Source organism: Clytia hemisphaerica, unplaced genomic scaffold, assembly GCF_902728285.1.
Source record: "Clytia hemisphaerica strain Z4C2 unplaced genomic scaffold, Clytia hemisphaerica genome assembly, whole genome shotgun sequence".
NCBI lineage: Eukaryota > Metazoa > Cnidaria > Hydrozoa > Leptothecata > Clytiidae > Clytia > Clytia hemisphaerica.
In genome coordinates, this window is record NW_027103472.1 from 706,378 (window position 1) to 777,775 (window position 71,398).

The window sequence follows — 71,398 nt, forward strand, 5'->3', positions numbered from 1 at the left end:
ACTACCAAGATTCAGTCTAAACCAAAAGGAATGGCTTTCCCATCATATGTATACAGTTCATTTCTTCAGCTTAGATCCTCTTCTTGCAATGAAGCAACAACTCTGTTGAGCCTTGCATGTCGATGAAAGAATAAAAGTTCCATCTTCTTTCTTCTCATTCCGCAAGTTCAGCTGCTTTCTTCGTTTCTTTTCATCAAGCACCATCTCTTTTCAAAACACCAATTTCTCTTTTCAAAACAATGTTGTTTTTAGTCAACATTCGAATTTGGAAAAGTTCGAAAGCCCTTCGAAAGTCTTTGCACGAGTCAATGCAATGACTTCTTGAAAAATGAGCGCCATTTGAACGCTTCCAGCCCGCGCTGATTTTCCGACCTCTTCTTTAGATTTCCTAATATAAACCTTAAGGAGATAAAAACAAGGCTTATCTAGTACCGGTAACCGCGTGTATTATCTCCGTAGCTTTTAAGAATTGGTATATCTAAACGCACGAGGCGACACTTTTTGAAAAAAACGAATTTAACCATCCGTAATTCCAGGTCTCTCCGCCGCGATTCTAGGTTTGATCTAAAGAAGGGCGGACGGCTTTCTCAATCATTTCTGCGTTTGAAAGATTGGATATATATAGTAATTTTTCATTTGCGCTCCCCAGCGTAGGTGAGATTTAAAGGTACATATACACGATAGCAAAACTGCTTCGCTCATGTATATTCGCTTCGCAAAAAAACCGAGTTATCCCGAGTTATGACGTCATTTTTGGAATTTAGTGACGTCATTTTTCATTTTTTAACTCGGGAATTTATGCTTCCTTTAACTTTCCGAGTTATTTTCCATTTTTTAACTCGGGAATTTTTACTTCCTTTAACTTTCCGAGTTATTTTTTTTTTTTTTTTTTCATTTTTTAACTCGGGAAATTTTTTTCTTCCTTTAGCTTTCCGAGTTATTTTTGAATTTTCAACTCGGGAATTTTTGCTTCCTTTAGCTTTCCGAGTTATTTTTGAATTTTCAACTCGGGAATTTTTGCTTCCTTTAGCTTTCCGAGTTATTTTTCTTCATAAAAAAACACCAGCTTTGATCTATTGATCCCATACCAACCTAAATCAAAGACATAACCATCCATTACCAACTAGAAAAACCTTAACCTGCTTAATATAATGAAAAATCAACAAACAAGTGAATAATTGAAAAGCAAGAACTGAAGTTAAAACCTGCTAGATAAACAAAGTGTAAGCCTTTCAAAAATATTACAGCATAAATGCTGTGTAAATCTCAAAAAATACAGCAGGTAAGTGATGAGATAAAGCTATTTCAAAATTTATATTTCCTCCCTATTTCATTTTTGAATCAATTATTTCACAGACTATTCGTAGATTTTTATGAGAGATGTTAAAAAATAAATAAATAAAACTGTCCAGAGTGCACACACTCACCAAATCAACTTACAGAGAAACATTCGAAAGTTTCCCGCGCGTGTGACCTTTGCAAAACATTCGAATTATGAATCGAATCTTTTTGTGTCATAAGGCTCTAATTAGACTTGCGGTTAAAAAACGTTCCGGGGGTCAAATACGCTACTTTTTCAAAGTGGAAAGTCTTTAAATGTTTACCTGAGGGTATATTGTTATTCGAATGTTTGCCTCCGTCTTTTTATAAAAACAATTCGAACGTCAAACCCCATTCTGCGCAATGTGAAGTGAAAGATACTGGACACTTGTTCGAAACTGAAAAACGTGCGATGCAAAAATAAGAAGAGAAAACGTGTTGTGTTCATTTCATAATCTTGACTTAAAGTTTGTCGCCATTGCGCCATAAAGTTTGCCATGTCGATTGAAAAGAAATTTATAGAGAGATGAAAAATAACTCGGAAAGCTAAAGGAAGCAAAAATTCCCGAGTTAAAAAATGAAAAATAACTCGGAAAGTTAAAGGAAGCAAAAATTCCCGAGTTAAAAAATGGAAAATAACTCGGAATGTTAAAGGAAGCAAAAATTCCCGAGTTAAAAAATGAAAAATAACTCGGAAAGTTAAAGGAAGCAAAAATTCCCGAGTTAAAAAATGAAAAATGAGGTCACTAAATTCCAAAAATGACGTCATAACTCGGGATAACTCGGTTTTTTTTAACTCGGTTTTTTTAACTCGGAAAAAATAACTCGGGAATTCCGGGCCTCTTCGAATCCCGCTCGGGTCGATAATTGGAGAAAGTTTGAAATATAGAAAAGTTAGTAGAAATCATCAGAAAACAAGTCTCAGAAAGTCAGAAAATAGAAAAGACGAAGAGATAGAATGGAAGATAGGAAGTAGAGAAAGTAGAAAAAATCCTGGAGAGTAATTTACAATCTACCCACGACCATCTTGACCATTGAGTTTCAAGCCGAAGGCTAGAGGTCAATCTCCTTGGTAGGATTTGAAGCCAACAAATCCTACCAAAGCTGCGCGGCCTTGAGCGACCCGCCTGGTTTTTACACAAATGACAGATTGAAACTAAAATTTACTGCTTAATTTCGAAAAATATATCACTCGAAAACAAAGGAATTGCTAGATTCAATCCGTCATCAAAAATACGGCGCATATTTTAAGGCTTCAATTTTTCTTGCCTGAGAAAGGTTAGAGATTGACCTCTAGCCCTTCGGGCTTGAAACTCAATGATCTTGACTTTGTTTAATGCTAAAAATCATCGCCTTCGGGTACATTCTGATTTTCGATTTGAGCAAAAAGTTTTGCCATGCCACCGCTATGGTGAAAAATGCCACCGCGCGTAAAATTGGCTTTTGTTTCCGATCAAGTCGAATCAAATGTGTAACTAATTTAGCAATTTTTTGCCTTTTTGGGCCAATTTCCGAGGTATAGGTGCACCTTGTCCAAACCAAAATTTTATCAGGTACATACTTTCTTCCAGTGTGGAATTTAGGTTAGTATTTCCGAATTTTTCCTCGAGTGCACCCTGCCTTGCCATACTCTGCAAATTGGATAAAAACTAAATTGTTGCATTTGAATAATCATTATCTTGTTCTTCTAATGTTCTAGTGTCTCCAGAAAAGCAGTTCGGAATGTTACACTTAACCTCTTTTAATAGTACCTTATATACCAAAATTAGAGCACCGAATCGAAAAGTTTCTAAAACATGGACACTTCTAATTAGCGGACACTAACCCTATTCCCCGATGGTGTCTGCTGTATGTCTTTCTTACAAATTTATTCCGGAATTTTTGGAAATTATTTAAAGTGAATTTAATTAAATCCAATTCAAGTCGACTTTCCGACATCAGTCACTGCTAGTCACGTCGTGGATGTTGAACCCAAGATTTAACTCTTCAATTTCCGAAAAAAAATATTTTTGTTTTTGTTTTTAGACCTGGTGAAAGCTTTTGACAGAGTGCCTAGAGACTTACTATGGCGTATCCTTGATTGTTTTGTTCAAACTCGTTTCTATCTTAAAATCTTCACAATAACATTAATATCAAATCATGGAGGTATAAAGAAACAGGAGAAGTATGCTATTGTAACCAAGCTCGCCCTACGATTAAAAAAGTTACGATGTATGCATGCTCATAATCTCATATATCGTGCATTTTTAATGAGCTCTTTTATCCATAAGTGAAATCTTATTGGCTCATTTAAGCTTTAGAAATTAGATGATGAGACGAGATTCATTGTTTCTGACATCAGTGTAAGAAAATATTTGGACACATTCAACTCCTGTTTTTCTTTATACCTCTATGGTCAAATTTACAGTTGACGACATAACCCGTAACCTGAACTGTGTAATTGGTGTCAAACTAGGTGATGTTCTCAGTCCCGTTCTATTCACCTTTTTCATTGCCGCCGTAATGATCACCTGGAGAATAAGCATTGACCGCCCGTTATGTGTTTTCCGTACCAAAAATGACTTTGTTCTGACAGGGAGAAAACCTACCACCAAAGGTGATGATTTTCCGTTCGACGATTCTGAATATGCTGACGATACAGCAGTATTATTCGAATCCAGAGATGATGTTGAAACCTTCTGTCCGTTGCTCATAAAGCATTTTCAGAGGTTCGGAATGGAAGTGCATGTCGGCAATGTACGAAACCCAAACAAGCCTTCGAAAACTGAAATTCTGTTTGTTGGAGCACCAAGGTCGGTCTACACAACCCCTGAATCTTTTGATAACACAAATCTTGAGCCCATTTGCCTAGATGACAGCTGTTTCTTACCAATCGTCGATCAGTTTTGCTATCTTGGCACAATACTCTCGAGGAACAATCTGATGAAGCGGGTTTACGTAAGAGTATCCTGTCCAACTCACACATCTCTCTATCCGTCAAAAGTTCTGTTTTAGTAGGGGGCCAAGCCTGGAGTTCCGTGACATCTTTTCTATACGACCTAGCCATTTTTAGTGTATTCCAAAGAACAGTATATTACAAGATATTTTTGAGAGGGAGGACGCGGATTAGGCCCGGGAAAACTTTTTATGACCAAAATAGTGACGCCATAGGCAAAACTGCAATGCAAGGGAAAATAAGGGGTAGAGAAATAGCTTATTTTAAAAAGTCAAAATAAACGAAAATGATTGGTACCATCTGATAGAGCATGAAATTCTGAGCAAAAAACTGTTTTACAACAACTCTCTGGCTAAAACACACAAAAGAATACAGCCGCTTTAAGACCCACTAACTGTCAGCTCTAGCTGTGATTTGACGTCAAATCTTGTCTTGATCGTACTGACGTCGGTATGTTTTGAACTTACGAAGGGCTTTTGGGGTATCTTCTGCAAATATTATTTTGATGAAAAGCGGGAACATCATAGCAAAATAGCGAGATTATGCGTCGGATAAATTCTACAGCTACGGTTGCGGGGCTGCCCATACGGGTCGTCACCAAAGGCGACATTTCGTTGTCTACTTTGCTCAGTACGGGGAAAACACCAAAACATCGTATAAGCAAAGTCGACATAATGCCGTACGTCAAACATCGAACTTGCTTTCACCCGCCATAACTTGCCTTACTCGCTATTTTCCTCGCCGCTTCTAAAAATCGGCTTAATTTAAATTTTTGATCCAGCACTTTCCGTAACAATCTCGTTGAATACTTCTTTTAAGCTATATGCGAGAGTTAAGGAACGATGGGAAGCGGTGGAAAAATCAGGAAATAGGTTTTGGACCTTTCCTTAACTCACCCGAGAATAAGCTAAAAACCAATGGAAATTTGTAAACGGGTTTTTTTGCCGAAAAGAGTTTACAGCCGCGGGGTAGTGAGCTTGACAGTCTTGACATGGTTAGCTATTTTTATGATTTTGGATGTTTTTATAGATGTTTTTACTTAAATTAGCCATTTTTAGGTACCCGAGAGCACCATTGCAAAATTTAATATTTAATTATTTTATGGGGCCATTAAGCAGTGGTAATTAACAGAGAGAGTTAATTTGCTCACTGTTTATATTTTCAGTACTTTCAACATAAATTTTAATCGACTAAATCGATTTTGAAGTTTTATTATACTGGGTGACCCATGAAAAAGTATAAGAGTTTGGAGGGTAACTAAGGATACTGTCTTTTTTGACGTTTTTTAACTGTTTTTATAATGACTTTTGACTTTATACTTCCATATCTCGATAACTACTTTTCCAAAATTAAAAAATGATACATCAACATTTAAGTTTGTCTTTCCTCTTTACCACGAAAAGAGAATTTAGTTAAAATTCAATTTTTTTCGGACACAGTTACCACAGTTTTTCGGACACAGTCGATCAGCTTATAACTTTGTTTGATATCTTTGGACTGAATGATTATTTTTGAAATATTTTTTCCCAGTGATAACGTTCGATGATCAAGAATTCACTTCAGTGAAAATGATAGTTATAGCACTTTTCTACTAGATCTTCATTTTTTCTTTTTCATTTTCATCTTCATTTTTAGATTTTTTTTTAAATATTTTTTTATTTCAAACTTTTCCACTCACTAATATCTTTCCGATGATACCAAATTTATAAAGATTGAAGAATTCCTTCAAAAGTTATAGGTAAAAGAAAAAAGAGTGCACACTTATTGTGAATAGACTTTAAAACATAAAGCGCAATAATAAATAGTAAGGAAAATTTGAAATGAAATTATTTGATAAAATAATCAAGCCTTTCTTCATGTGCAGGTGTTTTTAACTTTAACACTGACAATATCAATTTTTAATGAAGAGCTATATGGAGGACCCCTTATTCGAGAGAGACCAAAAATTATTAATAATTGGATTTAAATGAAAATTTCAATATTAAAAAATCAAAATTATATTGCGAAATTAGAAATTAGCATATATATTGAGTTAACTTATGTTCAGCTCAAGAGGGAGATTCAAGCTGTTTATTTTCTCTACATTTCTATATACCAAAATTAGATTTGAAAATTTTTGAAAAAACACGGACATATTTTTTGAATAGAAAATAAACCGGTTTCTTCATTGTAACCAGGAATGGCAATTACGCATATTTATGAAGTATGTTACGGTATCACGGGACTTTTCCAGTTCATCGTTCACGCCCTCATCTTAATATTCTTATTATCTGTTCCACAACTTCGCCATAAGAAATCCAACCAGCTTTTAATCAATATAAATATAGGGCATGCTTTAACTGGAATCACGCTATTCGCAATGATTTTCATAAAATCCAATGCACTGACTTACATCAACTATTCTGGATACGCACAAGGGAATATGGCTCTGGTAATGCTAACTATAGATCGTTGTTTTATGATTCGGTGGCCATTTCGGTACCAGACACTTCCAGATCTCTTTCACTGGATGTTAATGCTTTCAAGTCCTCTGGTTGCAGGTGTGATTCTAATTAATGGTGTTATTTTGTTTCCACACAAAGCATCTGATGATAATGTAATTTACATGAGTCTATTTGTTTACGTAATGATAGTTGTCATGGTAACTCTCTTAGCAACAAACACGTTGGTTTATACGGCTGTTTTAAAACAGAAACGGTTGATTAAAAATACTCTAGTCTTAATGAACTCCACGGTGGAAAAATCTGACAAAATTAAAGATGATTTGCTATCCTTTTATATATGCCTTGGTTGTGTTTTGACCTATATTTTGTTATGGCTACCTGAGCTTATAAGACAGTCACTATGGATTTTTGAAGGAAAAACTGCGAATGAGCTTTACTTTGGTATTTCAAGAATTTTACTGAATTTGAATCCGTTTTTTGATGCCGTCATCTTGGTTTGGTTTAATAGAGAGCTGAAGATGTATTTGAGAAAGATGTTTAAACGTAACAAAATTGCAAACTTTTCAGCAAACTCAATAACATTCCACTCAACTGCTTTGTAATTAATCATTTTATCAGAAATGTTTGATAATGTCAGGATGATATAGACGAGAATTCTTTTGTTGCACGCTGAAATTTCGCCTGACTCTCCTTTAACGGTCAACGAGTAATGCGAGTATTAGCTACAGATCAAAATAACACACCCCTGTCTCACAGTCCCAGTGGAATTTTTTTCTTACAAGCATTTATATTGAAATATTCCAACGGGGATAGAAATTCCATTGTTCTAAGCTCAAAACATCGAATGGGGATCAATTTCATCAAGTTAATTGGCCAGTGGGGCTGAAATTGTTGAGTATTTTTCCCAACTGGGGATGACGAAATTTTGATCAAATTTTCCAAATCATAAATGAGAAACGTTATGCAAAGTCAAGCAAGGTCGATACCTCCACCCAGGGAATATAAAAAACTTGACTTAAAACAGAATATTTAAAGAGAAAAAGTCATTTTGTCAAAATATTTATGATTTGACAAAAATATTTGTGAGAAAAATATTTTTACTAAATAAAGAAGAATAATTGCAAACATAAGTTTTCCTCATCTTCAATATTTTAAAAATCATAAAAAGCAAAGAAGAGGATTTGGAAAAAAGGAGAAGAAATGATTTTCATTAGTAGTGGTGTGTTGGTAATAAAATGCAAGGGTCGCTAAAGCACTAAATCACAAAAATTTCATTTAAACAGAGTCGGCCATTGATTACTTTCATACACTTTTTAGGATACAATCATGGTCAAAATATATGTAGATTTTAGTGCATTTTAACGTTGTTTTTCTGAATTTAAAGTTCGGGCGAGTAGAATTTCTATTTTAGCACTTCCACTTTCTTTTTATAGAATATTTCGATTTTGGAGGCGTTTGTTGGTTTCTTTGCTATATTCCAAGCCTTATGAGAGAAAATTTGAGCTTTTAAATCCTGAGATCCTAATGTCGCGTAAGTCTTAAGTCTAATGCTAAAACTCAGCAGAGTTAAAACTCTACTTTCCAACTGTAGTTTAACGTGCTTAAAAATCAGTTGTGTTGTTTAAAATTTCGTAGGGAAATCCCCTTTGTTTCGAATATTTTGTCCATGATTGTAGCCTGAAAATCAAATGTTTTTTTTGGCAGTTGATGGATCGTTTCCAAGAAAGAACCGCTAACCGCTTTGAATAGAAATAGAACTAAAACTGTATGAGGAACTAGAAGGAACGGTTATTTAGATTTTGCCTCTGAACAGGACACGAATCTTTGCGGTCAGTTATAGGGTCTAACGAATCAAAAGCAGTCGACTTTTTTCTCGATGTGTTCTGATTGTATTCGGCTTAAATTGTCAAGGTTTTGTAGATCCCAGCTAAATGATTTATATTATATGATAAAACAGGGGATAATTCCGTCGGTTGAGGTCCAACTTCCGTCCGGCAGGTTTTGTCTGGGTTGAGCATCCCACAAGCATCCCACCCAATCTCGTACCAAGAGCCTCTTAAATACATAATCTTTGATTTCACTGATGATAGTTAGGTGAGCGTTATCAAAATCATGAAAAAGCGAGTCAAGGGATTGGATTCGGAAATTGACCCATTCCATTGAGCTCAATGCGTCGAAGAGAATATAATAAACTCTTTTTGAAGGAAGGTAAAGCCACTCATTTTTCCCATCCGCTGACCCGCGTGGTTTTCACTGAAACCTTAGATTTGTTGAAGTATATGGCTACGCGAATAAAACGCACAATAAAGGAAAAGTGCCCTCCGTCATCAAATTTCGTTTGGGGGATCAGAGTCCTAAATTTACAGAATTTACTAGCAGAATACTTTTTTGGAACAATGGACATGTGGTCCAAGTCACCATATTTTTCCATAAGATGATAAAAAAATTCCAAAAATTTCCGATCTTGTTTCATACAATCATGGTTGAAATATATTGAGAATCCCGGTTATTTAACATATTTTTCGAGATTTAAAGTTCCGGCAAGAAAGTCGATTTTGAGTTATCTCTTTAATCTAATCGAATATTTCAATTTGGGGGGGAGGGGTTGGCAGACTTCCAGGCTATATTCTGAGCCTTAGTTGGACTATTTTTAAACTTTTGGATCCTCAGATCTTAAGTCTCTAGCGTTAAAATTTAGAGTTAAAACTCTACCCTTCGAACCTACTTTAGACCACTTACAAATCGATTGTGGTTACAAAACTTCCTGGGGAATTTCCCTTTTTTCTCAAATATTATGACCTTGATTGTAGCTTTAGCTGGGCGAGCGTGCGTACCTCACCAAAAATTGTTCATTCCGTTTTTTCCTACATAGATGAGTATAGATGAGATAGGCTAAGCTTTAGCTAGCCTGTTAGACGAAAACCGCTTTTTTATCGCGATTTAACTGACCATAAAACAAAGAAAAAATTTGGTTTGTGGGGAGGCACTGGCTAAGCTTTAACATGTCGGAAGAAAATCTCTACATTATTGCGTGTTATGAGTCAGATAATCTCCCCCGTAAAAACGGTGTCATCGAGTGTCATACGGCAGGGGTGTGACCACGGTAGTAAAAAATCCAGCCCATCATATCCGCACCATAGGCCCACTTCAAATTTTGTTACGTAAAGGAGGCCCCTTCCCAGCGGCACCCCTAATCACGCCATCACGCAAAAAAATTTTCTCCATCACGCATCACGAAAATCGCTAAAATTTGTCATCACGCAAAAAATAGCGAAAAATAGCCCAAATCACGCATCACGCCTCAAATTTTTGCCCTATCAATCATCACGCCAAAATCTTGATCACGCCATCACGCCAAAAAAAATCTCTAATCACGCCATCACGCAAGAAAAAAGGAAAAAAGTCCCAATCACGCCATCACGCAAACCGCTGTGGGGGGGGGGGGGGCTCGTAAAGATAGGCCTTTGTTTCCTTAGTTTAGAATGTAACTAGGGCTTAATGTAAATTCGTCAAGATGGCGGGAAAGTTGTTGACAGATTTCAGCGTTCAGCGTTGTTGTGAAGAAAGAAAGAAAAAGACAAAGAAATACAGCAATTCTTCTTCGCCCTGCTTCGCCAGTAGTTCCCTAGGTGATGTATTTTAAGTTCTGGGATTCTCTTCCTAAATCGGTAAAAGTTCAACAGGTTTTTGTAGGTTGTAATGTATGCTATTCAGGCTAGACTATAAAATTACTTCTCATTTCAAATTTGGCTGTTTTTTTTTGTTGAACAATCAAATTGTGCAATGTTTACTGAACTTCTAGTTTGATAGATGAACTTGTTTGGAATAATACCAAGAGTTGATGCAATCAGTTTCAAAATTAGACATCCAGTCTGCGAACGACCAACAAAATCGAAAGTAAGTAAGAAAAAGAAGACTCTACATGCGTTTTCCGTAATTTTTGTGTGAAGAGTTAGGTCTATTCTATACTGCCACTTTCAAAGCAAAACAAAAACTAGTCAGAGAGTCTGCCGTAAGTATCTTCGCTTCTTGATATACTGATGGCACTCTATTTTTTCCACCATCAGATTATCAAAGGCAAAAAAGAGTTGAGCTCCAGAACTAAACAAAAACAAACTTTAGAAAAAAATGGCAACTTGAAAAAAAAATTCTAAAAAAAACATGCCAAAGGGAAATGTAAGTGAGCTATTTTAAAACAAAAGAATGAGTGCAAAGAAATTTAATACAGGAAAGCTTATGAGTTTTTTTACCAGACGTCCGCGCTCGATAGGATCAATCATTGGAACGACGGCTCGATGACAGATCGATATGTGATTGATGGATTACTTAATGATCCGGATGGGAGATCGATGGAGGATCGATACTCAAGATTTTTTTAAGCTTATTATTAGTTATCGATTATTTATCGATCTATCATCGATCTTTTATCGATCTTATCGACCCTATCGACTCGTACTCGATTTACGATCGATAACAAATCGATTAACGATCGATGACAAATCGATTAACGATTGATGACAAATCGGTATACTCAATTGAAATACTAGCTCGATAATGGATCAACGAAGGATCGATACTCAAGACTTTTTAATGGCTGAATCTTCCATCGATCTCCCATCCGGATCGTTAAGTAATCCATCGATCACATACCATGAGAGGTCCTAAAGACGACACCACTGCCTAATTCCGACCCCCCAAATAACTGTTATGAAAAAAATTCTATGTTTACAAACATTCTGACATTGCCTCTCCAAGTTGAACGATAAACTATTACTAGAACTCTCAAAACAAAACATCTAACAAGATAGCTGTAATGTCAAGATGTCAATTAATGTAATTAAAAAGTGTGAGTTGTAAAAATAATTACCTTTTATTTTGGATCAGTTGCTCATGTTTAAAACAATAACAGTTTTGTAATAAAAGTGACTTGTGCGGGAAAAATACGAATCAACTTGGGCTGGTTTCCATCCAGGAACAAATAGACTAAATTGCAAAAATGACGCAAAGTTGATAAAAGGGCTGATGCGGTAGCACTTAATTTGAATAACAAACATTGAATCAATGAGGCGGCAACTATCAACGCCCTATTTACCACCCATAAGTCTGGATGTTTCTATTTCTATTTCTATTTGGTTGAGTTGCAGGAGGCTTTGAGGCCGATTTTTGCAAGTATAAACGCTTTCAATGAGCGCCCCGTCAGCACCTTGGACTGACTACCCAATTCTCTCACATGATATGGGTTGATCCGGGCGAAGGTTCATTCACTTGCCCAGTGAATCGCTGCGAGTGGGAATGGAACCTCAGTCGCCTGTGCAGTAACCAAGGTCAATGACCACTATACCACAGCGCCTGTTTAGTTACAGAAGGCCCCCAATCAAGCCAAGTGCCAGTGTAAAGTAATAAAAACCAGGCTTGATTACGTAACGTTTCAAAATGAGCACGCTCATACACAGACCTCTTTTATATTTTCATGTGCTTTGGAAAATCAAAACATCTCATTATTTTTTATGATGCTGTTACTTCTGTTGTCATTTATGACGTTGTGCATATTGCAATAAAAAAATATGTTTTGTTATTTGGTTCAACTGGTTCATTGTATCAAATCTCTCAGTTTATTTTTTATGATGCTGTTACTACTGTTGTCATTTATGACGTTGTGCATATTGCAATAAAAAAATATGTTTTGTTATTTGGTTCAACTGGTTCATTGTATCAAATCTCTCAGTTATAGGCCGATCAGCCTAACATCGATCACTTGCAAGCTTATGGAGCACATAATCCACAGCAATATAATGACTCATTTTGATCAGGACCACACACTTTCTGATACACAACATGGCTTTAGAAAATTTCGATCATGCGAGACGCAGCTAATTCAAACCATAAATACGCTGGCGCAATCTTTGAACAATCGCGAACAAACAGACTCCATTTTGTTGGATTTTAGTAAAGCCTTCGACAAGGTTTGTCACAGAAAACTTTTATTGAAACTTGAACATTATGGCATCCATGGAACCTTGCTTAAATGGATAGCGGATTTTCTGAACAATCGTAGTCAATGTGTAGCTGTAAGAGGAACTCTGTCAAAGCGGATAGCGGTCACTTCAGGTGTCCCTCAAGGCTCAGTTCTTGGTCCCCTCTTGTTTCTTGTTTATATAAACGATATGCCCTTGCATGTTGATTCAAATATTGCTTTGTTTGCTGATGATTCCTACTTATTCAAAGTAATCAAATGCCTAAATGATGCATATTCATTACAAGCAGACCTTGACAAGTTAGTGGAGTGGGAAAAGCAATGGTCAATGGAGTTCCACCCGGGGAAATGCTATGTACTTCGCATAACAAACAAACGTAAAATTATTGACCACACCTATACAATCCATGGTCAAAACTTGAAGGCAGTTGATAAAGCGAAATACCTTGGAGTAACCATTTCCAAGAATCTCTCTTGGAAACATCATGTTTCAGTCATCACTGCTAAGGCAAATTCCACCAGGATATTTCTTCAAAGGAATCTTCAAATGACAGACACAGAAACTCGTCTCGTTTGCTATAAGACATACATCAGACCTCTAGTAGAATATGCATCTTCAGTATGGGACTCACCTGGGAAATTGAATATAACATCGCAGTTAGAAAGCGTCCAACGAAAATCCATCCGTTGGATTTTCAATAGGTGGGACAGGGAATGTTCACCCACTTCGTTATTGAAAGATGCTAATTTGGATATACTTGAAAATCGTCGCAAAATCAATCGCCTCAAACTTTTTCACAACATCATGTCTGGTTCAAAACACGTAGACAAATCAATCCTCCCCACGAGACAGCGTTGTAAAAACGTAAAATATAAACAATTACTGGGCTCAATCCAGTCATACACAATGTCATTTTTCCCAAATGTGGTTCAACTATGGAACAGCCTTCCAAAAGAAGCAACATCTATTGAAGATACTGTTGTTTTTATTGATAAAATTAGTGGTCTGAACTTAGATTTCTAGTAAACCATTGACTCCATTTTTATGCTAATTTTATCCCTTATCTTCAGTCCTAAATCTGTGGATCTAATTTTGAATTATTTTTGTCAACACCTACCCAAATCTAGAACTCAAAGCTTGAAATCATTTGGAATCTCTCTACTCACTAATAAGCTTTATATACCTTTTAAGATGTTTTTATATTTATTTTTAGTAAATAAATCTTGTTTTTATATGCAATTTTTAATTTTAAGTTTATTCTTTTAAGCCAGATACATATATTTTTTATCACTATTTATTTACCTTATATTTATATTCTTTTCTAGATAATATTTGTGAGAATAGGTTTTGTAACCTCCTGTAAATTATCGAATAGAAAAAAAAAAAAGTTGACATTTGGTATCTTCGTTGCGTCACAGCCAAAGGTTTGTTTTTATTTTAGTTTGTGTCTTTGAAAGACCCCAATGGATCTAGGCAGTGGTGTCAGCTTTAGGACCTCTCACGGTATCGATCCATCATCGAGCCGTTCCAGTGATCGATCCTATCGAGCGCTGACGTCTGGTTTATATCATCCTGATCAATTCATATGACCTAACCTGCAAGTAGAGCACTAATTTTCTCTTTTTTATAGCGATCGGTGGCAGACTGGTACCGTTAGTGGTCCTAAATCTGACAGCCCTGCCTAAATCCGATGGGCAGTTAGTCACATTAGGAAATCAAGCTTTCAGAAAAAAACAACATCAGTCATCTACAGGATGATGTAATTGCAACAACAAGGATGAGAGTTACCTGAATCAAGTTCAAGTTCCCAAGGCAATTAATTATACGCTAAAGTAAAAATAATTCTGTACATGTAAATGGGTCAGTGTTTGAGGTCCGGCAAAATTTCCGGGAAGTAGCCTATCCGGCAGTGAGTGGATCTAGGTGGGTTCCGTCTCCCTCGTAGATCTTTTTCTTGGGAAGGTGATCTTCAAATTAGTTTTCAAGGTTGGCTTGGCTCAATCTCTTCATCTATATGGCTCAATTTTAGGCAATTTCTCATAGATTTTGAAAATGTTAATTTCATTAAAAAGTTTTGCGGCGCATTTGTTTGCTGGCAAGTCAAGTAAACGATATATATAGCGCTTTTGCAGCATTAATCTTTGATACGCATTTCGGCGGGATGCTAGTGTGACTAACTGATGGGGTCTTTCTAAGATACAAACTAAAATTAAAACAAACCTTTCGCTACCGATTGAAACACTTGTGACGAGCAACAGATTCAGAATAATAGAGGTAATTTTTTTTACAACTCACACTTTTTTATCACATTGATTGACATCTTGACATTTTAGTCATGTTGTTAGATGTTTTGTTTCAAGAGTTCTTGCAATATAGTTTATTGTTCAACTTGGAGAGGGAATGTTTGTAAACATAGCTAATTTTTTTTCATAGCAGTTATTTGGTTGGTCAGATTTAGGCAGGGCTGTTGAATTTAGGACCACTCACGTTACTATCTTTCTGAGCAGATCGCCTCAAATAAAAAATGCCTGCCCTTCAGGTTAATCCAACAACCATGGTCGGCCTTTGGGCGGGTGAAACTAAACATGACTGATTCGCTAAAATAACCTTGTTTCCACCACTAAAATATTTTGAGATATAAATAAAAAAACTGTTCGTATGTGTTTAAAAAACAGATGACACCAGATTTCTTAATTTTTTGCAATTTTGACAGTATTTTGAGTTTTGAGCAAATTTTTTTAAATTATTAGCTGTAAGTCAGTCAAATGTGTCATTGTTTTAATGCTGGAGTTTTTAATTATTCAAAATGACATCCTGTCCTGATTAGCAAAAGGTCTTAAATGTTCTTTGTAAATTGTGCTATTTGAAAGCCTTTGTAGTGCAAGATAATTTTGTATCATTTCTAAACATTTTGTTTTCAGTTAAGAGCAATATCAGGAAAGAAACAATATGTGAGATGAGCTAATAATGGGTCAAGAATGTAATAACAACGTAATACAAGATTTGTTTAAAAACATCAGTTTCAACACTGATGTTGCTGTGCCAGATTTGGAAAAGCTTAAAACCGCACGCCAGGAACGTAATAACAATTTTCTACATAAACTTGAATCTTCAAATACTGCCATTGAAGGAGATAAAGGTTTGGATTCCGCCGCTATACAAATTCAAAGAATCGTTCGTGGATTTTTAGGCCGTAAAAAATATTATAATACTCTTTATGATGCTTTTGAAAAGGAAGAAAAGGAATTTTATGATCACCAGGAAGTGCAAATAGCAGAAGGAGAAATTTTGATTGAAAGCTACAAGATTGAACGTGAAATAGAAGACAGTGTTGATGTTGGTCGCAACAGATCTCGCTACCACCATGCTAATGCTGCCATTATTCAAAGAGCTTGGAGAAATAAACAAAGTTCCACTAAAGAGAAAGAACATGTTTGTTGTTCATGTTTTGACGATTTCCCAGAGCTTTATGAATATTATAAAAATACAAGTACCATTTGTTTTTGTTGCGATGGACATAGAAAGTTAACAAACAAAGAAAGGCTAGCATTACTTGCAGAACCTTTAGATACTGACGATTTAGTGCCCTTGGAACTGTTATCTCTTAACTCTTATCAGTATCCAGATACTGGCAATGTGGATCCACTATCTTTGACTTACATTGATTATAAACCTACTGATATTTTAAATAATAACCCTCAAGTAGAATTTTTCAATGAAAAAGGTGACGAAATTTCTGACGTAAATAAGACAATTGTTGAAAGTGTAACTGATAACATACGGAAAAAATATTCAGTAATTGAAGCATCCAAATCAGTATTGAAGTCCTTAGAAATATTACAAGAACACAATGAACATAAAAAAGTTGTCTTGAATAAAGACCAAGAAAAAACAAATTTTTGTAAGTTTACAATTTGTTCATTATCTATTGACCAGCTAAATCAATATATCGAGAAACTAGAAAAAGAGATAGCAGATAAAAATTTGGAATTGTTGAAAGAATTGATGATTCGAGATGACTTGTTTACAAAGCACGAAGGACTTATGATGGATGCTGATGATTTAACTAAAAGAGAAAGCCAAAGAAAACGATAATAAATGTTTATAATGAAGATTTTATGTAGGAGGAACAAAGTTTAAAGTAGAAGCTGAGATTATAACAATTGTAAAATTGAATGCCTCTGATTTGGTCCTAGCAACTTTGACAAATCTAAAATGGTTAGTTATAATCAGCATGTTCATTATTCTTGGTATTGTTTTTTTTTTTCTCTCAGGAGAAGGAATTTTTTCAAAACACTTATGCACTTCTTTTTTCTCAAGTTTTTGGGCTTCGACTCCACTTTGAAAGTGGTAGGGTCATGGTGTAGTGAAGAAAAAGGCGCCACAAGTTGGTGCCAACAGGAGAAAATTTTCAAAATAAAATTCTTTGGAATTCTTCTGCTGCCCCAGGCTGCCCCTTTAGTTTTCTGGGTCTCATTCCTAAACTTAGAGATTTCTAGTTTGGATATTTTAAAATTGTACAAACACATTTTTATTTAAACAGCAACATTTTTAAATGTATAGATATTGTTAAGCTATGTAGAGTATGACAATTTCGTTCGAAATGTCGAAAAGTTTTGTAAATTTGTAATTTTTGAAGCGATTTTAATATATTATTGATTTTTGCACTTGTTATTTTATTGGGCATGGGATACATGTTATTTTTATTGTTTTTTTTATATTCTAATTTAAATATTATAAGAAAAGTTTTTGAATACATATTGAAAAATCTTATTCTTTTCGATCCCCTTCAGTTTAAAGAAGGTTTAGAATAGTGAGAGTCAAAATGGTCTGGGTGGGTTTGAAAAATTACTACGTGACAGCCCTGGACTAAAGTTAAATGATATTGAATATATTGGTGTCTACTATTGGGGCTAGTATCGAATGTCTTTGTGCTACAGGATTTTTTTGGAAGTATACGATTTTGTCTCAATTGTAATACAGTAGACTCCCGGTTATTTAAACCGGCACTTATTGAAATAATTCGGTTATTTGAAGTGAGATGATGTTCCCCTTGGATCTGCTTACCCAACTAAAACTAGTTTTAAACTAGTTAACAATTTGTTCAACATTATTCTTTCGCCCGCTCAACGGGCGCTCAACTTAACCACAATGCTTCAATTACTTCAGAAAAGTCCATTCCAATAAGATAAGTTGAAAATCTGGCGGGAAAACGAATTTTTCAGTTATTCAAACTCCAGGTTATTCGAAGTAAATTCTTATCCCCTTCTTGGAGCTTCGAATAACCAGGAGTCTACTGTACTTCAAATTGCAAACATCGTACCTTTCTATTTCAACATTTCTTGTTTATCTTATCGTTTTAGTGAACTGATAAATAGAAAGAAAAACAACGAAAAATCATCAACTGGAAGCAAAAAATCTGACACATCGAGAGATGAAATGTGTCATTTCCAATCGTTTGGTCCGTTTGTTTGGTCGTGCGATTCACTGTTTATCGAGAATCGGTGATGAGTTATTCTTAGAAGCTTTGAAGGACGGGCTTGCACTGAGAACTGTTAATTCCTCTCGATCCGCATATGCATGTTTTATGTTCAAATCAGAATTCTTTGTTGAATACCAACAAGGCTGCGATGAGATTGATAGTTCCAATCCAGCTGATATGTTAAAATGTAAAATCTCTATGAAATCTGTTTTGGCAATTTTCAAATCACTTGGTACAATTGAAAAGACAGTTGAGCATTGTAAGATCGAATTCAAACCAAATGAATGTCGTCTCATATTCACTTTGTATTGTAAACATGGAATCATCAAAACCCACAATCTCACCTACCAGGAATGCGAAAGTTTACAGGCTGTATTCGCTAAAGACTTTTGTCCAAACCAGATTCAAACACAGGCTAAAGTGCTTTTAGACACGGTCTGTAATTTCCCGAACAGTTGTGAAGAGATAAGTTTAAGGGTGAGTCCTGATTGTGTTAAAGTGAAGAACTTTGTTGAAGAAGATGTTGATCCGATGAAGGTCGTTCATACTGAAATGACTCTTGTCCCTGAAGAATTCGAAAACTTTCAAATCGGTATCGATACTCTCGTTACGTTTTGTTTAAAGGAGTTACGCGCCGTTCTTACGTTTAGTGAATTCGCGAATCAACCGGTTACTCTGTACTTCGAACACCCTGGCAAACCGATCGTGTTTGCTCTGGACAATGATGTTCTATACAGTGGGGATTTTGTTATGGCAACTCTGGCCGAGACTGATTTCACATCACAAGAAGAGAACACTACAATCGAAGACGCGACTATTAATCGTACCAATAGACGAATAAATGAAACTTCGAAATCGTTTAACCGAACAACACTCAATCAAACAGACACTAATGATCAGCGCGTTCCTAAACGACGTAAACAAGATAAAGAGGATATCGTTATATCCAAACCATCTGCTGCTACCAATAACCATAGTTCTAAATCAACCCAGCCCGTAAATAACAACCGATCCAAACCCACTGAGACCTTGTCTACAAACAAATCTAAATTATCGATGACTACTGCTAATAACTCGAAAAACACTACAAAGCGAGCAATGAAAGAAACAAGTCAACGAGTTCCGCAATCGGGAAACTCGCCGATGGTCCCGAGTATGGCGGACGACGATTTTTTCTCGCCGACTTTTCCAATGGCAAATATCATTGCGGACGAAGCGACTGAATCGCAAGCCGACAAAAACACGCACAACACTCAGCATAAATTGAATTCCTCTATCCTACAAAACAACCAAAACAAAACATTAAACGAAAAACTTGTTGAAAGCATCTTAGAAGAAGATGATGATATTTTGATGGGAACGCCACCGCCCTCTCCGCCCAAGAAAAGCAAGAGAGGTTCATTCTTTGGTACTTGTAGTTCTAATGGGGTGGGTACAGGCGTGAAGAGGGTGGAGAAAACTGTGTTACTGGCGGCTGATACAGACGATGAAGATGAAAGTGATTAAGGAGGGACTTTTTTTTGTTAATAATGAAAAACGAAAAGTGTTTACCGTGTCAATGAATTACTTTGGATTTTCTCACATATGTCTTCTAAAACATTGGATTAAACTTCCTTTTCCATCTTTGTATGAAATTGCGATCATCCTGAAACGTGAACGTTGAAATTTCAAAACAATCGATATTGTAGTCTAACATGGCGGATTATTTTGCTTCAAGTCCTGTAACCTCAAATAGATAGTACCTCCATCAAGTGATATCTGTAGTTCACTTCCGTAATCGCTTTTGTTGGTCTCTAAATTCTGTTCCTGTTACGTTTGAATCGTACTGTTATATCTTTGGAAAAACCCCTTGCTAGGTTAACTATTTTTAAGGTTAATGGAACGGCAATTTTCACATTAGCCGCTCTAACCATTAAAAACTGGATATTGACAAAACTCCCGAGAATAGAAAGTGAAAAATGAAACTGCTGCCTTGCTCTTGTCTCGCTTAAGCTCCCGTTTCGCCCTTAACTTTTTTGAAAATTGAGAATATTTGTTAAATAGATTATTTACTAGGTATAGGTAGTGTATATTTATCTGAAAGAAATTAAAGATCTGTTTATTTTTCAAGTAGAAAAAACGAAAAAATTTAACCAGCTTCTCAATGTCCAAGTGCTTTGCTTATGTGCGTAAATTTTTACAATTACGGTGGATTTACTACAACTCGAACACGCACGGGAAACACAAATTTGTTCCAGTTAAGGAAATTTCAAATTATGGAGTAAGTCCTATAAGGCATTATGAACTGAAGAGGCCATACAACTTGTTCGAGTTTAGGAGACATTCAAGTTATAGAGGTTCGAGTTAATAAGGGCTCTGGCTATAATCGGAAATGATTTTGGTATTTAAACATAAAAGTTATGATTTAGGTTCCTTTACACCTGTATAAATTGCTTTTTAATCAAATACCTCAAGAGCAGTTAAGAATTCAATTGCAAAAACGACGTTATGAACTTTAAAAAGACGTTAATAATATTTTGCATCACCTTCTTTTGTAAAAAGTTTTAATGGGTAATTAACCTTTTTGTTTCGCAGTTTTTTTAAAACTGTCCGCAAAGAAATAATGGAACTGTTTTATATTTTCGGAAAGATTTTCTAAATTGATGTATCAAAAATTTCTGCGAAAAATTGGGATGAGAAATTGGTCAAAAAGCACTACTTTAATGGGATAAACTTTCGCGGGGATTGAATTTCGCGGTTGAGCCTATCCGCGAAATTCAAAAATCTCGCGGGGACTTAATTTCGCCTGTGGCACTATTGGGTGGCCATATTTTCACGATTTTTTGACTTCTACTGTCAAATCATGCATGTTGGTTGTTGAAATACACATTATTTGCGCTTCTTTAATGCAAGTAACCATTCAAAAAGTATTTATTTTACATATTTTGAGTATTGTTTAGATATATTTTGCGGATGAGGCTCTTCCAAATTTTCAATGGGACTTAATTTCGCGGATGATACCCAAATCCGCGAAATCCGCGAAATTTAATCCCCGCGAAAGTTTATCCCATTAAAGTATTTTCAAGATTTTCAGGCAAAGAAGGTCTTACAAACATTTTCTGAAAATCTATTTTTATTTTAGTTTGGTTAAAGGTATACTGTGCAACGCAAAATTTTTCAAAAATGTTTTTTCTTCGCCGAAAATAAGGTCCTCAAAGCTAAAAAACTCTTCTTCACAAAATTCTTCATCTTCTTTTTCACCAAATTTTTTCATCGCGATTTTTAAATTTTCGATTCAGAAATAGTTGGCCATACAGAAAATGTATAGCATGCCATAGTTTTGTTGGTTCAGAGAGGTCAGGCAGAGATCTATATTTTGTACATGGCAAATATCGAAAATTCACGATGGTCAAAGTCCTTAAATATTCATGGTGAAACTCTAAATTTTTCTCCTTTTGCCCCAATACACCTTCTTCTCCGCAGACCCAGTAGGATTTTTTCAGCCAGCGGGGATAAAAATAAAGGACTGAAACTCGATGGGGATTGTTATTCCGATAGTTTTATGGCTGGATTTCAATTCTTTTGTTTTCAAGTCAGAAAATTCAGTGGAGATGGGAAAATAGTATGATGTTTTGCAGTGAAAATTCAGTGGAGACGAGGATTAGTTTATTTTATTATTTCCAGTGGGGACAGAAATTGGAGGATAATCTTCTACCAGGCGGACGATATTTTGGACAACTTTTCCAATGGGAAGGGGTGTCCCAATGCTTCTTGTTCCTGAACCTTTCTACTTGAGGGGTTTCTTCTTTCTTCCAATTTTCATAGAATACTCGGATGGAAGATATGATCGAAGGGAGATCGTGTCAAGCACTTAAGGATCACGTTTTATGTATTATGCGTAACATTTGTCACAAAACGTGCAACACATGCTGTTCGCCTAAAGGGGGCCTAATAATTTAGTTATGGTTTAGTTGCGTTGTTTACATTTTTCATGGTAATGGTTATTCCAGAAAAAGATTTACTCGTTCAGTACCGTTTCTTATATTTTGTGTAAGAAATATTTTTACATAAAATATGAACAATAATAGAATTAATCAATATGTACAATGAACTATCGCTCCAACCTAGTAAAAATTATGGCCCTTCTTTGCCCTTGACCCCTTTATTACGTCCTTATTGGGCTAGAAAGAATCCTGGTTGATGACTGATACAGGGATTCTAAGGGTCAAAACAAAGGAAGTACAACCCCGTATTAGAGACACAGACTCTTGTTCAACTTTTTAAAAAGAGGTGATTTACCATCCCAATGGCATTCGCCTCCTTAATGCGCAGGCGACGTGTCATTCTTCGCCACGGCATGACGTCAGTATTGGGGTACAACAGAACACTTACTAAAGATTGATTACATATGTGTTTTCAGTTAACATAATCTTTTAGTGAGTTAAACCATAGTGTTTGTTTTACCCTCGAAATTGTTAAATCTTATTGGTTGAAAAAGATGTCACATGACTTTCCGTGGCAAAGAATTGGGACAGGGTTGTGAGAGTGTGAGCTCGTTTTGAAAATACCCAAGAAATACCAAAAATGTTACAGTGAAGGTATAAGACATTACAAAACGATTCGACATCGTTCGAAACAAAATAGTAGGGAAAACACAACAAACGTTCGAAGCGTCAAAAGACGTTACAGGGCAAAACCGATTTAAACTGTTTCGCTCCATTATTTTCATTGGTACGGTTCTGCTCTGCTTCCTTGCTCCAAAATGCTCCGAAATAAATATAAACATTTCCTATCCGTAACCATACCAGATCGACGAGAAACCGTAATGTCTGAACATGTTTTAATCGTCTGGGCGCTCTTATATCGTAGTTGATAGGCCATGCCATCGTTGAAAGATCTGTTTAGATCAATTCTTCGGGAACATCATTCATCTAGAGAAAAAACCATACTGAAATTTTCTATCAACCCTTACGCCACAAGGAGCCGATCCTGTTTTCAGTATGTTTACTATATGGAATGATGTAAATGATGTAAGTTAAGTTAACGCTCGCTAATTCGAACTGGAATGGAAAGTCCAATGGATCGAATTACATAGAGATTCGAAAAATAGAGGGTACCTTACATGGGTTACTTTTTGCCGGAAACTGAGAATAAGCTTAAATTATAGAAAGGTCCGAATAATAGGAGTTTGAATTAGCGAGAGCCTTCAGTATCCGTAAACGTGTTAATGATTTCAGAATTTGATATCAATACTTCGACTCAACACTTTTTCAATCAGTTTTAGGCAAAATGGTCGATAATATTTACTTTGCAGTCCAAAACAAGTCATCAAAGGAAACCTAACAAAGATATATCAAAGCAAAAAAAGTAAGCGATAATTCATACCGTGATTGATGCATCAACAAGTTCATTTAACAAATTTTGTTGAAGTAAATGTTGGTGAACATTGTAATCCAAACCTGCCAAGATTGTGAAATAATTCGTCAACAGCTCTCGTTCTCTAGAAATTGAAAGCAGGCAAATTCATGATTCTTTTCTAGATCTTAGCGAAGTTTTTGATTTTTCTAAAAAAGCGATGCATTGTGGGATTGTTTCGGGAGTATTACAATAGAATTCCCTCGAAGAATTCCTAAGAGATTTTTATTGTACTCCTATTTAACTCCGATAATATCTATTTCTAAATGAACACATTTGAATATGGAAATGTATAATCCAGTCCTAAACCAGACAAGGACGTGATCATTACTTGTTTCATTAAAGGAAAATTACATTTTTAATCTTTTTACAAATTTATAAATCCTGTAAAATTATATTCAGGTTCCCCCGAGGAGGCGGGGGCAAACGACATAATGTGCCGTCAAAAGTTTAGCTTTCAAATTGGACCCGTACAGTGAAGCTTTTGGGTAGTGAAAAAGGTACCCTTACAGTGCATTTTACCGAACCTTTCTGACCCTTACAGGATAGTTTAATTTCATGTCTACTTTTACTGGAGTCACCCGAACATGAGGACACGGTTTGTAAATAAAAAATGTAAGATGAGTGTGAGTGAATTTTACAATACCATTAATATTGCAGGGAAAGCCTCCTCACCAATATGGTTTTTTACTAACCCTGTATATCCCGTATCCCACCTCGAGAAGACCGTGTAACTAATAATATCTCGAAAATATAATTGTCTCCTAGCAATAACCGTATATTTCGACAATAACCATCTCTATAGAAATAACTGTATATAATCGCATCTTAACAATAACCATCTGTAGACAATATAGCCAAAAATAAACAACTCCCGACTACCCAGCCCACCGTTCGAAACATTAAGCCCAGAATGAATTGATACCTTGCTTCAGGTACTCTGTTGATGGAGTAATAATCTTCAACGATTGGACGATGGATGTTCGAATCACTATCATCTAAAAATAAAAGAAAACAAACTGAGCTGCCATATAAGGTACACCAATGATTTGAGTAAAGCCTTAAGTATCTTTGACAAGAATCATCGAATTATGGTGTTTGTGAGGAAAACTAACTCAATGATTTCATTTTGTATTCGTTGTGATTTTTATCTCAGTATGGTATTATTATGTGTACGCATCCTTCACGGGCCCGACAGCATTTTCAGCGTTCCCGCATGTTTTCTAATTCTCCAAAGTTTTGGTTCGTTTATTTTTTCTCGGAATTTTGTGTTATCATAAAACCTTCTTATTTGCCCTTGCAAGTCTTTTAATTTTCTAACTCGCTTGTTTGTCAGAAGTCTTCTTACCGACCACGTGACACTATTCTATTAATAACTCGGCCCATGAATAAAAAATTGATTTGGCCTGACCTCAGGGAAGTTGCAACAGATCTAACCTACCCGAGCTTTCTCCTTCAAAGGAGTATTTGGAATCAAGTTCGTCAGTGACAGAGGGAACTGCATTAATCGCTGCTACCTTCTCCTGAATCAAAGGAAAATACTTGTTATCAATAATCAATGAGTAATTTTTATTTCAGATAATAATGAGAACAACCCAGCTGGCACACAACATTGCTTCAACGTTCATCTAACGTTATATGGACGTTATGAACATTAGATTAACGTTGAAACAATGTTGTGTACCAACCAGCTGGGAAAGGAAGATGGAAAATTAGTTCTTTTTTTAAATGAGGTCAAATCTAACAAACTTGAAAAATGTGGTCGTTACTCCTTCCCTTCATCCGAAATGCTTAAAATGTTTTGAATTTTTTTCAATTAATCCTAGTTTAGAAAGCCGACTTTCTGCTCCACCTATTCTAATTAATGAGCTCTGGCATTTACACCTTTGAGAAGGGTGGAGTGAGGAATAACCCGTAGTTTTGGCCCGCAAAATCGAAGACTGTAAAAGTGCTAATTTACCGTATAACTTTTCCAATCTTTTATCTTTTTCAAGGAAAGATTTTAACTGCAAACTTTTTGCCTATTCTAACTAGAAATCGGCCGTCAAAACCGTCTGTCTCGAAATATATTGAGACTCTGGTGTATTTTAACGTTTTTCAGAATTTAAAGTTCGGGCGGGAATTGCTATTTCAGCACTTCTAGTTTCTTCCATGGAATATTTTGATAAGCTGACTTACATTGGCGAATACGGTTCTAATGGATCTTCTCTTTTTGGAAGCTTCAGATGCATTCAATGTTCGCTGAAAATTATCCACCAATACTGCGACGAACAAACTAAAGTTCAAAGAAAAAGTTTCAAAGGACATTATAGAGTCTTGATCGAAAGTAATTTACTTACGCTCTTGCAGAAAAACTGAATCGTTTGTGAAGGTATCAATTCCGTTTCAAAATACACTGGAAACTCGAACCGCTATAACTCGAGTGTCTCCTTAAATTGGATAAGTTTTCTTGTCACTTCCAGATGAGATGGAGTTTTCATATGATACTTTAATAATTGGTCATTTGAAGTAATAAAAATGACGCGCTCTTTAAAAAAAGTAACAAAATTGTTTTATTACTGGGAAACGACCAACCAAATCAAATAAGAGCTTGTAAAAGCTCCATCTCGTCCCGTACCTTCACTTAACAATGCCTTATAAACCAATCTCCTTAGCTCGAAATTTCCTTAACTCGAACGATTCCAACTCCCCTCCTCGAGTAATGGAGACTCCACAGTACATGCTCCAAGTAGAAAGGGGAGAGGAAACTATACAATACAGTAAAATCCACAGCTTCATATCATCTACGGTCTTGTTTCCCCTTTCTTAAAACCCTGAAAATTTCAAACGTACTTTAAGAAGATGAAATTTTCGAGCACAATATAGATCATGAGATACACAATGATAAAACCATAATCTAAAAATTAAACAAAAAACGATTTCAATTTGTTACACGGTTATTTTTAGTCTTCTAACCCTCACTTAACGACCTTCCTTTCTCAGCATACCTTTGTGGCACATCGTCACTAATTTCTTTCCAAAGATCTTTGGGGGTGGGGCCCTTACTTCTTGCCCCTCTTTTTATCTATAATGCCCTTTTTACCTATACCCTCTTTAAATTGATTTTTGGGAAGGCTTTATTCTAGATTAGGAAAAAAAATCCTGCCACCGATAGACATAATTATTATTTGTGAGTGCTTGCAATATTTTATCAAAGTAACTTTTTGGAAATACAATTGACTTTCTCTAATTCGATCTTTTTGGGACCAAAGATTTTCTTCGAATTAGAGAAAGATTCGAATTAGATACAGCAAGTACTTTAAACCACTTTCAAGCTGAAGGGACTAGTATTATTAGTTCGAATTACAGAAAGATTCGAATAATATGGAGGTTCGAGCTAGAGCGAGTTGACTGTACATATTAAATGTGTTTAAATGTTTGAAGTATTTTCAGATTTGAAAAGAATACCCGCAATGATTTTGAATGATTTTGACGAGAATGCGTAAACAACTTTAAGAAAAAACCTGAATCCAACTCAATGACGTCCGTGTACATGTAATACCAATCGTCTAACGTGATCAGTTGGAAAAGTGTGAAAAATGCTCGCGACATGCTTCCAAAACGGTTCGGAGAAACTTCGTAAAATAAACCACGCCCAATCACAGCAAACATGTCTTCCGTTTGTGGAATCAGTATTATGTCAAGGAATGCATTTGATATTTTGTACCCAAACCTTCTCGTTCATTCTTTTTAATAGTTTTACAAACTATTTGATATGCTCTAGGTCACATTGCAAACAGAATTAATCTTATGTCAGAAGCAGGAAAAGTGGAGGAGCCAAAAATATAGTGACCAAGGAGGCGCTATTTTGGTTAGTGCGGACGCGAGAAAATTCCCATCCTGACCCTCTAATATGCCTTGAAATGACGCTATTTCAGACTGAATTTTCTCAGAAACGGAGTTATTGAAAGTATGAAGTGTGATATTCTAAAAGTAACATCTTATTTAAAAAAAGTGAGGGGCTATGTCCCCCTAGCCCCCCGGTTGCATGAGCCCTGTAGGACTGTCAATTGGCGATAAGGTAATTTCGCTATGATCATTGACAACTTGTAACAGCTTTTGATTGGAGAATATTCTATACTTTAATTTTGAATAATTAAAGCAAATTTCATTTGCCTAGCAAGCCGATAACGTCATCTGGCAGGTGCCTAAGTGACTAAATAAGGTGTTATTTTTGCGTTGTCTTTAATGTCGTTTTGTATACAGGATTTTATTCCAGCACAAAGATTCCATTGCCACTTTACTATCCTTTGACCCCGGGTAGTTGGGAAATGAGCTTCGGAAGATTAAGTAGTTTCGTAAGTAAATACAAGATTTCCCGTAACTACCCTTTCCAATCGCATGCCTATTACATTTTTTTTATAAGCATATAAAATCCGAAAACAAGCTCAGAGATGCTTAGGTCGAAAGCTTAATAAGGCTGAAAAATGCTTGAGGGATGCTTATATCCTAATACTTAATACTGCTTATATGCTGCTATACTACTATAATACTGCTTATATCCATACTACAAAGTAGCTTATACTTTTTTCATAGGCTCGACATAATGCTTAGCATATGCTTAAGTTTTCCCCATGTCTGAGCCTAGATATGCTTACAAGTGCAATGCTTATAAAAAAAACATGTATCCCAGGAAAAATAGCGGAAAATCTCGGAAAACTCAGGAGAATCTTAGTGCGAGAAGTGTTATAAAAAAATCTTATTAAAAACGACGGTATACGTTAAGAGACTTCACTATCAAATGAGACAAAGCATTAAAAAATTCGATGAAAAAGGATACAGAGGAACAATCCTTGTAGCATGACAATTGTACTCAAAGCACGAAACGATTTTAAAATGGTCGTCATTATTACTTGCAAATTCTTCAAAAATCTGCAAATAAGAAAAACAAAAGAAAAAGTTAAAGGAACAAAACAAAAGCAATCGCAATTTGCTAACGTTAATTCAACGGCGGAAGTATCGACGGAAGTATCTGACAACGGCAAATCCGTGGTAGGATATATTCGTCGTGACACGGTTGAGCGTTGCGAGATTTTGAGGTGCAGTTGACGTGTGTCCAATACGATTTTCATGGGGAATTGGATTTTCATCGAAGACGAGAGCGTATTGAATATCAAAGCGTCGTTTTTGAGGGTTTCTTATTGACTTTCAATATTATCGAATAATGGAGCTTATCGAATAGTAAAGCCAACGCTGTAGCTGTACTACATATAGCTTAATTTTGATTACCTGATAGTACGAAGGACACGTAAAGCACGTAACGCACGAATGGCGCGGAACATTTTCAACATTTTAAAGATGGCAGCTACATCGAAATATCCTACATTTTGAACGATAGTTGGTAGGATGAAATCGATGGTTGTACATAACACAATGATGAAATCTGTAAAAAACATAATTTAAATTAAGAATTACTACATGACATTAGAAAGACTTTTCAGCATATTTTAGCCTGGTGGCCACTTATGGCTTTTTGAAAGACTGGATGAGGTTGATAAGTGGCCCAGTGTAATTTGGTCGACTTTATTTTTCGGCTTTGCTTAAACACGCAGCAAAGCCATACAACTACAGTGGATCCAGTCTCTTTTTAGAGAAAAACAGAGAGACCATGACCAATCAAACAAGGTAATTTTTATGTTTTAATAATACTTTCTTAAACTTTGATGGGGTTTTAGAACATGTTTTATATTTTAGCCATAATTCTTGAAAACGAAAGTGAAAACTCCAAGATTGCAGTATCCTCTAGTCTACTTCACTGGACTCAGCGTCATCAAGGATGAGGTCTAGTATATTCTTTGATTGAAAATCAAAATGTCAAATGACTTAAACCGATAATAAAATTAAGACCACCGAAAGATAGAAAGTTTCAGAAGCCAAAGAATAACACGCAATCATTTCATTCTAAATGCCTTTAAAACCTTCCACGTTTCATAACAAAATGCGAAGATATTTTTTTTTTCATTTTTTTTACCCATTACGTTCCAACCAGTTTTGAAGTAGGTCCATCTTAGAGCATACAGCTTGAGTACAAGTTCAACCATGTAAATTGCCAGAAATACATTATCGAGAATCGCAATATACCATCCTGTAACAAGAGAAAAAATAAAAAAAATAAAATAAGGCCTGGGAACTAGAGATAAAGCTGAAATTCTAAACAAAAAATACAAAAAAAGTCACTCAACTCGACATCATAAGATCTTGTTTATTCAACGGTTTGCTAATATCAGGGAAATGATTCCCCTGCTAAAATAGTAACTGGCTAAAGATTACTCTGCACAAACAGTTATAAAAAACCTAAATGGACTAAAACTTTGACAACAGCTTTTCTAGTAAAACCTTGAATGAACTAATTTTCGCGAATTGAAAATTTAAAATGTACTAAATTGCGCAAAGCAAAATTTATAATTTAAATACTTGCGAAGTTAGAATTACACAGAAAATCAAGTACTCGCAAGCTTCAGAATGTATCTAGACTAGAAACAAATACCTCCTTTAACACTGGTCTCTTCGTCTGTCTGAACAATTAAAATGACTGTATTCAACAAGATAATAAATAAGATAGCTCCTCCAAAAAGTTTACTGTCTACAATATCAATGACAAACGAATGAAAGCTTTGTCTTCTGACCATTTCTATGTCACTTGGTGCTGTGATGATGATCTCCTTGTCCATGCTGGTGACGTTGGTTTGTTTCTTTTTATAAATAGTTTTTTACTGTAAAAAAGAAAGGTTTTAAAAGTTAGATCCTGAAAAAGAGAGATAAGAGCAATATACAAGGAATAACAAGTGGTAAATATGAGACGTTTCTCATTTAAGTAATTTATTGACTGGAATGCAAATCTACGTTAAAAGAAAAAAAAATCAAAAATCAATCCTCTGCATTTGAAAAATCTTCGTGGTTCTATGTCTATCTAAACATCGTCGCATGGAATGATAAAGGTATTCGAACACCAAACATTTCTTTTTCTACCTGTAGGTTTTATATTTACATAAATAATAATGATATAAAAAACTCTTGTATCGTAATTAAAACACTAATTCATAAACTAAAAAAATAGAAAAATATGTGTTCAGAACAGAACAAAACTTGTGTAGAGTTAAGATTTTCAAATCGTTCAAGCAAAGACCATTCATTAACGCTAAAAAGCCTCGTGGAAAATTAAGAATCGCTGGATCCATCTTTTGAAAGACATATCTTCAAAAATTAAAGTTTTTAAGAGAAGCTAGGTCATCTGCTGGTCGCAAGTCTCTTGGAACTTTAAAACATGCCAACGAGACTAGCGATCAAATAATCTATGAAGTATAAGCCCGAAGAGCTAGAAGCGAATCTTTAAAATCTTTCTTAGGAAAGAAAAAGTGAAGCCTTGAACGACGGATTGAATCTAATGTTTCCTTTGTTTTCGAGTGATATTTTTTCGAAATCTACAGTTGTAAATTTTAGTTTCAATCTGGCATTTGTGCAAAAAAAAGGCAGGCTGCGCTAGACCACTCAATTTTGGTAAGATTATACTGGCCTCAAATCCTACCATGGAGATTCTCTTCTAGCCCTTCGAGCTTATACTTCATTGCAAATAATCCTCTTTTTCTTGTGACGTCATTGCAAAGCTAAGTAAACGCATTATTCCTACATCAATAAATAAGATAAACTTTCTATAAATACCATAAAAAACTCAGTGATCATAGAAATCGTGAACTCGTTTGGTGGGAGATTTGAATGGTTGGGAAATTCCAGCTGTACTTTCATCGTCAGAATCATCAAATGTTCTTTTCGATGTCTCTGAAACGAATCAAAATGTATTTTGAAAAAAATTATCGCAATGAGGGTTTTGGTTTTCGTCTAATCGAGACAAAAAGTCTCGCGTTGTTTATAGTTTGTCGGAACTTTAAAGCAAAATTACCGACTCTCATTGGATTGTAGTACTCCTTTAGGCCCCCCTTTAGAGGACATCAAATGAATGTTCTACCATTCACTAACGCAAATGTCTTCCCCTCGCTACAACAATCTTTCAATCCAACATTTTTTGACATGTATTGCTTTTATCACCTTAAACTGGGCTTGATTTGTATAGGATCAGAAATCACATATTTTCAAATAATTCACAAACCTCTATTTTGATCACAAGAGGTTATGTTTAGTTGATGCTTTGCCAAGTAGATGGGTTCATATTCCATAAGTTGTCGTACAAAAGCTTCATTAGGATTAATACAAAAGCGTTTCTGTTGAACATAATTGTATGCTCGCGTGTACGTTAACCCGTATGTCTCCATTAGATAAGCTATAACGAGCGCAGCACTGAAAGAGAATATAAAGCATTTTAATATCTAAATATTAAAGTTATAGGTCAAGAAAATTTAGGGAAGTTTATATGAAGGAAGTTAAATATACAAAAAAAAAATAGACAGCTTCAAAATCTATGAAAGCATATCGAACTATACACTCCTATACACTCCTTTCTCATAGACCCACTGCTTCCCCCTGGAAAAATTAGTCGAAATATCGTCCCCGGTGGAAAATTATCCTCCAATTTTTGTCCCCACTGATAATTACAAAATAAAATAAACCAATCCACACTGCAAAATATTCACTATTTTTCCCATCCCCACTGAATTTTCTGACTTTAATACAAAATAATTGAAATCCCCATTCATAAAAAACATGTGAGTATCAATCCCCATTGAGTTTCAGTCCGTTAATTTTATACCCACTGGCTGAAAAAATCCTACCGGGTCTGTTGGAAGGGGGTGTAATTCAATTGCAGAGAAGTTCTAAAGGTCGTACGCAGACTATATTACAGACCTACGAGATATACCACCGTTTCCATGAATCAAAACTTTTCCTGAAAGAAAAAGAAATAAAGACGTAAGAATACATAGTCTTTAACATTTTGAAATAAATTAAAGAGTTTCCCTTTGGAAATGTAAAGATACAAAAAATAAACTAAACGAGACCCTTTTCAAAATTATCCACCTCGTGAATAAATACACTTCCCCATATCCAGGAAAACTTTTAATAGTTTCTCTTTTATCGAGTCGTTGTATATATATTATTTCTATTATGACTTTCATTTAAATAAATAAAATTGACATTTTTAAAGTTTGTAAATTTTCAGTATATAAATACCATTATTTGTCATGCAACCATGAATGAAATCTTTAATCTGGAATTGAAGTTAAAAGTAGCTGGTTGATTGTAGTCACAGTTGACTCTTTATAATTCGATATATTATTCCAATCAGAGAAAGATTCGAATTACAGAGAGTAATTTATACTACTCCCCAGCCGAGGGGACCAATGTTTTAGTTCGAATTACAGTTTGACACGAATAAAAAAAGTTCGAATTAGAGAGATTTGGCTGTAGTTAAAATACTTAAGAAAAACCTTTAGTTCATCACGCTTAGAGGTTTTGAGGAAATAAACGAGTTTTACCACAGGGAAGAACTTCATGATTTGTTCATCTTGATCATCTCTGACGTCCAACACTAAATAACTGAAAAGAAATAAAGTTACTTTTTGTGATTGTGACCATACTTTCTAGAGGGGTCAAGACCCCCCCCCCCTTAGGTAAGAAGACCCCCCCTTTGGCAATCCCCCTTAGGAAAGTCATACTTTTAACACCCCCCCTTGCTTTTGGTTCATCAAAACCCAAGACCCCTCCTAAATGTAGGGGGGATAGAAACTATGGTGACATTATAGGTATATTTCCAAAAGATTTCTTAGGCATAAGGCCCGATTTTCGAGCTTTCAATCAATATCAATAAAATTACTTCGTTGGAACAAATTTCGACCGTTCTAGTACTGTTCTTCCATCTCCCTCGACTGGCGTTTTCACGGGTTCTAATTTTCGCGATTTTAAAGTAGGTCTCAACTCGAAGACAAAGTTGGGACAAAAATTTGTGAAAAAGGAAGATATTTTAAAACTAGCCAAGAAAATCATCAAGAGAGATCTTTAAAGATTTTAATGTAAGTATAATTAGAGGCATCATTCATAACTTACGAAAAAAGATCAGGGAAATTTGGTCTGACTCTGTTGACTTCCACTGGATGTCGGATACAAATAATGTGCGTTATACCAGTAGATTGTAAAACATCTAGCTACGATAAAAATATGCAAGTATTAAGTATGAATATATCATTTCATTTAATTTATTAATATTTAAAGAGGAGCATACATCAGTTAAATAAATAAAAATTTACAACTGCTATCAACGTCACTCCTCTCACCCAAATCGTACACTCGCTTCACATCACACCTCAAGACACACACTCAAGATAAAAATTAGATAAAATGACATAAATACTAAAAATAAATACTATTATAAATTGATAAAATTGATAAAATCTAAAATCTAATGTTTTCGAAAGATAGAGTTTAGTCTTATGTATCAAAGGATGAGCATCGTGGTCAAAGTGGCCAGAAAGGCTAAGAGACTAGAGGTGTGAGACTAAGACTGAGATGTGTAGTAAGAAGATGCATAGTAGAGAAGCTAAAAACTAGGGTAGGATAGATAATTTGAAGAGCTCTTAAAAGAAAAAGCAATACAAGATATTGCTTAAACTTTCAGGTGCGTCTTCATGGCGTCAGAAAAATCCTTAGAAGAAATTGTTTTCCTAACTTTAATTGGTAAATCATTAAAAAGTTTAGCTCCACTATATATTTGAAGCTTTGTTTTCCAAGTTCGAGTTTCATTTTTGAGGTCTCAATCAGATACCCATTGTTCCTTGTTTTAGTATGTTTTCTCAGCTTAAAATAACCGTTTAGGTTTGAACAAGTTTCATTATCAATCGAGCTTTTAATCAGGTTTAGTGCTTCTGCGTGGATCAAGTTGAGTATGGATGGAATACGTTTCCCCGTCAGTCGATGAGCTCTAGATTCAAGAGATTTAAACTGCTTCTTCTGAGTTTCGGTGTATGTCAGCTTGATCGGGCCTCTGTACGTCAGAATTGGAACAGTCATCATGGTGAAAATAGAATAGGCTGCATCTTTAGTGAGGTAAGAACGGAGTTTTTGGAGAAGTCTCAGTCGACCGGATGCTGTTTTGTAGGAGGTATCGAAGGTTTTGTTAAAATTCAGATTTGGATCAACTTTGTTTCCGAGATATTTGTATTCCTGTACATAATTAATTTGTTGGCCTCTGTAGAAAACATTAAGGATTTTGTCGATCATTGAGAGACGTTTAGCTGTTCCAAAAAGCATAGTTTCCGTCTTTCCCTTTTTCAAGTTAGCGATCAATTCGTTGTTGTCGAAGTATTCAGAAACTTTATTCAGGTCGTGATTCAGATCACTTTCGATTTGCGTTTTCAACTTTCCGTTGCATATATTACGGTGTCTTCTGCGTATTCTTGAAGCTTTTGCAGTAGAATAGCATGACCAACGGTGTCAAATGCTTTTGTCAGATCGATGTAGACAGCTCCTACTAGTTCTCCTTTGTCGATCGAAGATCGAAAGTCATCAAACAGTAGGGCACTAGCAATTTTGGTTGATCGGTTTTTTCTGTATCCAAATTGACGATCGGTCAGTAGGTTGTTATTTTCGAGAAAGTCAGAAAGTTGGCTTCTAACAGCTTTCTTCAATATTTTTGAAAACGTTGGCAAGATCGATATGGGCCTGAAATTTTCTGGTTTTTTGTCCCCGGATTTGTGGATAGGTGAGACAATAGCTTGTTTCCAAAGTGTTGGAACTTCTCCTGAAGTGATGGACATGTTGATGACATAAGCGAGTGGTTTGGACATCTCGGTGGCACAGTCTTTTAACATTCCAGGAGGTAAATCATCTGCACCTGTTGCTTTTTTGCGCTTTAAATTTTTCAATTCTCTTTCGACGAAAATTTTCGGTACGTAGGTGAAATTAAAGGCTTGAAGAGTTCTTAGTGGACGAATTTTAGGTGGTCTCCAAACGTGGTCGGTGAACATTGAGAAGGTCGATTTTAGCTTTTTGATGATTTCGCTAAAATAATCGGAGAAGATGATTGCTGTTCGTTCGTTTTCTATCTTCTGGGTAGAGAAAGGTACATTTGATTTTGACTTTGTCGGGAATATTTTTTTAACAGTGTCCCAAAATTTCTTTGGGTTTGATTTGTTTTCTTCTAGAATTTCTTTGTAGTGTTTTCTTTTTGAATCTTTTAATTTTCCGTTGCATTTGTTTCTAAGTTTCTTGTATTTCTCATAATCGTCTTCGGATTTTGTTCGACGTGCCTTTCGTAAAGCTAGATCGCGTTGGTTCATGAGCAGTGTCAGATCTTTTCGTAGCCATGGAGACGGTTTTCCTTTGATTACTTTAGTAGTATGAGGAGCATGTTTGTCGAAAACAGTTTTTAAAGTGCTCGTTAGGAAAATTGTTGCCTCGTTGGTGTCATGCAGTTGGTACAAAGGATTCCAATCGATCTTTTTCACGTCATTTAAGAGTGCCAGAGGGTCATAGTTTTTGTAATCTCTTGTTTGTTTAAAGATTGGTTCATATTTTGCACAATTTAATTTTCTGTTGCAACCGATTATGTCGTGATCTCCAATCGATAAGGGATAAACAATTGTGTCTTTGATGTTTGATGAGTTATTTGTGAGAATTAGATCAATCAAAGTTTCTGTTGTCGGAGTGATTCTCGCTGCAGTTTTAACGATTTGTTCGAAGCCATTGACATTGATAATTGCTTTCAATTGTTTATTGTCGTTTTTGTCGAGGTAATTTACATTGAAATCGCCAAGTACTAAAACTTCCATTTTGTTCTTTTTGTGCCGCAATTAAAGTGTCATTGAAAGCGTTGTTGAAATCTTTTGGCAAATAATCTGATGTGTTAGGAGGACGATAATAACTTTAAGGCATATATCTTTTAATGTCTAGGAGATCTTTAACTCTGGTCCATTGGAAAAAAACTTTCTATTAAAGTTACCTCGGCAAAAGAGCGACTGTCGATGTCTTATTTGGTTTAGTTATTTTCAGTACTTCACTTCTCATTCAGAGTAACGGCTCCATACAAACCCTTATGAGAAAGCCTTTTAGTTTGATCGATTGATTGATAACAAAAACATACCTGGGAACGACACGCTGAAGAATAAGGTCCTAAATATAAATTAGGTATGATCTCCTAAAAAGAAAAAGAAAAACGATTTTGTTGATTGTAAGACAATTAAATCTACGATGCAATGTATACTGCAGAAATCAGACCATCCATGTTTATTATAAGAGCAAACTATATCAGAACAAGCTTCGATGGCCAAAATGTTAAGAACAAGCAAGAACATTTTAAGGCTTTGCCGTATCTAACACTTAGGCAACTGGACTAAAACACTACCAAAATGGTGAAAGTAAGAACAAGTTAAGGACATTTTTAGGCCTTAAACTCAAAAGGATAAGAACAACCGAAGATGTTCTTTTAAGAAAAATGTAGTTCGTAAGCTATTTTTCTTCTTCTTTTATTTAGGGTTTTTTGCCAACTTGTTTTATTCTAGAATTGTGATCATAACTTTCAACCTTACTTATTTTGCTTGAGTTGAAGTAAACTGTGTACAATTCATGTAAATGTGAATATTTACAAACCTGCATGGTCCGTCTCATAGTATATTCCCAGTCCTAAAAACAAGAGTGAAAACATTTTTTGAGATGAAACAAACGACAAACCCTGAACTGACTCTGCGACTGAGCATGTAAGCTTTTGATTGGTCAAGATTAATAGCGAATCAACCATTTTACTGTTATCGATTTTGCGGCTCATTCCCAATTGTTTCAGTTACTCCGCCGTCTTCAAAGGTGTAGATACATATTAACTTGCCATTATAAGCCCAACTACTCACAGGGTTATCATGGAGGGTTGGTAACGAAGGAAAAGTGATGACGTCATTGGATGAATGTCCTTCAGTGTCCACCTCCATGACTTCTTAGTCTTTCCTTACAGCTCAAGTCATTATACCATACCAAGTTATTATTTTTACAGAATCTTATTCATTTTCATTTTTCCTGCTAAAAGAAAGGGAATGGACATTAAAAAAATCTCAAGGACAATCATTAATAAAATGCTTCGTCAAATTAAACTTTTTAACCACCAAAAAAATTGTTTAACAATCAATCAAGCATTTGGAGAAGATAACTTCAAAGCAAAACGACAAAATAACTCGAAAACTACACTAGGTTTACTTTTTTTCTGGACAAGATCTAGTCATCCCATTCTAGCCAGCTAGCATAATTTATAGAAGAATCAGCTGTTTAGAAGCTATAAAAGTTAACCCTCACTTATGAACAAGTTCTTCAAACTTTAGATATTCCTTCAAGCCAGCTAGCATAATTTATAGAAGAATCAGCTGTTTAGAAGCTATAAAAGTTAACCCTCACTTATGAACAAGTTCTTCAAATTTTAGATATTCCTTCAAGCCAGCTAGCATAATTTATAGAAGAATCAGCTGTTTAGAAGCTATAAAAGTTAACCCTCACTTATGAACAAGTTCTTCAAACTTTAGATATTCCTTCAAGCCAGCTAGCATAATTTATAGAAGAATCAGCTGTTTAAAAGCTATAAAAGTTAACCCTCACTTATGAACAAGTTCTTCAAACTTTAGATATTCCTTCAAGCCAGCTAGCATAATTTATAGAAGAATCAGCTGTTTAGAAGCTATAAAAGTTAACCCTCACTTATGAACAAGTTCTTCAAATTTTAGATATTCCTTCAAGCCAGCTAGCATAATTTATAGAAGAATCAGCTGTTTAGAAGCTATAAAAGTTAACCCTCAATTATGAACAAGTTCTTCAAACTTTAGATATTCCTTCAAGCCAGCTAGCATAATTTATAGAAGAATTAGCTGTTTAGAAGCTATAAAAGTTAACCCTCGCTAATGATAAAGTTCTTCAAATTTTAGATATTCATGGTTATCTTATTATTATATTACCAGGTTATCTGTGAGCACACTAAATGTAATGACATGTAGCTATTGGTACAAGGGTCGGATGGTGTTTAGAGCCAACGCCCAAAAAAAATGAAGAATCACTTATACTTAGTTTTGTATTTTACTTTTCCATAGTTTAAAAATAAGTTTTATATCGGTTTATATAATATAAAAAGTTTGCAATTCAATATTTTTTAATTTTCTAAGTGATTCATCACAACAGTAAATAATAACTATATCAAAGGAAAAGATCAAGGAGGAAAGTTTAATGCAAAGAAAAATTCTAAAATCTATGGGTACCCCAAAGGATGGTATGATCATTCTAAATTAATAAATGCATGAAAAAAATTCATAAATTAAGTCATAAAAAATTTAAATTAAAACATATTTGATTCATCAAAGCCCATCATTTCATTATGTGAACAAGAGGTCTTCATCGTCCTCATTATCTGCTAAAATATTCTTTGGTTCTGTATCTGAAAGAAATATAGTAAGAAATATGTTGAAGCTTGACTTCTGAAACCTGAAAGTGAAATCAGAAAATTTTCAACAAAAAAGATTCCACTTTATTTTCTAAGTTAAACTTCTGGCAAGAGAGACAAGATCAAGTATTTGAGCCTTTTCGAGAATACTCATGATAAGTGATGATAAGGAAATAGCAAATAAACATGAACAGGAAAAGTGAACACTTTGAAGTGATTCGAATGCACAAAATATTGTCAGGCTGTAACAAGCTCTATAGTCATGATCTAAGTAAAGTGTCATTAACCTCTGCAGAGTGTCCCATAGAAAATACTCGCTTATTTAAAAGCAATAATTAGGGATTTATTAAATGTATATAATTCTTGGTTTGGAAGCATTAACTTCTTTTAGTTTTAGCATTAACTATCATTCATGTAAAATCTGTTTAAATTAATCTTCTTGACCTTCGGATTAGGCCATGTGTTGACATTGTATATCTCACCTTTAACTTTTTCATGCTGATGATCTAATTGATATTGTTTCAAGGCTTCCTCTTTCACTGCTTTGTTTTTCTTCTTCTTCTCTTGAATTTTTTTCAACCTATGTAAATAAATGGGAAAGTAAGCAATTCAACAATTTTAATCAAAAGATTATACATACCAATCTGAGTAGGCATTGATACCCTTAAAAAAACAGCTTCTACTTTATACTTAGTTAATTGTAATTAACTGCTTATCTCTTTAATAGATGCATAGCAGTAGATAAAGAATGACAGCCAAAGTTAAAAGAGGTGGTCTGTTTCACTGCCAAGAGGTTGGCCATTCTGGTCATTACTGATACAAATAATACAAAACTATTAAAATAGCAGCCTCAAAGACATTTTGAATACTCAAAATATGAAGATCCACAGATTTTAGCTGATTCAATTAGGGGACACAATTTTTACCGATAAAATTCTTCTCTTTCCATTTCATCCAATTCACTAGTGATGTATGCAATGGTCCTCTCAATTCGTGGGATAATGACTACAAAAAAGTTTATAAGGAATCATGAATATACAAAAAACTAAAATCAAAATTTTCTCTTCTAATTAAATGTATTTTTAAATAGATGCAAATTTGATACAGCAATTACCGTGTTCAATAGCATTGACTCTTCTGTTGGTAATTTTGATTGCCTCATCCAATGTTACGAAAGCAGTCTAAATGAAATTGTATTTTAGTTGACTTCTCTAATTCGATCTTCAAAGGACCAAGAAATTCCTTCAACAATTAAAGAAAGATTCTGATTATGGCAAACCTCTTTTATACAGTTTTCAAGCTTAGGGAATAAGTGTTTCAGTTCGAGTTATATTTCAAATTATAAAGCTGCATTTGATGACAAAATCATAAAGATTGAATTATGTATGGTAACCTGAAGAGAAGCCAATTCCACCAGCAATTTCAATGCTTTGTTGAATGTGGTGGCACAGTTGTTCACTTGTTGTCCTCCACGAGACAATCCAGTCAGCTCATAAGCTTAGAAAATATGAGATACAGTTATTAATTAAACTATTGATCAACCCAAACAGGTGAATTAAACAATCAAAGTCATGAGTATAATTACCTGAAACAAATTTAGGACAATCTATCTAGAATTTTTTAAATACACTTGATTTTACTTTATCACTTTTAACCCTGAAAACATGAGGTGTCTGGGTTGGAGTACACCTGGAAGTATTGATAACTGATGTCTAAATTTTTTGCATTGATTTTCCAATAACACAAAATTTTAACATCGATCTATCAGGTAAACACTAAACTAGTCCCCTCATACATTCATGGTTGATAGGTGAATTAGTTAGATTAGACAAAGTACTCACTGTTTGCCCCATCAGTGTAAGCTTCAAATACTGGTAGTTTTACACCTGAATAATAAAAAAGTCAAATCATCAGTTTTTGTTGCTTTTCCATCCCTTTTTTCAAACCGAATGTACAGTAAGGCTAAATATTATCAAAAAAAAACATCATGAAAGAAATCAAAAGACCACAAAACACATAATTAAATTTTACCGGCTACATTGTCATTTTTTGTTCTCACTTTTGTCCATGCTTTATCTACATTTTCAGTGATAACCAAGCTAAAAGGTTGTAGGGAAATTTGCATATTCTCATAACGTTTTATCTTGAGAATTTAAAAAGAAGGTGTCAAAAACAGGAATTCAAATACTAACTACATGGTTTTATTCTTCATATTCTTTTGCATGGTAATTCATTTGTGACATTGTTTTCTACTTACTAAAATAAAAGTTAACTTGAATAACTCAATAAAGTTAACTCAAATAACTCAATAATTCTTTGGAAGATCTTTGGGAAGTGTTATGTTCTCACCTAGTCTATGATAAAATATTAGGAAAAGGTTTAAAATAAAATCAAACCTGAAATCACCAGCTGCAAAGTAAGCTTCTGTCAAAGAAAATGACGCTTCTTTCATCACGTCTCCCATCATAACTTTTGTCTAAGTAGAGGGTTTAAATAAATCAAATATGATAGAAACAAGTTTATAATACAAAATTATTACTACATCATTGGCTGTTTTTTAAAACAATTTTTAGCAGAGTTGATGTTTAAAAGCAGAGCTAGAGTGGAATCCCAGGGTTTTTTACGTTTTTATTCCTTCCGTCTAAAAAGAAAAGAACTAAGGCAACTTATGAAAAAGGCAAAACATATTTTTTCAACATACATATTTCAACTTTTTCCACAGAAAATCAAACAGTTCAAGGAATGTTTGAAGTATTGCCAAACCAGAATTTACAAAATACGACAAATAAATCTTGTTAGTTTTATTTGCAACCAATTTATTATTATCTAAAATCAAAAAGGACATTGTATTGTAAATAGGGTGAGTTACTTACATCAATGATAGTCTTTAAAATTTTTCTGAATCTCATTGTCAAAGCATCAGATTTTTTCTTCAATAAACTGTGTCCCTTTTGCGCTCCTTTTAACCTCTGTTTCATTGTTGTCATTGCCCTATAATGACATTAATAAATTGAAATCAATAAAAAGAAGAAAACCAAGAAAACAATTAAATTTCAACATCTCTTGTTTCCCCTTATTTTTTGTAATTTTTCTCCTGGCTAGACTACAATAATAGAAAGTTTATATATCTCTGTTTTTCTGCGAGGGAGACGGCATTTTGTCTATCTAGGACAATTTTATATTGACTAACTAAGAACTACCGTAAATCAACATTTTTACTATCCTCGATTTTGTAGGCCAGAACCCCGCCTGGAAATAGTCTTTAGGAGAAGATTATAGAGTAAGATATTGGGCAAAAAGTCAAAGATTTTCAAGATGAGAGGAGCATCACCATTCTAACCAGCTAACACCTGATTTCATTAGGCCAGGTTTAAGCACATTCACCTTAGAAGTACCAACAATACTAATCTTTTTAATCATAAAACTAGAAAATATAGCAAATTTTGAGCAAGTTTTAGATGTGAGAAGATCAAATATCCCAGGCAGTGTAGACTTAAACTCATATATCAAGATTACGGGATTTCGAGTACGGGCTGATTTTACTTTCGTTTTGAGTGGTTTCATTTTCGATTTCAAGCCAACATTTTAGTAACGGGGTGCTCGTCCATAGTTACAGGGGTTTGTGCAAAAAACTAAACACAGAAAATTTTCCAAATCCCCTATTTCAATTAATGAATCTTCTTTTGTTCAATAATGGCACTTTGTTGACAATCTAACTCTCAAATTCCCGCTTTCTTCAGTAAATTGAAGATGAGAAAAAACCTAAGCCACGGATCACAAATTGAAACAAATATATGAAGGGTGGGATTTTACAGCCGCTCGCCGTGCAAGCCACTGAAAGGCCACAGGTGCCAAAAAGAAGGGCCGTTTGAAATGCGGCAACCTCATTGGTGGAAATTTGATAAATAGCTGCGAAGGAGCGCTATGAAGCAATCAGTAGAAGAGACCACTTTCATTTTTGTTGCAAATTTCTATAAAATCTTCTCTCAGGGATTACTTGTCAATGTACATGACGCGAAATGAAGATATTTGAGATTGCCACCTAAACAAAATTCAACTCCTGAATTCTCGAACAATTTACCATCAACTGCTCTAACTTGGGACTATCTGACAAAACATGGGACAGCCATTTGGCCACCATTTTATCGAACCTCCAAGGTCATTTAAAATTAACATACCACGAATCATAGATAGCAAATAATAAGCACATGCACGCTGGAAGAAAGTCTCTAGAGATTTTAATGACCAGCCAGTTCATTCATTTGAGGGCTATGCATGTTAACCTCCACTGATGCAAGTTACCCAAGTCGCGTATTTTCCCGCGTGACAAAAGACGCGGCAACAAAAAAAGGATAAAAATAAAATTCAGAATTAAATATCTAAATGATAAAGAAAGATATCTGCATGATTTTTTGTTCCAAAATGAAAAGAATTTATTCACCTTTACAGTGCAAAAAGCCAGAAGTCTTTAACGTTCTTCGTTGATTTGTAATCTTCGATTTTCAGAGCTTGGGTTGCCCTATTTGTTGTGAACAAGATTACGGCACCGCGAATTTGGAAAAACCATGGTTACTTTTGTTAAGATCACAAAGGAGCAGATCGGTCCCGTAACAAATGGTTTTTTGTGTTTAAAAGATGGTAGATCAAGCTTTCTTTTGAAACCGTTCGTTCTGTTGGGTCGTGCATTATCTTCCAGCAAATGCAAATCAAAGAATCCGTCAAATTTTTATGTTGCGAAAGGTAACAGCAGAGAGCTTAAGACTTTCCTAGCAACTCCAGAAGATTTTTCAAGTTTTAATTTTTTTTTCAAAATCTATCTTATCTTGTAGAGCTTTGAAAAAGAAAGAAAATGAGGGGTCATAGGCCTCCAGAAGATTAGTGGTTGTAAAGATATTCAAATTTTAGTGTCAAAAATTTGACTAAAAATGTCAAAAAAAGGTTAGGAAAATAGCTTGGAAAAATTCGAAAAATGTGTCAAAAAAGAAAATAAAGAAATTTTCCAGTCATGCTTCTTAAATTTTGCATATCTCTTTTTCTAGTGTAGCTAGAGACCTCAAATTTGGAGGGAGAATTCTTTGATGGTGTTAAAATATTATTATATAAAAATATTTGTAAAATATTTAGTATATTAATTTATCAAAATAACAAAAGATATATCTTTTTTTGAAGAAAGAAGACATTGCATTGTTTTATTTTTGTTTTTGAAGAAAATAGCTTGGAAAAGGCTTTAATGAGTCAAAAAAGGTGGTAGGACCCATTTTCAAGGGGCCTCTGGAAATGGAGGAACAAAAACTTATGAGTAAAGAATAAGTTCTTCTGAAAGGAGAAACCCCAAATGAAAAGAAAATCCATTTCGGCAGAAACTTTTTTTTGGGACATTCCGGGTTGGTCTAAAAAGCAGGGTAGCCAATTGGGGTAGCGAATTGGGCTAGGTTATGGGGTACCTAAATATTTTACAGACCAGAATAGAAATACCGAAAATGAATGCATAGAACCACATTTTACTGACCAGGGAGCATGAATCTGATTGATACTTAGATTGATCATGCATGATTCCAAAGATAAACAAAGATATGAATTACCACGTGTTAATGCACGAGGAGTAAGAAAAAGAGCTTCATTATAATAGAGCTATTTCAAAAGACTTTTTGTACCTATTATAAGCTGCCATATTTTTGAAAGGAATTATTTGTTTGAAACATCTAAACATGATTTAAATTAAACAATAGATTCAATAACAAAGGATTGTTAAGATATGACAAGATTAGAGATCACATGGCCCAAAGGCGATTCTCATCAAATTACAGCTTCACAGAAATAACAATTAAAAACATAAATAAAATCTAAATCTAAAATATTAAAAACTGTTTTGTATATATTTTTTATTCGGGTCTAGGTCTGTAAATTTTCAAATAAAGCCAAGAAGGAAGACAAAATGGCGCCAGGTCTCTTGAGAAGTAACAAAGTTCAGTACCTTTGGAAAAAAGGCTATTGTGGCTGAAGTTCGAAAGGAATCTTACATTTTATTACATGGAATCATTAAGAAGATGTTGTAATAGTATTTCCACATGAAAACAGGTTTCAGATTTCAAAAGTTTAGGCAAAAAGAGGTACCCCAAAACCCAGCCCAATTGGCTACCCCATTGGCTACCCTGCTTTTTAGACCAACCCGGACATTCCCATGCTAAAGAAGCAAAAAAGTTAAAAAAACTGCATGAAAATGAAAGAACTAGAATTAGCAATTGTGATTTTTGAATTCCTCACCCTTTTTCTGATAAACATACAAAGTTTCAGCCTCCAAATACATTTTCCTCCGTTTCCAGACACATTTGTTCTTCGATAGTTGCTAATTTTTTTCTCCCGTCGGCAAACAATTTTTAAAATGTTGCAAAATGTTTGGCATTTTACCACTTTGCCGTCTAGCCAGTGTCCACAGTGTTATATACCGCTGAAAAGCTAAGATCACGGGCTTTCATTTAGTAAAAACCGGAACGCTTTAGCATACATAGAAGAAAAGTTCCAAGGGTTCAAAGTTCACGGAAAAATGAAACATTTGGTTTGACGTCAACGAAAGTTACATGACTTCTGGAGTCGCTAATTCCTCTTTCATGCTGTGCAATTATCTTTTGTGTATCTATATCTGCTCCATTGTAAGGGAAGTTTAATGTTATAGTGACCCCCGTCTCTATAGGACCCTGCCGACGCACCGGACCTAACGAACACCGGACACAAAAATCCGGTGTAAAAGAGAATTTTTTTTACCACCGGACAATCTCTACACCGGACTTAAGGAAGTCGGATGTCCGGTGTCGGAGAAGGATATTTTTTCCCACCGGACAATCAAAACACCGGACATGACCAGTCCGGTGTGTCCGGTGTTTCTTAATTTTTTGTTTCATAAATGTCCGGCGTCCAAAATTCCCTGTATGCAAACACCGGACTGACAGCGGACTTATTGCATCCGGTGTAGTGAAAGGATACTTTTTGCCACCGAACAAATACACCGGACAGTCCGGTGCGTCGACAGGGTCCTGTCTCTATGGCTCGCACTACGGAAAAACACTCTCGCCCCCCAAACTTCCTGCGCAGATTTTTTTGTGAAACACTTTCGATTTCAGTGCCGTGGACATGTTACAAGATGGTAGGAGGTTTTTGTTTGTGTTTTTTGAACAGGAATCTTCAAAAAAATGGAACTTCAAAATGGAATATCTGAAAAACTACTACCGTAGAGTCGTTTAATCTCGACATACGTCTTGCAATCTCGACATAGCTGTAGGCTGGTCTTCGAAATAAAAAATCAAACATAAACAAATACATACCAAAGTTATCAATCAATCACTAAAATGTACTCTCTCTATCACGTCACAGATTGTTAATATAATATGAGAAATGTGAAGTGTTATTACTTATACTTATATTTGAAAAGAAAACTTTAACGATGTAGTAATCGCTAAAAACTAATTAGCATGCTTTCAACGAAGATGTCTAAATCACAACATCACAACATTTTGCACGCGAGGAATTTTTTAGTAGACATTTTTACCGTGAACCGAAAATAATAAAAAGAACCCGGTTTCCTTTTGAATTTAATGTGACCGCCATACTGGCCATCACGGCGTGCGGCCTGTTAGCGCCTAGAGCGTGTGTTTTTATATATAAGGAAGGGGAAACCAGGCTAAGCGCGCGATATATTTTTATCACGTGACTTGAAGCGTAATAAAGTTGTAAAATTTTAATGATGGACACGAGAAAGTTACGAGGAAGTTTCAAAGTTTGCATGCGTTTCGTGTGTTGTGTAAAACTGCTTTATAATTTGGCTTTCTTTTTAATAAAGGATTGCAATGTTTACTGAACTTCTAGTTTGATGGATGAACTTGTTCGATAAGAATGATACCAAGAATTTCATTCAAGGTTTGTTTTGATTATTTTACAGATCCGGTGTCGAGATTGCAAGACGTATGTCGAGATTAAACGACTCTACGGTAAAGGTTGAAAGATAAGTGAACCCTCATTTTTTTTCTGAGGATAAGGGCTTTTCATTAAACTTGGTTTGACATTTTGAAAATGATTTTGAAATTTCGACTGACCCCCCTACCAATTATTGTGATTATGAGAGATAGTGAAAGTTTGATTGATAAATTTGGTTGAAGTACCAAATCAAACTTGTTGTCAAAAGAGATTTAAACAGTAAGTGAAAATACAGCCCAGAAATCAACCATCCCAAGATTTGACCAATCGTCCCAAGTTTTAGAGCAGTTGACGGTAAATTGTTCGAGAATTCAGGAGTTGAATTTTCTTCTACGAAAGAAAAGCTTTCATATTTGTTATGCAAGTTTAGTAGAAAATAGGAGAAAAATCTTACATTCTAGATGGAAACACATTGATTCTGTCCTTGCCTGACATCTTGAGGGTGTTCTTTATTAAGTAAACCTCTCCAAGCACCAATTTCTAGAATTAAAAAAAAAAATGACCAGCTTGTGAATTTTATTTTGAATCCCGAGATTTTCTTGAGCAGGTCATTTTCGCGGGACAACTACAACATATTTGCAGGTTAGCATTCTTTGTAATCTCAGGACCAATAAGTTTTTACCTAGGAATTCTTTTCGAAAATGATTTTCATAATCAATGATTTTGAAACTCTACATATTAATTTCAAATTAATTTTTTGAAGTAATTAAATAAAGAACAGCTTTTAATTTGAGTTTTAAAGCAAATTATGAAAAAAATAGTGTAGTCCCGCTTTTGTAAGTAGGTAGTTTACTTTTCATGATAAACCACGGAAACTAACCATGGGCTAACACACTAAAGTTTTTCCTAACAAAGTGTTGTAAATGATTTTCGTATTTCAGACTTTTGATTTTGCTTTGGGTTTTGCTGTAGAGATTGCTGAAGTTTGCTGAAATGCATGCGTTGTGATCTCGATCTATTTCGACTGACCGATGGACCAACTTTATCTAGGTAGGTGTTTTATTTCTTAGGGATTTTTCATTCATTAGCTGATGTGTATTGTAATAACCTACTTGGTTGGCCTGGGCGGGATCTATAATCTATCAGTTACCGTGAGAGGTCCTAAAGCCGACAGCCCAGCCTAAAGCCGATGGGGTCTTTCAAAGATACAAACTAAAATAAAAACAAACCTTTCGCTGTGACGCAACGAAGATACCAAAGTGTCAACTAAACTGAGAGATTTGATACACTGAACCAATACACCTTATCGGAAATTCTACAAAAACAATTGCGCTAAAATGGATCCGTTGAAATTGGGAGTAAACATAAATGGTAGCGAGAGTAGCGACGGTATGGCTAGCAATCCATGGAGTACGCTCGCGTAGTACGGCCCAGCTTCAACACTACATTTCCGTCACGTAAATATACTACATGAATTCTCTACCTGTATAAAAGATCCCGCCTAAAACAAGAACTCATTTGCTTATATCTGGCTTGTTTATGTTCCTAAAAATACACTGAATTTGAAAAAAACAAACAAAACAAAGCTTTCAACAGTCAGGCACATCCTGGCAAATGAACGGGGTGAGCATTTGCATAGGGTATTCATCACCCAGTTTAAATGAGAGGACGTCTCAGGCTAAAAGTGTGAAAATGAATAAAAATGAACTTCAAACTGAAAAAGGGAAAAAAGGAAGAAAACTGGGAACTTTATTTTTTCATTAAAAGTTTCTTCAATCTTCGAAGACAAAATTGACCCATGGAAAAAAAATTTCATCTATGCAGTTCTTTGAAATGAAGCAAAATATTCCCAACCCGGTTCAATTAAACTGGGTATTCGGCGCTATTACGTCACTTTCGTTTTCGACCCCGTTCATTTGCCAATGGTCGCAAGTGAAAAATACCCCGTTCATTTGCCAGGATGTGCCTGACTGTTCAAGATGCTAGCAGAAGCTATTAGAAAGAGAAAAACAACAACTTCGGTGGTTCTTCAGTTGATTTGGAGGCTCTATTGGCATCAACATTTTGGGTGTTTTGTAAGGCTTTTTGCCTGAAAATCGCAATATCGAGCTTTGTTTACCTCCCAAAAAGTGTTGCGTAGCAACAACGCGAGGAGGTGGAATTTCCGATAAGGTGTATTGAACCAAATAACAATAATTGCTTCTTATAACAAGACATATTTTTTTATTGCAATATGCACAACGTCATAAATGACAACAGTAGTAACAGCATCATAAAAAGTAACGAGATGTTTTGATTTTCCAAAGCACACGAAAATATAAAAGAGGTCTGTGTACAAGCGTGCTCATTTTGAAACGTTACGTAATCAAGCCTGGTTTCTATTACTTACACTGGCACTTGGCTTGATTGCGGGGCCAGGACGTTGTGTAAGGATACATATAGACGACGTATATTTCATTATATTATATATTACATGATAAGAATACAAATAGACAACGTATATTACAATCATTATGTATTACATGACACCTTGCTCCTATTCTAGTAAAGATAATATATGTTGTCAAAGAGTACACTTAAATGAAGAGCTATCCGATTGCGGCCCTTCCGTAAATAAACATCCGGACTTATAGGTGGTAAAGAGGGCGTTGATAGTTGCCGCCTCATAGATTCGATGTTTGTTATTCAAATTAGTGCTACCACATCCGCCCTTTTTTCAAATTCGCGCCATTTTTACAATTTAGTCTGTTTGTTTCTTGATGGAAACCAGTACAAGTTGTTTCGTATTTTTCCCGCACAAGTCACTTTTATTACAAAACTGTTATCGTTTTAAACTTGAGCAACTGATCCAGAATAAAAGGTAATTATTTTTACAACTCGCACTTTTTAATTACATTAATTGACATCTTGACATTACAGCTATCTTGTTAGATGTTTTGTTTCGAGAGTTCTAGCAATAGTTTATCGTTCAACTTGGAGAGGGAATGTTTGTAAACATAGAATTTTTTTTCATAACAGTTATTTGGGGGGTCGGAATTAGGCTGGGCTGTCGGCTTTAGGACCTCTCACGACCCTCCAGTATAGACCTAACTCTTCATACAAAAGTTACGGGAAATGCATATTTGGACTTTGTACACTATGCTGCACGCCAGCATTTAAGCTGAAGTCCCACAAAAGCCGGACAAAAATCAGTTTTTTGCAGTTTGCAAAAAAACACCACATAGAAGATCTTTCAAATTCAGTATGTGGATAGAGCAGTAAAAAACACAACTTTTCTATTTTTCCTTTTTTTTGCAAAAGTTCTAAGAATGATAAGGATAATGATAATTGAATACTATCCACTGATAATCTGCGGCGCTATCGTAAAGCTAGAATCGCTTCGCGTACTCTTCGCTTGAGAAAACGATCGACGGATTAAATTTTTCACCCGCGCGGGAGTTTGCAGGCGTTCTGCAAGCATTCTGCGAGCGTTCTCGGCTCAATCCTCAGCTCAATCCTCAAACAGTGTTAAAATGGTAGACTCAGCTGTGACAGATATTATTTCGATGGAAGTTGTTGGAATGTTTGCAAGACTCTTGACAGAAAATCTTTTGTTTTATTGTCAATGATGACAGTTGACAGTGCTGTTATTAATTTTGATAGATCTGATATATTGATGTTTGTAAGTGCACTTTATAGTTTTGAACCCCATTGAAGAATCATATTCTGGTTTTCATGTTATTAGATGCTGTTTTAGAGCTTTAGAGCTAGCCTGCCCTCGACATGGCCCGAGAATTCTCGGACCAAAACTTTTATTGGAATTCGCGTAAAGCCCGAGTATGGCCCGAGCTGGCCCGAGAATTCGGGCCGTGTTCGGGCCACACGCGGGCCACGCACGGGCCACACTCGGGCCAATTTTTGAAAACATGATTTAAACAGGCGTGTAATTTCAGGACTGAATTTTTTTAACATTTTCGTTGAGAAAAACTTGGTTTCTCTTAATTATATTTTAAATATATAAATGTTGTAAATTCATATAAATATTAAATGTCTTATTTGATATGAAAACATAGTTATAAATATACTTAGGTTGGAAATATTTGCTAGTAAACTGGTCCTGGTTTTAAACTGAAGCGTGTCCACGCATTGAGTTTAAAGCCTGAAGGGCTAGAGTTCAATCTCTGATATGATACACAAATGTAACCTTTCTCAGGTAAGAAAAAGTGAAGCCTTAAAAAATGCGCCGCATCTTTGACGACAGATTGAATCTAGCAATTCCTTTGTTTATGATTGATATTTTTTTTGAAATTTAGCGGTAAATTTTAGTTTCAATGTGTCATTTGTGTAAAACCCAGGCGAGCCGCTCAAGGCCGCGCAATTTTTGTAGGATTTGTTGGCTTCAAATCCTACCAAAAAGATTGACTTCTAGCCCTTCGGGCTTCTACTTCATTGTGTCCACGGGAAGCTCGTAAAGTTTTTTTGAGCGATATAAACAAAACAGACAAATCTTATTTTGTACTATTTTGTTTGACTGGACATGCTGAATCAATTTAAATATGGAATCTCCTGACATGGCCCGAACATGGCCCAAATGACTCGGGTCATGCTCGGGCCAAAAGAATTGATAGGGTCTCTCGGCCCGAACATGGCCCAAAGAGGCCCGAGAATTCTCGGGCCATGTCGAGGGTCGTGTTACATCAATATGCCAAAAACATTTTGTTCAACCACCTTCACTTCAAGATAGGCCACCATAGAATGAACTTCCTTTTATAGGTGAACCATATTCATGTGGCTTTCAGCCTTGCACTCCATTGTTTTGCATATGCATTAATGTGACTACTGCTGGAGTTTTTTGATTATTCAACAGGACATCCCGACTAGCAAAAGGTCTATCAGATATTTACTCAACCCCAAAACTTCTATATGGCCATCTTCAAGCCTTTAAAAAGTCTCACATAGCTAAAAATCTAAAAAATCTTAGTTTAAACAGCCTTCAGCCACCCAGAAAATAGATACCTAATCACTATTAAATAATAGAAATCTTGAGAAATGTTGGCGAGGCTCAGCAGAAAATCATTACATAGTTTCTAGAGGGGTCAAGACCCCCCCCCTTAGGTAAGACGACCCCCCTTAAGTGCTAACCCCCCCTTAGGAAATTAATTTAAAATTTCACACCCCCTTAGAAAATCAGTATAAATGAAACGATTGTACAAGAGTCATAATTCAAGGAAGATCCCCCTTATCTAAGAAGATCCCCCCTTAGGAAAGTCAAACTTTTAACACCCCCCTTGCTTTTGGTTCATCAAAACCCAAGACCCCCCCCCCCTAAATGTAGGGGTAGAAACTATGCATTACCACCTATTCCTTATGTCTCAAAAATTGTTTAAACTGGTTTAAAGTGCCTGAAAATTTGCAAAATTGATAACAGGACCCCCTAAAATTCTTGAAAATCTGGTCACTTTACAAGGGATTTACAGAGGCTACTGACAACTTCAGAGCTACACAGTGATAAAAGCTGAGATTTTTTTCATTCTTTGGGTAAAAAACAGTACTCTTCCATGATTTTCAAAACATAGATTTTTTTGAATTTTCTTACATGCTGTGAACATTCAGAAAATCAAAAGAAACCCATATGCAATTTGAAATATTTTCTCTCATATTCAAATTTTTACTCCAAAAGCCAAAACTTAACAAGCCCTCAAGTTGCCATTATTTATTAAGACCTAAAATTTTGGGATTCTTGAGTTTTTCACTATTATTTACCAAATACCACCTGATTTCTTAGAGAATATGGTATTAGATGCTATTAAAACTGTGTTGATTAAAGATAATCAAGGCTCGAATGCTAATTATTTTTTGTTTTTTCAAATATTATATAGCAATCATCTACTTTGGATTGATGTTAGTTGTGAACAATTTCTCAAACACCTGTGGAAAATATCAAATATCCTTTGGAAGATCTCAGCAGCAGCATGATAATCCATGATCCAATTGGAATGTATCTTACAAGAAAAGTGGATTACAATGGGTATGTATATTTCTCTTTATGTAAAAGACCAGCTTGTGTACAAGAGTTTCTTTAAAACATTGTTAATTTTGAATAATCTCTGTCTGGGATGACTATTCAAAATATCAGTAGTTTAATCAGCCGCAGTGACTCTTTAAATAGGTTCAACAATTTTTTTCCAGAACAGATATAGGATACAAGTTTTGTATTGGATTTGTTCTGAAATCCAGGAAAAATTTTCTACCTATAAAGTATTTGTAAGATATTTGGTTTTTCCTGTAAAAGATGTGTTCTGAACATTATCCAATAGGCAACAATTATACCCCTGTCTCCTTGAAAGATGTGGTTTGAACTTTTTCTAGGGGGGGGGGGTTTCAGGGGGTACCCGATTCCGCAATTCCGCCAATTTTTTCTCCAATTTCCGTCAAACCGTCTTAAATTGAACAAAAATTCCGTCACTGAAAATTCCTTTGAAATTCAATATTTTTGTCGAAAATTCCGCAAATTTTGAATATCTTTTACCAATTCCGAAATTCCGCAAATTTTTTTGCTAAATTCCGTTTTTCCGCACTAAAATTGTCTAATTTTCCGTCTCCGTCAGAGAACCCAATTTCCGTAATTCCGTCTAAATTTTCGCCAAATTCTGCCACTCCGTCCGAAAAAAGGGCCGATTCCGCTCCTCCGCCAACCATGAACCCCCCCCCTTTCTAGGGTTTTCTAGGTAAAAAAAATGCATTGTTTTCTCTTGGAATATACCACTGCCTCCTTGAAAGATGTGTGTTTGTTCGGAAGATTTCAAGAGTTACCTAATCAACAAGAACACATCCAGGTTTCATCGATTCCCTTTCTTCTCATTTCAGAGCTTATCAAGATCTCTAGGCCTACCATGTTCCTAGAACACATCCGAAAAAAGATTGCTTCACTCATCATAGGCTGCTTTTGTACGACCTTTTTAGATTTTTACAGCACTAGGTTTTTTATTTCAATTTCTCCTTAATCATGCTCAGTATTTTCCAGCCTAATTCGAAATCGAAAAAGTCAAATAATTCAAATAAGAACCGAGAGGGAAGCGTTTTACACTCATTCAAAATTGCGTATATATAAAAAAGGATAAGGATTGATAATCAGATTACTCTAGGGGCTGAGTTAGGTCTCGTATGCACATCGGCGTATAGTCATTTTTTCTTTTGATCATGAAAGTATAGTCCTTGAAAAGTCAGAAAACGTGTGTGGTGTTATTTGGATCAGGCACAAATTTCCATAATGGCGGATTGTAGATTTTCAACCCTTTTTAGCCCATTCTTTTTTAACTTTAAACATAGACATATTATATACCAATCGATCACAAATTTTATGCTGATTAAGAAAAACTTCAGAATCATGGTCTGAAAATTTCGTTATCTGGAGATATGAAGCAGTTTCGATTTTGATTTTTTGAAATGACTACTTTTGGTTCCAAATTTGCGTGGCTGTAACATTTGATTGGCTTACTTGATTTACTTGAAATTTTCGGAGGGCCTTGCCTACCGTTCAAATAATAAAATTCAGGAAAATTTATTTTTCTTCATGAATTTCGAAATCCATAATGGTGGATTCAAAACTTTCTTTCGTCACATGGGCACTTAGGCTCTGCTAGCCCAAGAAAAATATTTTTTGAGCTTAAAACCCTGCATATTATATACCAATCGATCAGAAATTTTATACTGATTAAGAAAAAGGTCAGTACCATGGTCTGAAAATTTTGCTATCTCGAGCTATGAAGTACTTTCGTTTTCAAAACTTAGAAAACGTAAGTACTTCGTATCTCTTGATATTGATTATGGAAATTTGTGCCTGATCCAAATAACGCCATACACGTTTTCTGACTCTTCAAGGACTATACTTTCATGATCAAAAGAAAAAATGACTATACGCCGATGCGCATACGGGACCTAACTCAGCCCCTAGAGTAGATGAGAGCTGGTAGTGCTTTTGATTTTTGGTTTTTGAGCTAAAATATCTCTATTCTCTAACTGTAAATTATCCGCTGAATAGAGCCTGAAACTTCCCTATACAGTACCAACAACTTTTCGAGAAACAATTTCTGGCAGTTAATAATCAGTTTGATAAGCTTTATTGTTCACACCAGAATTAACTGAAACGTTTCTTGCCAAAGTTGAACGACGCCGAAAATAAACAAAATTGATAGCACTGAGAATTAAGAAGGGCCATTACCGTAATCAATGTAATAAAAATGATGTCGTTCTGTTTTGAATGAAATCTGTTGATTTTTGATTTGTTTTATGTTGAGTCTTCGAAGCATCTTTAATAGAAGAATATGAGAAAATTAATTGTAAAAAATGTCAGTTAGTCAGTTAGTCAGTTAGTTAAAATACTAATTATTTGGAGGGAAAGTTAGTTAAAATCTATTATGCAGAATCTAAATAGATACTAAGTGAAAATACCGGGTGCACCAAAAAAAAGTATACAGGTTTGTCAAGATATTGTGAGCTTCAGGATTTAATTTTTTGTTTATTCTTTTTTTATTGTATAGAGGATGCTCTAACTTGAATTTTGAGCTCTTATACATTAAATTTGAAAAAGTAGTTCGAAAATTATTTTAAAAAAACTGACTTATTTTCAATGTCGAAATTTCAAAAGATCATCAAAAACAGCAATCAGTAAATATAGTAGAGTCTCTTTAACTCGAACCTCTAAAACTCAAATGTCACCTTAACGCGAGCAAGTTTTCTGGTCCCTTTAGTTAACAATGCCTTATAAACCAGTTTCCAAAACTCGAACAAATTTGCGCTCCCCGCGTGTGTTCAAATTATAGAGACCACACTGTATGTAACTTGCAAAGGAGTTAATGTTTTAACCTTTTAATTTGTTATAATAACAAGTTTTAAGAAAAACATAAAGATTCCAGAAAAGGCTAAGGAAATGCGGAAAAATCCATTGTTTTACTATTTTAACCACTAAAGTAAGATAAAATTAAAAAGGTTTTCTGGTTCTTATATTTTATAAATTGTTACTGTAGATTATGTAAAAACCATAAATTATCGGTATAGTTAGTATCAGTTTAAACTACCTGTCTGTAATGAACTCTTCTCTGATTAAATTTTAACTATTCGAATCTGGAGTAACGTGGCATTGTTGTGGGACAATGTACAAATCTGAACTTGCTTCCAGTTCGGTTTCCAAATTGAAACGTTGGAATATGTTGATGACTGCAGGATAATTGAAGGTTTGGTTGAAATTGTCTGATTGTCAGCTTAAATTCATGTGCAAAAAATAACTTTCTTTTCTAGCCCTTTTTCGAATTTATTGGTAAAGACGAATTTAGTTTGAAATGCTAGAAACACTTCGTTGGAAAGATAATCGAGTTTTATAACCATTATTATCTCATTTCATAATGTGATATTTTGATTATGTTTACCTGAAACTTTATTTTTATTGCATGTACGTATTTTGTAAATGTTATTCTAATTTGTTCTTTTTAATCCATGTTTAAATGTGCTTTACTCTTCATATTCTTCATATTCTTGACACGACACTTTTTTTTTTGTAAGAACAAACAAGAACAGGTTTAAAATGGTTAAAATTTTAAAAACAAGTTAAAAAGATATCGAGGCTTCGAAAACTCTTAAATCATTCGATATCTTAGAAAAATGGGGAAATGGACAAAAATACTCACAAAATGGTGAAAATAAGAACATGTTAAGAATATTTTTAGGCTTAAAACTCAAAAAGTTAAGAACATCCGGGATATCATCTAATATATCCTGGAAAATTTTGGATATCTTTAAAAACAATCTTCCCATTTTGGATTTTTAGAATTCAACTATAATATTTTTCTTCTTCAATTTACCATGAATTCATGAATTTACTAATTACTTAACTTATTCTGTACAGTATATGGGCTAAGTCGCGATATATGGTGTGTCTGAAACTGCCGTTCTTTTTCACGTCCTTCAGAAAATGCAGATACATATGTGACTTTAGAAGATGGATAGAAGATATAGCATCTAAAAGGTCAACCAGTATTTTGGGGTCCTAGAATCAGCATTGATAAAACCGAAAATTCTAAATATGAGAAACAGCAATAAATTATGGAATTCCATTCCTATCAGCTTGAGTTAATAGTTTATAACAAAAAATTAACATTATATATAAAAATTTTCGCTGAATCAGCAAAAACGGCAAATTTTGTCATTTTTTAACAAAATATAGGAGAAAAATACCTTTAAAGCTTAATATTTTCAGTTTCAGTTAAGCTGTTTTTCTAAAATTTTTACAGCATATTCCATACATGAATAGAACTATTTTCAAAAGAGATTGATTTTCAGAAACTTGATTAAGACGTTGTAAATCAAAATTGTCATTTTGAAAATTTCTAAATTTTCAGTTTGGACTTTGCATCATTGAAAATCTTGAAATATTTTATAAAAATTATAAATTTTACATCCATCGGGTCGTAAATTTAAGGGAAAACACAAATATGTTCATAATTTCTCCCCCTATTACCACTGGGCTTAATTTGATTTTCACTACACCTACGTTTTGGGGGCCCCAAACCTCCGTTTTGACAACCAGGGGTATACTGTAAAAATCTTATCAAACAAATTTATGCCCAAAACCCTCTAAATCACATTTCAAAACTATGGTCAAAAATTTTTGTAAAACCTCTTTTCCTCTAGATTTAAGAGAAATTTCAAATTTGATCGACGTTTTGGGGGCCACATACTGTATGGTGTGTTGTATTGTTGGACCTACCTTAAGGTAGTGTCCTATAAATTAACCCGTGTTCGTTAGTTAGTTCGTTAGTACGTTAGTTACCGACTTTTCTCGAGATTGGCTCATTCAATTTTTCTGATTTTTTGCACAAAGGTGCATTACTATAAACCCTCAAATGTGACGGAGCCCGATTTTCGAAAAAAAAAATTTTCCGGCCGGTAGAACCGGAAATGTCCCGAAAAAAGCGTTTTTTTGAGATTTTCTCGAGATTTTATCATTAGTTTTTTGCGATTTTTTGCACATAGATGCACATTAGTACTGCCGAAAAGGTGTCGAAAACCGTTTGCCGAAAAAAAAATTTTTCCGGTCTGTAGAACCGGAAATGTGCCGGAAATCGTCGTTTTTTCACATTTCCGTCACATTTTTTCAACTTATTTAATTGTTTCTTTACAGAAAAATGTTCTTTATGATGATGCCCAAAACTTAGCATCGTTTGATTTCCAAAAAAATCATCCTTTGAATCCGGAACTCCTTAAAAATCGCCCGGAACAGCCGAAAACCGGCCGTAGAAAATTAATAAAACGGTTTTCCTTCATTTTTTCAACTTATACTCGACAGATTTTCATGATTTTTTGCACAATGATGTAAAATGGCAATGCCCAAAATGTGACAGAGCCCAATTTTCGAAAAAGAAATTTTTCCGGCCGCTAGAACCGGAAATGTCCCAAAAAAAGCTGGTTTTTGAGATTTTCTCGAGATGAATGATTGATTAAAGTGTCGATATTATTTTTCTTTCACCGTTAAACATCGATGCGTTTCTTAATTGCTTTCTCCGTTCCAATAGATATATAAATCGAAATTTAAAATTATACATTACTTCCATTAAATTCTAATTATTCGTTTTATAAATAGGTAGGTCCATTAAAGTATTACTTGTTTTTATTTCATTTATCAAATTACATTTAAAAAATCTAATGATATTGTATAACAATAACAATTTGAGTAATCTATATTTCAACACATTTTGAGCCTTTAGACTAGCAAATAGCCAAGACTATGATGCGCCTGTTTTAAATTACATTAAATTATTATTTTGAAATTATGATGGAGCTTGGTCTTGTGAGATATCAATGTTTCAACTTTTAATTATTTTATACATTTTATTCACTGGGGGTCACGCAGAAATGACAAAAGGAGTCTGTTTGTTCTTCAACTTATCCATATTACGACGCAACAATGACCAATGGTCTAATGCGTTAGTGACTCAAACTGGGGTTTTCCGGTTTAAGTCCCCGCTACTATTAAAGTTTATGGAAATCCGAGCAATCTAACGGTGAAGTCCGTAAAGATAATTGAAAGATTGTCTAAAGTTTCTATAGTCTGTTCCAAAAAAAATGGGTAGTTTGCACGGCTTGATGCATTGCTCGTTATACACGTTTTCTATAAGGGAATCCAAAATTTTCAAGCCTACAGATGTTCTTAAGTTTACGAGTTGTAGAACTAAAAATGTTTTTAAATGTGTTCCCCCTTTCTAATGCAGATCTTTGTTCTACTCGGGAATGGACTTTGAAACTACCATATATGAAATTAAAGGTTTGAAAATGCACAGAAAAATATTTCAAGTTTCAAACAAGTCATAACACGTAATTCAATCTTGGAAAACATGTCTGGGCAAAGCATCAATAGACGATCTAGGAATGGTCATTTTTCGTCATATTTCAACTTATACTGTCTTGAAATAGGGTTTTAATTTTCATTATTTGCGATTCTGAAACCCCATTTTCGCACTTTGCACAATACAGTTTATTTTTTGTCATATTTTATTTTTAATTATCTGAAATTTGATTGTGATTGTTTCCTGCTCATGACGCTGAAGCTCTAGGGCGATGGGTGAAAAACAAACGATCTGGTAGCCTAGCAAGCTAGACGACTTCAGACATTGTAGAAATAAAGCAAAAAGTAATGGAGGGGGCAATTTTAGTTTATACAAACTAAATCCCGTAACAATAATCGTATTATCCTATAACGCCTATACTTCTGTATTACACGCATTATAAACGCCTATACTTCTGTATTACACGCATTATAAACGCCTATACTTCTGTATTACACGCATTATAAACGACTCCAGTCTAATGATCTGAAAAAGAAACTATTTCCTCTATGATAAATTTGTGAAATCCCAGCGCGTCGAGTATTTTCCTCAGATACTTAATTTTCAAGTGCCTACAAAGGTCTACCGTGCGCATAAGATAATTATGGTCCTATGTTATCAGGCTAAAGTTGAATTGCTATCTCTTGAAGTTAGATTTCCACCTTTAAACTACTGACGTAATTAAACTTTTCAAGGGGATACATAAGATTTGAAAACGACAAATAGGGGTATTCACAAGCCGTAACTGATAAGTGGAATTCTAGAACTTGAATGGGTGAAGTCAATATAAGATCTCTCTGAAATCATCTGCTCTTGATTTGGATTAGTCGGTTTAAATTATCAATTCATTATTAAAAATGGCTGAAGTAGATTCTTTGTCACAGTATTAAAGTAGTAAACCACCTAGACCAGAGTCTACTTCTGGCTGAACTTTGCTTTTTGATAATTTTTGATGACGCTGAGTCCAGTGAAGTAGACTAGGAGCGTTTGGCTCTTATTCTCAAATAAAAACATTGCTTCGTACTGTTTTTACCTTCCGAAAACAACGAAAATCTGGCGGACTGTTTTACAGTCCGCCTAAGCAAAAGCATATTACCATATACTACAGGGCCACTTAATCGCGCCATCCAGTCTATCAAAAAGCTTTAAGTGGACCCCGGGCTATATAAACCACCCTGCTCTTAAATTTCGGTTGTAAAGATGTAAGAAAGAGTCCTTTTGGAATAGGATACGTATCTTAAGCCTGCGTCAGCTCACGTGGCGTGAATGCGATTTTCATTGTAAGACGTGAAGTATGGCAGTGGTAGACTGTTATGAAGAACGCTATCGTATAGGGATATTTAACCCTGGAAAATATATACGCGCAGAGTCGCTGTGTAACTAGATCCCCGACAGCAAAACCCGCTCACCAATTTTTCATTCTTAAAATATGACATAGTTAAATTGTCGGTATAAAAGCGACACTATAGTTGATAGTAGTCGTCTATGGTGACAGTTTGTTGGTACAGCATATACAGTTTGTGATTAGCAGATAACATTTTTTCATTTGTTTGATGGTATGGGTGGTCATAAAATGAAATTTCATAAAATTTATCATATCACTTATTTGTTTTTGACGTAGTGTACAGACACTTTTTCTTTCGCTGATTTTTTTTTCCATTGAATGATTCTGATATGATTGGTTGTATTTGAGGAGGTTTGGGAAGTTTGGTATATAAGCACGTCATTGGCTAGCGAGCATATCAACAAAAACAATTAACGGGAAATATTATGTTGTTTCTTAATGAGTTTCCACTTCGATGATTCTTGAAAAAAAAAATTCGAAAATTACATAAAAAAATCGAATGTTTGGAACCCGAAAACTCCAAACATCTGAAAAAATCAGTTGAAAGTAGATTTTTTATTTTCTTGATGAGCTAGTGTCATTGGTCGGGGTAAAATGATCAGTGAAAATTCAGATTTAAAATCATATAAGTTAGTACCAGGGTTTAACATGAGACATGATAATTTTTTGCAATTTTTTCAAAACCCCTTGACAATATTATCTTCAATTGTGGAGAATTTCATGAGAAGGTCGATGTATAAGGTAGGATTCCCTCGCTTCTCAAATCTCCTTAAATCTAGTATTTTCAAAGCCTTGAGAAGCAACCCTGGTGTTTGGTAATCCTTGATGCTTTCTAAGGTTTTTAAATCTTTTTTAACACAAGCTAAGTCGAGTTTCCACTTATCTATGAGACAGGGGTGATCTTAAACATTTAAGAAAAAGCTTTTCGTAGTGATTTTTCCTCTTGAATAACCACTAGATTGCTGTCAAGACGAAAGAAGAGTGTCTCTGTGGAATTTGTATTCAAAGCATACCCTTGAAGTAGCCATCGAGTGTTTTATGGGGTTGTCACTGTCTTTGTAGTTGTTGATTGTTCGAAGAAAAAGTTACGTAGGCGGAAACCTGTAATACCGGAATATCTGTCTAGATTTCAATTGTGAGCTACTTGGAACTGTCTTAAATTTATTTTTCTCATGACATTGACTACTCCCAAATTTCAGGCTAGAGTTAGATTAGAGTTCAAGGAACTATCTTTACGTAAAAGTTTTAGACACTTTTAATCATATTCATGGCAAGCCGGCTCGGCTATCTATGAACTGAGCAAAACATCGGAAGAAGCGTGAATTCGAGAACCCCTTGATTGTGGCGCTGAATCTTTAGAACACTCGGTCATCGTTGCTAGCCAACGTTGATTTGGGCTGCCATAGATTAGATACATCACATTAGATTCGAGTTCAAAATTGTTGTGTTAAATGCTTTAGCATCAACTTTTGAGACGCTTCGATAAAACCTTTTTTATTTGCTTGCTGATGAGTTAAGTTCAATACAACTTTTTACTAGTATTACACAATTTCTTCATAGGAGGCCTTATAATTATGAAAGTAAAAGACTTCTACACAGAACTTATGAATAGGAAAATGTATTTACTTTCTGCGTGTGTATGTTTATTTTACAGCAATGTCACCCTTCATTCATTTCTTCCTTTATAAGAACCGCTAGAAAGAATTTTTTTTTGATTGGTCTGCGAAGGTCAAACTCCTTGTAGAGGAAATTCATCATACAAGGCCGTGCCATGGATCTCTCGGGTTAAAAATTTTCTACGTGAGAAACATGCCCTGGAAGGTCACCCAATTAAACAACACCAATGAACTATCATTGGGGAAAAGATCCAGCGGTTGGCCAATTGAGGATTTTAGTTGAGCGATCCAGGGAATTTTGGGTCCGCTTTGAAACCCAACTCATCGATTTTGAGCTGGATAAGATAGGGTAGACACAGTTAATCACTAAATATTTGATAGTAACCATAGAGGTGGTTCAATCTGTCAAGCTCTTCAAATTCAAATATGATCAGTATTGCCGTTTACGAATAATTTCTGTGAAAGTCTTTTTGCAAAAGAAATGGCACCACACTTTAAAGGGTTCTTAAACAAAAATCGCTTGGTGTCTTGTTACATAATACTTCATGTCAATCAATAAAGAAAAGACTGTCATCGACCCATATCACACAAGTGGTCTGTTCAGCAATTTTCCTTTTCTTTTGTTTATTCGGTACCAGATATCTATTTGTCACGGACTAACTCCTGGATTTTAAAAATGTTATTTTTGACTATTGCTCTGATGGCAGTTCTACAATTGATTACTTTTTTACGAGTACTAGTCAAAATTGACTTTAAATTTTTAGTATTTTTTTAAAGTGACAAACGACTGTATGGTATTAGTTTTAGACTATTGATATTTTTAACCAGCTTGTGATTCTGCAGCCAAACTTTTACAACTTTGAAAGTTGTGACCACTTTTAACATATGAAAGCTCTGAAAAACGATATTTTAGCAACAGTCGATTTCTACAGTTCTACTTCGAACGGCGTTTATTAAATATTTTGGTTTATATGAGGGGCGTTTAAAAGAATAGGGCGTTTATTAAATATTTCTAACCAAAGTAACTCCATAAGTGAATGGGAACGTTTCTTGCCCTTATTGCTACAAATGTGTCACTTTAAAGGTGTAAGATTATATCAGTTTCCCTTCAAATGATTATTCTTTATAACTACTTGTTTCAAATAAACGCCTCTCTTAGAGGCGGGGAGAGGCGTTTTTTCGAAGTAGTAAGATATTCAATCATAAATCTTTCATCGTTCTACGCCTGCTACAGGTTTTTTAATTCACACATCAAAAATATGAAATTTGGGTGTTTTTGTTGGGAAATATTTTTTTTGAAAGTTTTACGTTTCCTTCAAGAGTTTGAATTAGAGGTGTATTCCCAAAAAGGAAAAACTGAAGTGGCTTGTTCCGAGAAAAACTTCTTTAAAGTGAAAGAAAGTCCTTTAGATTCGGGCCATGACCTTGTCTACAACACCATAAAAAAATTTACGAAAAAAATAAAATATTGTTACAGTGAATGATTTAATGGCTGTCAAGAATGTCATTGTATTGTATTGTATTGTACTGCAAGGTAAATAAACAAACGAATGTATGGCTTTTTCGTAGTAGAAATGAAATGGTATTATTTCACAATTAGCTATCTATGGGTTGTCACTGTTGGTTTCATATTGTTGTTCTTTGTTACTATTTGTGAATACACGTTTTTTTTATAAGAACATCCAAAATTTTAAAGCCTTCAGATGTTCCTAACTTTTTGAGTTTTAAGCTTAAAAATGTTCTTAACATGTTCTTATCTTGACTATTTTGTGAATATTTTTGACCATTTTCCTAAGAAATAGGGTATTTTGAGTCCACAAAGCTTTAAAAAACTTGTTCTCAATATTTTGGCCAGCGAAGCCTTATGTTCTTATAAAAAAACGTGTAATGAGACTGTTGTGAACAGATTTTGTGCGTAGAATTGGAATATCGAGATTCGGCAATTTGATTCATTTTACATTAGGTAATGTACATAAGGAATGGAGTAAGAGGTGCCTTATCGTCATGAATGCAAACGCTTAGGGATTTTTTATTACGTTATGCAAGGTTTTATATGGAATATGGTGGCAGTATAAAATAAAAATTTAAAAAAGCCCTTCCATGTTTTTATTGTTGGTTTCGACCCGATGACTTGAAAAGAGGTCCTAGAAATTGGTTAAGAATTAAAGGATATATATTTGCAAAAGACTTGTTGTCAATGCACGACATTTTGATTTCGAATACACCTTTTCGACCGTGGTCAGGCGTGGTCAGGCGTGTGCCACTTTATTATTTAATTACCCCCCCCCCCCCCTAAACTTGATTTAATCATTTTTCTACATCTTTTTCTATTGTCTATAGGTGCGACAAAAAGGCTTGGGGTGGTTTTACGGTGGTAAAACGGACAAAAAATGGCCGCGCGGCAATACACTCTTCTCGAGATGCATAAATTTATTGTTGTCCTCGTTTTCAAACAGATTTCATTGCTTTGAAATTATACATTTCATCATCATCATCATCATCATCTTTCGACCGCGGTCGAGATGATGGATTCCACCCTCTGGCGCCAAGAATCGCGGTCGCGCATGGCAGTCTCCAGGTCACTATAATGAAGTTCAGTGTCCCTGCTAACTGCGTCAGTAAAAGTTAACTTTCTCGATCTTTGAACCAGCCGCTTGGGTTTCCAGAGTAAGAGAGAGGAGATGACTTCTGTGGATGCACGAAGGCAATGACCAGCAAACTGAACACGTCTAGCCTTTAAGATGTTTGAGATAGGCTTAATCGAACCATAGATGGTGTTTTTAGTGGGATGATCGCGCCAGGAAAGATTTTTAACTCTTCTTAGAAGGTGTGTGTATGTTCCATCGAGTTGTTTTTCTAATTTACGTGTGAAGGACCACGTTTCCGAACCATAAAGAAGGATAGGTTCTATGGTGGATTTAAAAACTTTAATCTTAAGGTTAGAGTCAAGAAGAGAAGATGTCCAAATTTTGTGTAGTTTGTTACATGCACTCCAGGCAAGTGCTTTGCGAATCTTAAAATCTTTTTCAGATGACGAAATATAGAAGCCTAAGTATTTGTAATCGTCAACTTTCTTTAATTTGATTCCTGCAACAGTTCTGATACTTTCGGAAGGATCAATGGGATTGAGACTGAAAAACTCGGTTTTTGATTCGTTAAGATGTAAGCCTATGGAATTTGCAGCCGATTCTAGTGCATTTAGTAATTTTTGAGCGTCTGAAAGCTTAGAACTGGTTAGAGCTATATCATCAGCAAAGTCTGTATCAGTGAGATAAGTCGCTGGACTACGAGGCCCAAGTTTATGTTCAAGTAGAAAACCACAGTGTGAGATTTTATCAACAGAAACACGCATGATGTAATCTACAACTAAAATAAAAAGAAACGGGGCGAGGGTATCACCTTGCAAGATACCTGCTAAGATGGGAAAAGTATCAGTCTCGCCGTCTGTAGCCTGGATAGAAGATTTGGTGTCTGTATAAAGAAGCTTGATGGCATTAATGATTTTCAAGGGAATGCCATATAGTGAGAGGATATCAAACATTTTATCTCGATCAACTGAATCGAAAGCTTTTTTAAAGTCAACAAATACAAGTATAGCGTCGAGATTGAAATTCCTGGCTTCTTCAAGTATGCGACGAAGGGATAGGATTTGTGTTAGTGTGGAGCGCCCACTACGAAAACCATTTTGGTTTTTACGAAGAATTATACATTTAAACCAATTTAAATTCCCAAAAGGCAAACATTAACTCTAAAACAAAAGTACTTGAAATTCAAAATGTCTCATGAGGTGTAAACAACACAATTATCATTGTGAATATGTAATTTTATAGCAATGAAATATGTTTGAAAACGAGGACAACAATAAATTTATGCATCTCGAGAAGAGTGTAGTGGTGGCTACGGTCGAAAAGGTGTATAGACTGTAAGACTGATCATAACAAACCCTAGACCCTCCTTCATTCTCACACCAATTAACAGCTTCTAAAAAATCTTTTTGGGTTTATTTCGCACAATCTTTTTGTGATTCTCGCTTGATTTGTATGTTCCTGTTCAGTCAGCTTATATTGATGTTACTTTTCTGTTTGTTTGGTTTTGGCTCGCTTTTATAAAAAAAGTGTGTTTCTTTATTGTTCCAACAATTTTATGGAACCATTTCAAATCATGTCGTAATTTTATTCAAAAATTGTATTTTTCCGTTATGAACGAGTTAAAAACGTGCAAAATCACTTCCTATAAAGCCGATGTATATATTTTTGGTAGCCTTCCTCGATCACTTTGTACATGAGCTCATACAAACAGGTCAATATTTTATGCGCCAATCGGTAGATGGCTTGATAACTTGCAATATATTGGTAAAGTGGAAATAAAAAGGAAATTCACATGTTCATGGTAGTAAAAAAATAGTGACGAGAGGTTTATTAAAGCTTCAACTAATTAGACCACGGCTTAAAATGAACGAGAGACTCTCTTCTTTCTTTTTCTTCCCTGTATATCTTCTGTAAGGGAATGATTCTGTTGAATCTACATTTCTCTATTCACCATTAATAAGTGTCATTGATTACCGAGCACTTAAGCAGAGTCCTTGTTATATAATGATCGGCTACACGTTTTTTTTTAATAAGGAACACGTTTATAAGGAACTCGAGGCTGAAAATGGTTCAAAAAATAAGGAATTGTTAAGGAACTGCTCAGGCTGAGAATAAATGGATTTAAAAATAATGTACCTTATTGGGAGTAAATTGACCAAATTTTGATCTTTCAAGGGGCAAAAAGTTCAAAATTTCCTATGTAGTAAGGAACTCGATAAGGAACTTTGAGACTGAAATTCTCTGTAAAAATAAGGAACTCCAGGCTCAGAGCAAAGTTAAGGTTCCTTATAAAAAATAAAAACGTGTATTCAATTTAAGAACGCATGACCTTAAGAACCGTGGCCGAACGGTCGTCTTTTATGTTCTGGTAAAATGTTTTAAAATCTACTACGAATACTGTTACAATCTACAGACTTCTATTTCGAAACTAAATATTAGCCAATAACAAAGTTTACTTTACGTTTGTGATGAAAGGGATATAGAATGAAGTATGTGTGATTTCTATACCCCATTCATTTTGTTGTTTTCATAAGGATTCCATGGCCATTCAACAACCTACTGCGTGTGTATATATCATGAAAGATTGTCTCCTTTTTTGCTGTGTCATTTTTAATTGGAATCGTCTGGTATCGAAATCGAAAAGACGCTTTTTTTTCTGTATTTTGTCATCACTATTTCGCTCGAGCAATGGAGATTAAACATAATAAATTCACGAACCATTTGGGCTGGTTCCATTTAAAATCGATACAGGGGGCGGACAAACCTTTTCTAAGTCAAAAAGAATCTTTAATAAAGATATTATCCGTTTTTTTTTCGGACACACTGTATACTTGAATGATTAAAATTTCTTATCCTACCTTAGATATTTATTCAAAAATTTTGTGTCACTTTCATTTTCCAGCCAAGTAAATCAAAATATTAGTGAAAGATGCTGGTGAGATGCATGCTAAGCTATGTATTTCTTTCATCTTATTTATTGGTAAGATTTCCTTGTATATCGACTGTGATTGCTGATCAAAATCAATCGTCATGGATTATACTCTTGAACATAATTTTTAGCTAGTACCGCCACTAATAAGGCCATGTTCAGATATAAGGTTTCGTATCGTTCTGCTATGGTTTTCGTTACGGATCGAAAATGTTCATATTGGAAAACGGGGAGCCGTTCCGTTCGGATGAAAATAGTGGAGCGAAGCCTTTTCGATCTATTTTACTTTGTAACGTCTTCTTTTTTGACGTTTCGAATTTTGACGTTAACATTAGTTTCGGAACCGTTTCGTTTCGCAACGATACGGAACAGTAACGTCTTTGCATGGTCTAAACCAACATATTTGCATCGTTTTAACGAATGAGAACTTTCGACAAACAGAGGCTCAAGACTGAGAACTACCGATAAATTTTTATTTACTTTTATCCCATAAAGGGAGAGGGCTACCCAGGTAAGAATAAGTGCATAGGGTATGTATGTGTTAACGGGAGGGATCTCTTTAAAGAAAGTCAGTTTCTTTAAAGTAGAAAAATCGAAAATCGTTTTTCTTAGCGTCGATTTTATAACCAATTTATTTTATGACCCTTTTTTTCAAAACTTCAAGTTTTCAAAAGAATGAAGTATTTCTAAAGGTTCATGCTTCTAATACTTGTGTGCTTCGATATTGACATTGAGAATCTTTCTTTCCAGAATATTGCCGGCAAAGCATTGGTCACGGTTCAACTCCAATACTTTGTGAATCCATCAAGTCGAGATTACAACGGTGACTGTTGTGATGGCTTTTGTAGTTTGCCATGCGATAATTGGTTTGTAATTCGCATCAGTAAATTACCATTGAAACAGGATAACCAATGGATTTATTGGAAACGAACCATCATTTATGACAATAATGATAACATCCAATTCGACTTTCAAAAGCCTGTTGGAAATGATGGTACTCTCAACCCTTTTAAATTCACATACGAAGGTCATCTGGTAAGCTACAATATTTAGTCTTGCATTATAGTAGTAATAGATATCTCACATATAAACGAGCTCACTTATCTACCCAGACAAAGGGGTGACTGAAGCAATTTGAGTAACCCGCAGTTTTGACCGAAAAAAAAACGAGGATTAAACTAAAGTTGAGCTAGTGTGGCAAGCACCTTAGACAGTTATTTATTTTCATCTTTCTGACAGACAGGGCTCGGCTTTAACATTGATGTTTGGGATGATGATGGTGGTTACCTTGGTAACAAAGATGACCGAATCGATAAATATTTAGAAGAAGTTGATGACCTCAAACCAAGTCATTTCGATGATCCCTCACCAAGTTATAAAAACCACCTTTTTAACGGCAAACAAAGCAGTATGAGTGTTGTCATTGGGTTAGTATATAAACAAAAAAGCTTGAATTTTTGGTATCTTAAGGGAACGTTTTTTGGCGAAAACTGATTTGTCATGGCAGCAGTTTATTACTTTTGGCTGGAACTAATTTTCGTTACTTGGTTCTTTCATTCGTGGATAGCCAAGTTATCTAGGACGTTTGGATATTCTATTCATTGTTCACACGGGGTATAATGTGAGCTGTCTTGGATAATTTTGAACTTAATGGAGCATGGAAATGAGAAGAATTTCGAACCAGGCACTCATTTGTCGTAGCTCAAACGCCTTAGACCATTAGGTCATCGCTTTTTATCTTTTAAAGATATGATGTCTCTGTGACCGTAGCGACCGTAGTGTAGTGGTAGAGCATCCGGCTACAGTTCGCAAGGTTGTGGGTTCAACCCCCAGCCAGATCATACCAAAGATTCTCAAAATGGTACTTGATACTTCTCTGCTCTGCTCAGCAATTAAGAGAAAGATCAAAGGTAAGTTGAGAAATCCAAGGAGAAAGAGTGGCGCCCTATCCTACCTTCGGGTAAATAGCTATCGAAAGAGGAGCCTTCGGGTCGCCTCCGACTGCAGTCGCAGACTTACTTACTTATATCTCTGAGGTGTATTCATTTCCCGTGTATTTTCTTTTAGATCTCAATGTGTACGTGATTGGTATGATGCGAAATGTTCAACATATTGTGTTGCTAAGGATAATGATCAAGATGGCCATTATACTTGTCATAAAAAAACTGGTGCTAAATTATGTATTCAAGGTTGGGCTGGTCCCAACTGTCTTGACGGTAATTATGTTTAGACTCTTACACCTTATCTAAAACCGTTTTTTTTTTCATCTTCTTTCACTGTAAAACTAAAGAAAACAAGACGACTCAGAGTCGAAAATTTCGCACAGTGTTTGATTATTCATAGATGAAATAATCATTTTAAACGACCGGGACTGGGGGAGTACTAGGGTTAGAATGTCAGGTCAGACCTGAGAAAAACTGGCTCTAACAGAGAATAAAGTTATCCTTACAGAGACAAGTCGAAAAAGTGACTCTAAGAACAATTTTCAAAAAAATTCTAACCTTCTAGAGATCTTTTTTTGACTTTTCAAGTTTCGTACCTTAAATAATTCAGAGACACTTGGGAAGGTCAAAAACCAAACCTTAGTATCAGCACATACCTGTCACCCATCAATGTCTAAGTACTCCCCTTTACCATTAAAAGAATGCAATAAATAGAACGAGGCTAGAGCTAGAGCTTTATTGCCACCTAAATGTGAACTGTCCCAGTGTGGCCAAGTTACATGAATACAGTCCACATTAGTTTTTACTGCCAATATATATGAAATTGTATATAGTTTGTATATTTAATTTTTGTATATAGAACCTGACCTGTGTTGACAAATAAATAAATACCAATCTGACAAAGATATATACAAGAATTTACAAAAATACAAAAAGTTTACACCTTGTAGATAAATCGACTTTAAACCAAATTAAACCAAAACATATCAAAAAGCTGAAACTCTATATTCTGCTATTTTGGTCGTGTTTGCTATTTTCAATATTTTAGCCCACAAGGCTGTACAGTAACTTTTTATCTTCGAGAGGTACGTGAAATTTGTGCAGAGATTTGAAATCCTCAATGTTTAAATGTACTATAGTTTCACGTCATCACAAGCAAAAAGTAACAATCCTCACTTTACTCATCTGCTTTCCTTTTTCTTCATAGTTTCTCAATATTTCAAAACCTTTTAGTCATACTAGATTGTTCACCCTCGTTCATCTCTAATATATCTTTCCTGTATAACTTTCTACTTTAGCATAACTTGGTGCTGAGAATTTGTTTGAAAGGTAAAGAATCTACATACTTTTGGGACGACAGACTTTGATGACAGATACAATATATGCTATCTCAATAAAACAAAATCAAACACAATCAACTGTGGCAGGCATTTAATTTTGATGATGCCTTGAAAAATAAATATATATATAAAGAGTTTGATTAGACCATGAGGGCAATTTTTGGCAAAATATTGCTATTAGATAAGAAAAATAACTGTTTGAAAGCTTGAAAAAGCACAAATTTTTGGAAAATTACATGAAATATTCTAAATTTGTTGGAAATTATAGTGAAATTTTATTTAAACCAATTTTCTTTCTGCAAAAGTTTTTAACCTTATTAAAAAGCTAAAACTTTGTTACTGCTGTTATTTGCATTACACATTTTTTGAGACTTTTTTGATTGAGAAAATTGATTTCGAGCAGGTCGATCAAATTTGATAACAATCTTGTCATTG

General features: G+C 35.0%; 6 protein-coding genes across 7 annotated transcripts in view; 3 read left to right on the top strand and 3 right to left on the bottom strand.

Annotated features, from left to right (window-relative positions):
• The first annotated feature begins 14,777 nt into the window (after positions 1 to 14,777).
• Positions 14,778 to 17,428, top strand: LOC136798370 (uncharacterized). Its single transcript, XM_067054979.1, has 2 exons — positions 14,778 to 14,948; positions 15,596 to 17,428. The coding sequence occupies exon 2, from the start codon at positions 15,642 to 15,644 to the stop codon at positions 16,767 to 16,769; it is 1,128 nt and encodes a 375-aa protein (XP_066911080.1). The 5' UTR covers positions 14,778 to 14,948; positions 15,596 to 15,641; the 3' UTR covers positions 16,770 to 17,428.
• Positions 17,429 to 18,039: 611 nt separating this feature from the next.
• LOC136798371 (cell cycle checkpoint control protein RAD9A-like) lies at positions 18,040 to 20,288 on the top strand. The gene has a single exon (XM_067054980.1). The coding sequence runs from the start codon at positions 18,109 to 18,111 to the stop codon at positions 19,660 to 19,662; it is 1,554 nt and encodes a 517-aa protein (XP_066911081.1). The 5' UTR covers positions 18,040 to 18,108; the 3' UTR covers positions 19,663 to 20,288.
• A 2,260-nt stretch (positions 20,289 to 22,548) lies between these two features.
• On the bottom strand, positions 22,549 to 30,298 carry LOC136798372 (cation channel sperm-associated protein 1-like). 2 transcript variants are annotated; one of them, XM_067054983.1, is made up of 11 exons: positions 30,216 to 30,298; positions 29,561 to 29,674; positions 28,819 to 28,972; positions 28,370 to 28,461; positions 27,054 to 27,203; positions 26,383 to 26,446; positions 25,729 to 25,825; positions 24,992 to 25,073; positions 24,476 to 24,548; positions 23,521 to 23,635; positions 22,549 to 23,066 (listed from the first exon to the last, which is right to left on the bottom strand). In XM_067054983.1, the coding sequence occupies exons 2-11, from the start codon at positions 29,628 to 29,630 to the stop codon at positions 23,037 to 23,039; spliced, it is 927 nt and encodes a 308-aa protein (XP_066911084.1). In that variant the 5' UTR covers positions 29,631 to 29,674; positions 30,216 to 30,298; the 3' UTR covers positions 22,549 to 23,036. The 2 variants fall into 2 exon arrangements, with proteins under 2 accessions (XP_066911084.1, XP_066911083.1); XM_067054982.1 differs by having other exon boundaries at positions 30,077 to 30,298.
• Positions 30,299 to 30,584: 286 nt separating this feature from the next.
• On the bottom strand, positions 30,585 to 37,561 carry LOC136798373 (serine/threonine/tyrosine-interacting protein A-like). Its single transcript, XM_067054984.1, has 9 exons — positions 37,374 to 37,561; positions 37,120 to 37,152; positions 36,614 to 36,667; positions 33,583 to 33,680; positions 33,015 to 33,075; positions 32,710 to 32,746; positions 32,386 to 32,425; positions 31,694 to 31,881; positions 30,585 to 31,365 (listed from the first exon to the last, which is right to left on the bottom strand). The coding sequence occupies exons 1-9, from the start codon at positions 37,449 to 37,451 to the stop codon at positions 31,259 to 31,261; spliced, it is 696 nt and encodes a 231-aa protein (XP_066911085.1). The 5' UTR covers positions 37,452 to 37,561; the 3' UTR covers positions 30,585 to 31,258.
• Positions 37,562 to 38,564: 1,003 nt separating this feature from the next.
• Positions 38,565 to 47,451, bottom strand: LOC136798375 (V-type proton ATPase subunit D-like). The gene is made up of 10 exons (XM_067054986.1): positions 47,301 to 47,451; positions 41,812 to 41,929; positions 41,335 to 41,414; positions 40,970 to 41,037; positions 40,780 to 40,824; positions 40,332 to 40,435; positions 40,053 to 40,119; positions 39,865 to 39,943; positions 39,421 to 39,518; positions 38,565 to 38,932 (listed from the first exon to the last, which is right to left on the bottom strand). The coding sequence occupies exons 1-10, from the start codon at positions 47,339 to 47,341 to the stop codon at positions 38,871 to 38,873; spliced, it is 762 nt and encodes a 253-aa protein (XP_066911087.1). The 5' UTR covers positions 47,342 to 47,451; the 3' UTR covers positions 38,565 to 38,870.
• A 5,385-nt stretch (positions 47,452 to 52,836) lies between these two features.
• LOC136798374 (fibropellin-1-like) overlaps positions 52,837 to 71,398 on the top strand; it is a 40,679-nt gene continuing 22,117 nt past the window's right edge. Inside the window, exons 1-5 of the mRNA XM_067054985.1 lie at positions 52,837 to 52,853; positions 67,654 to 67,731; positions 68,431 to 68,715; positions 68,920 to 69,107; positions 69,748 to 69,896. Coding sequence (XP_066911086.1) covers positions 67,681 to 67,731; positions 68,431 to 68,715; positions 68,920 to 69,107; positions 69,748 to 69,896 — 673 coding nt within the window. The 5' untranslated portion in view covers positions 52,837 to 52,853; positions 67,654 to 67,680. The remainder of the gene's footprint in view (positions 52,854 to 67,653; positions 67,732 to 68,430; positions 68,716 to 68,919; positions 69,108 to 69,747; positions 69,897 to 71,398) is intronic.

Bases quoted from the DNA above. Each gene is read 5' to 3' on its own strand.
- LOC136798370 (XM_067054979.1), top strand. From the start codon at position 15,642: ATGGGTCAAGAATGTAATAACAACGTAATACAAGATTTGTTTAAAAAC.
- LOC136798371 (XM_067054980.1), top strand. From the start codon at position 18,109: ATGAAATGTGTCATTTCCAATCGTTTGGTCCGTTTGTTTGGTCGTGCG.
- LOC136798372 (XM_067054982.1), bottom strand. From the start codon at position 30,260: ATGGACAAGGAGATCATCATCACAGCACCAAGTGACATAGAAATGGTC. The intron at 27,204-28,369 runs GTATCCTTTTTC...CACAAACGGAAG, and splicing joins GCTACAAGGATTGTTCCTCT to ACATGTTTGCTGTGATTGGG. The intron at 26,447-27,053 runs GTTTTTTCTTAA...TTTAATTTTTAG, and splicing joins CGTCATTGAGTTGGATTCAG to ATTATGGTTTTATCATTGTG.
- LOC136798373 (XM_067054984.1), bottom strand. From the start codon at position 37,451: ATGGAGGTGGACACTGAAGGACATTCATCCAATGACGTCATCACTTTT. The intron at 36,668-37,119 runs GTTTGTAAATAT...TTTTCTTTTTAG, and splicing joins CTATGAGACGGACCATGCAG to GAGATCATACCTAATTTATA. The intron at 32,747-33,014 runs GTAAAACTCGTT...CTTCAATTCCAG, and splicing joins TCATGAAGTTCTTCCCTGTG to ATTAAAGATTTCATTCATGG.
- LOC136798375 (XM_067054986.1), bottom strand. From the start codon at position 47,341: ATGTCAGGCAAGGACAGAATCAATGTGTTTCCATCTAGAAT. The intron at 40,436-40,779 runs GTGAGTACTTTG...ATATTTTCTAAG, and splicing joins TTACACTGATGGGGCAAACA to CTTATGAGCTGACTGGATTG. The intron at 39,519-39,864 runs GTAAAAATTGTG...TTATTTACATAG, and splicing joins GAAAGAGAAGAATTTTATCG to GTTGAAAAAAATTCAAGAGA.